Source organism: Hetaerina americana, unplaced genomic scaffold (genome assembly GCF_022747635.1).
Source record: "Hetaerina americana unplaced genomic scaffold, ioHetAmer1.1.p SCAF_3, whole genome shotgun sequence".
NCBI classification, from domain to species: Eukaryota; Metazoa; Arthropoda; class Insecta; order Odonata; family Calopterygidae; genus Hetaerina; species Hetaerina americana.
In genome coordinates this window covers 100,739,081-100,811,169 of record NW_027286874.1, presented here as the reverse complement: position 1 = coordinate 100,811,169, position 72,089 = coordinate 100,739,081, and the positions used below count along the sequence as shown (strand labels likewise).

The window sequence follows — 72,089 nt, the reverse complement described above, 5'->3', positions numbered from 1 at the left end:
CTGGATCTCGATTCGAGCACAGCTCTGTGAATCCATCCAGCGTGTTTTTTTAATCTTGGGGTCATCCCTTTCCTGACCCTCCCCTTTGTTCCTGCAACTCGGCATCCCAAACGCTATTACCTGTCAACAAACAACACTTTCTCACTCATGTCAACCCCGCACCGCCTCCCTGCCCGGCATTCCCTTTCCTCGCACTCTTTTTCGAAGACGACCCAACCGTCGAAACGGGGAGGATTTATGCACAGATCCCCCCATGCCCTCTCATTTCTCACGGCAATCCAAAGTCTCAGGAGATGTTTTTTGTCGTGCGAGCATTTTTCGTAGCTCCCGAGTGGTTTGTCTCCCTTGGCCCTTCGCTCGAGAAAGGTCGTCGTCCTCCAGAGACATAGTTTTGAGTTCAGCCTCCAAACCAAAACTCGCTGGTTTCTATTCGGTAGTTTTACAGTAATCAACACGATGTTTAGTTTTAGATTTACAGGGAGTAATTCATCTCTAATCATTTTACGGCAATGTGATGAAATGGCATATTTCGAAGTGCTATAGCAGTAATCGGTGAAATTTCAAAAGACCCTTTTTACTGATATAATAAGTATCACGAGCGTCTAGTAGATTAAGGGCTCAGTCACCGGAGCATCCTGTGTTAGCATCCAAGGTAGATCCTGAGAGGGACAACTTGCGCTATTTATTCATGATATTCTTATTTCGGGAGATAGCAATGTTCCAGTGGTTACGATTTTTCTAGATTTTAAGAAAGCCTTCGAAAAAGTACCTCATGGTAAACTACTCGCAAAGCTATGGCATAGATAAAAATATCCGGGGTTGGATTTAAGACTTTTTGAATGGTCGGGTACAAGAAGTGGTGCTAGATGGAGTTTGCTCAAATGCAGTAGTAGTTACTTCAGGTGTTCCCCAGGGAAGTTTCATCGAACCTCATTTAGTCCTACTTTACGTTAACGACATTGACTCCGTAGTCACTGGTAAGATACGTTTATTTGCCGATAATCTAGTGGTTTACCGAGATATCCGTGATCCTCAGGGCACAGCAGCTTTTTCAGATGACCTAAATGTAATACAACGCTGGTGCGATACTTGGCAATGAGAATTAAACTTAAAAAAGTGAGCCGTCATACATTTTTAGAAAAAGAGCAATTCCCACTCGAACGCCTAATGCAATGGTAAAACCGAAATGGAATGTGTAGACTCAATAAAATAGTTGGGCGTTACCCTCACTGACGATCTCTTCTGGGTGAAATACATACGGGGAATATGCGGACAAGCTAACAAAAATTTAGGATTCATTAGAAGAATTCTGGGTAAATGTGATGAAAAGCTTAAAGTGAAATATTATCTGCCGTTGGTTAGGCCTCATTTAGAATATGCTGCAAGTAAATGGGATCCTCACTAAGTTGGATTGATTGCCTAATTGAATCGCTTGCAGCGTAGAGGAGCTAGACTTGCAAAACGTTGTTATGATAGACTTGGTAGCTTATCTAAAATATTAGAGCAGCTAGGCTGGGAGTCATTCACGGAGCGAAGTTTAAATTACAGATTGAAGCTGCCGCAGAAATTGGAAGGACGTCTCTTTAGCAGAGTGGTTGAAAATGTGTCGTTACCCCCATCGTACTACGGTAGGAGAGATCATGCTCATAAAACTAGAGAGATTAAGTGTAGAACAGATAGATTTAAGATGTCATTTTTTCCACGAATGATAGGGGATCATAATAACATTGTTCGACCGCGGTAGGGTATGTTCGGGTAATATTATTCTGGTGTGTATTCACCCCCTGCCACACACCCTAGCGGTGACTTGCACGGTATATGCATAAATAAACTAAATGAATCCCATTAAGCCAAATATTTTATGCAACATGACCGAATGGACCTATTTCCATGTCATTTCACCTCACATTAAACAAAAAACTTTCATTTCACGAGTTGGAATAGTAGGAATTACTCTTCCATGGGTATTTTGACCTGGCAAATAATGCTTTCTCACTCCTCCATCTCTCTTGTTTTATTCCTTCCCTTCTCATAGACATATTGACTACGCGTCATTCCGTGCATGCACATCTCCCTCTCTCTCCTCCAGGGGTTCGTCCTTCGTTCCCCAGTCCCTTCCATTCCATCAAGAACCACGACATAAATACACTCGCGAATTCTTTAAAACTTACCATTTTTATTGTACCTGCTGATAGCGCGTGAAATGGGCACTATATCAATAACACCTGGTTCAATCTTAAACTATGTATTCTACAAATATATTACAGTAAAGTTTATCACAATAACTTTTGAAATACTTCATCAAATTTTGTTTCAGAATAAACTTAGTGCGTTAAGGTGATACACAAGGCGGAAGCTTCAATTGTGTGTAAACCACGCCAATTACTTAGTATGGCGGACCAATTGCCAATTCGAGTGGAATTTGCATACATTAAATACAATTCCATCTCCGATATGTTTTTACGTTTAAAAAGGGATACCATTCCTTAAAAGAATTAGTAAAAACATCAGTTTGTTTAAGAATTTTATTCGTTTCACAACTCACACGATTAAGCCCACCTATTGTTTTGTCCAATGAAAAATGAGAAAAGAAAAAAATGTCAGGAAAACGACATACGACTCTATGATACACCCAACATTGATGCATTGTCTACATTTAGAATTGCGAAATACGCTCACGTGAACTACATTCCGTGTATCATCACGCTTACAACGTCCTTTTGGAGAATCTACTCGTGCATCACATGCTGACCTTATCTCGGATAACGTTCTTCGTTACAACCTACTTGTATGCTGCTGAATCGCAAAAATCGGCGTCAGTTCCTGATTCGTCGACAAGTGAGATTGAAGTTCATCGCCAGCATCTAACAAGAGAGAGGAGAAGGCGGGCGAGGGGTGACCACAAAGGGGGAAGCGACGCAGAAACAAGGTCTTCTTTTATCTGTCGGGAGATGTTTCTGATTTCTCCCGCTGTGAGACGTCGCCGCCAGGGAACTCCCGTTGCGCAAGCAACTCGGCGAGATACGTACGATAGCCGAAGGGTGAAGGCTTCAATGCTATGGTTTGGGCACTATCATCCCAAGAGCCGTGCTTCTTAAACTTGAGTAACACCTAGGACTTCGTTCGGAATATCTACGTCCAACCCTCGGAATAAAAAAATATTCATTATGACGAAATACACGAATCATTGATACCACGAAAAACCAACTCTGACAAACGATATTGTAGAAAGTAAATAAAAATTAGAAAAAGTTTCTCACGTCATTTTTCAGTTTAAATAGTTGAATACTGAATTTGAAATTGATTTTTGTCAAAGTGAATTGCTTCTCTATTGAAAGCTTGGTGAACAATTGTTATCCTGCAAATCGATTTAAAGTGCCAGGAATGAATATTAAGAAAAGCCTAAGCAAATAGAAAACAGAATAAATAAGATATGAGCATGCAAGCAAGCTCAAAGACTATTCGAGCATATTAAATTATATTCTTAAAACTGGCCTTATTTATTTTAAATTAGGATGTGTAAGCAAAAAATTTCAAACGCTTCAGATAGGTATGTTTTAAGAATGAACTACTGAGATTACTAAATTATTATTTACCTGAAAACATACTTTTGAAGCATAAATAACAACTTATCTACTACCGAGTTCGCCAACATACGTAGATCGGCCATCAATGTCCATCCTTGTTATGCGACCCTTTGGTTAAGAATGAAATACCGCAAAGCTCAAAATTCACTGGATATCATTTTCACGAAATTATTGTGTTAAAAAATGGAATTTTATATAATAGCCTGAATTAATTTATCAGTGCCTACTGGCAATCTTATAGAATGATGCACAACTTTCACCCCTCCAGGATAATTAAAATTTCATAATATTTCGACAGAATACTGTTTACTATGGAAGGTTTGCAGAGGAAGGGTGAAATTGGTGAGCTATACAAGAAGGTTAAAATACTACCGGGAAGTAAGAAGGGAAAAATTGTATTAGCAACTAGAGATATTCGTCAGCTGGGAAAAGTACTAGTTGAACCAGAAAACATCCTAGAGAGAGGGAAGGAATATATCGAAGAACTGTATTGCAAAGAACACAGGCCAGCAAGGTTAGACATACAGCTTCTATATACTGTAGAAAGAGAATGTGACGTAGATGAAGATAGCTAAGGTCCAGGCATACTGGACGATGAGATTGAAAGGGCACTAAGGGAGATGAAATCATATAAGACTGTGGATTAGGCCAGGGTGAGATTGTGAGATTCTTAGGCCGCAATTGGTTGCGAGGACAAAATTCCTGCGGAACTACCTTAAGGTTTAAGAAAATGTGGAAGTCTTAATGGAATAATTATTTCCATAAATAGTCATACTACGCAATTTAATGGCCGCCTTTAATAAATCCCACATTCGCACACTCTTCGGCAAAAATGTAATCTTTGTCAACTTATAGATTTCAGTGAAATTTTAAATACGTGTGCTCTTTCCGATGCTTGATGCATTGCCGTGAGAGACTATCAGTAAGATATTACGATTAAATCAAAAGCATGCCAGGATATTTGCTGCCCGCTAGATATGAGACTCGAAGAACAATTTCATTCACCAATTAAAATATTGGGTAATTGTTCCTGTCCGCTAATTCGCGTGAAATAAAGATCGAGGTAAAATATTTACTCGCTAAAATACTACTCTATGGTTATGTGACGAAATACTGATTAACGGCACCAGTGCAACCGGAGTCCGCATTCTCATCATTTTGAAATACTTGAGTGTGTCACAAAAAGCCATCGTGTCACGAATCGTGTTCTTCCTTTTTCATTCGCGAAAATAACGGCGACTGTTTGGTAAGAGAAAATCCCTCCTCCGCCTCTTCACTCTCCCCCGGGCGGACGACATACCCTTCCGCCAGTCTCACATCCGCCGGTGATGCGCCGTCAGCTGACTGCGATTCCATTCCGCACCCCCACTCCCTTCCAACCCTAAGCATCTAGTATTATTCCCTCTTCACATATTTCAATCCCTCCGCACGTAACAACTGTACTTTCAAGGATGGAAGCCATGATCCTCCGAATCGACGAAGAAAAGAACGTCTATCTGGCCTCTGATCGCTTTTACGCCATTAAAGAGACTGATTTATAAGAATATATATTTTTACGTCCGTCGTGATTATACCCACAACAGAAGTCGACGTTTTAGTTTCTTAAAAGGTTGAAATGAGGTGGAAAATAACACACAATGATGCCCATTTTTATGAAAAAATTAAGATTAACGAGATGTTTTCACTTATAGATATGTTTTTCACCATGAAGGTACTTTTTAAAAAAAGGCTGCGATGCAAATAAACATGCTGAGTAAAAATTGGCAAGCATACCAAACATTCCCAAAGAGAAAAAAATCGAGAAAGACTCTTCAAGGACTATGCCGAAGAGTAGCACACCAAAAACGAGCGTTAAGTTCCCCGAGGAATCAGCATTGGCGAGAATCATGATCAAATCGAATGGAGCATATCGGAACGTGAATCGATGATTTATTACTCGCCTTGGATTAACAATAAAAGAACTTTCCCTTCAACTTTGGCACAATCCCATCCTATTCGACGGCCCTCCCGTCCATCTTTTCAAGGGAGAGGAAGAGGAGGATTGGATGGATGCCTCGGAAGATCGCAGCGGGTGGTTCACTGCGTACCTCGGCACACGGGATAGTGAATGCGTATCGTATATACGTACAGACTAAACCGCGGGAAGACTGCGGAATAATTTATTATCCCACTCCTCATCGGGCAAATCCGAAAATCGTGCCGACTCTTCCTCTCTCACGCGCAGGTACACGCCAAGTTGAGGGCGAAGCGAGACGAACTTTCTCTCCGAAATTTCGGCCTCCGGCGCCGAGCCAATTATGTTCGGGCGTTCGGGGTTATGAGGCCCACAACCTCCGCCCTATCCCTGCCCTCGGGGGTGTGAAGAGGGAGCGAGAAGGGGTGTGGGAAGGGTTAGGCGGCGGAGGATATATTACCTTCTCTCCCTCTCCTTCCGATTCAAACATTCACTTCAAATGAGACGAACATGGTTAATTCTGCATCATGTCGGACATCGCGAGCAGTTGCACGTGCATCCTTGCGCGATACGTTCTACTGGGATTAATACTGTATCCCCCCCTTCCGGAGTAAATGAACGTATAATGGTTACATACCATTGAATTAAAATTTTCAGGGATTCCATGGGTTTCTGACGTGACATTTCGCTGGTTAAAAATTTTATAGTTTTCCAAGACCACTTCTAAATTTCCAAAGCAATCCAAAGACACCAAAGAAGTTAAAATTCACCCATTAAAGCCTTTCTGAAAGGTTGGGTTACTATTTTCAAGGGTCGCAGCTGAAATATTTGTTGGCAGGAGAGAATGAACCCCTACGACTGGCCCTGGCGCCTGCCAGGGCCTGTCGTAAGGGTTCCTTCTCTCTCTCAACCATTTTTTCCGAACACCCTGCTACACAAAGAGTTCCGCTGTTGAATACAGCAAAAAACCTGCAAGTTTCTTCAGCTCCCGCATAGCAGTCCTATGAAAAATTCAAAATAACAGCCTGGGGAAAGGAAGACTGGCGCTCTTTCCATTAACGAAGGAAAGAGAGTAGAATGAAGTAAAAAAAAACGACCGCGAGCCTACCGCGCCCAGGTTTACAGCCGTTATCACGACCGGGAGATGTATCTGGAACGTCGAGGACCCAAGTGAAAGTTGGCGGAGGGTAGGGAAAAAATGTAATTGAGAGAGGGGTTGAGGATTTGATCGTAATGCCTGAGAAATCCTTTCACCCTTTAACCCGTCGCGGCATATGTGAGCGAGCGGAGAGGATGTGGAACAAAAGATGGCGGGATTCCTCCATTCGTTCTTCATTGCCCCGGGACCCTCCTTCCCCATCCATCCTATGCAGTATACCTTCAGGGTACGAGCGAGATCCGAAATTTCTTTTATAAAGCTTACTCATCGCTATTGCGTAAATAATGTAATGCACGATGGTTCGATGAAACCCTTCAATGCTGGTCGTTGAGAACTAAAAAAAATCCGTCATTAGGTCTAGAGCAAATCGAGTTATTAAATATTAAATAATCTATGCGACCAAATACTAATAATATTCCCTGCGTAGATTTAATACAAACGTGATAGCAAATTTTAAGAAGATCTTTCATTATAAATTCTCTTTTAACAATTAACCATGAATTAAGCGGCAAATCTAAGGGACTTTTTAAAAACCTTAGTTTTGATGAGGGTAGAAAAAGAAACTGTACTTCCACATAAAGATTTAATTCTTCACACGACCATGGTATCGATTGTTGCGCATCATCATCACCTGATGATGAAGCTTCGAAACCATGGTCTTGAGAAGTATTAAAACTTTATGTGGAAGTGCAAAGTTTCTTTTTCTACCCTCATCATGAATGAATTCCACAAAGTTAAGCCTGTTACTGTTATGTTTAACATTAGTTGTCTATGAGCACATACTTGCCGCATATTTTTTCGGCTCACTTCAATTTCTCATAAGAGCCATGGATTCGGGGAGATGTTTAAATACATTTTTCAACGAATTTTTTCCGTCCAACCACCCGTCCCGCTAAACCCTTCTCAATTTACTCCTGAATGATGCGATATATCGCTCGTACTCTTCGAACCAGTCGCGTTCATGGGGATATACGGTAAACTTAACTCCTTCCTCTCGTCTCCACCCTTGAAGCGTCGACTGGAATCGAGGGTGGAGACGTGAACAAGCACTGCGAAAGCCGTTCGGAGTTGAAAGAATTCCTTCCCGTCGGGCGTGGAGAGGGAGGGCGAGGTTGGGGGAGATGCTGAGGGAAGGGGGAGGAGATTGAGTGGAAGGACGAGGGGGCGGGTCCGAGGATGGATGGTCCTCGTTTTCCCGTAAAGGCACCCCGGGCGATGTAGGGTGGACTCGGCACTCGCGGAAGGACGGGCTGTTGTTGTTCCTTGTTGTCGTCTTCCTCTCTCGTTACGTATTTATGTTCTTGGAGGCGAGTCAGCGAGCGGGCACGCTGTCTGGGTGGGACCCGGCCCAAGGAGGATGGTCCGCGGGGAAGGTCGCCTTTTGGGAGGCGGAGAAATCACTCTCGCAGGATGGGCCTTGGAGCTGGGGGCAAGGGGCAGGCTCCCCTTTCGTGGCCCTCCCAAATAAGTTGGTTGCCCAGGGAGGATGCTCTCGCTCAAGGAGAAGAATCGATTTAAAAGGTTCGACCGAGAGAAATTCCCTTCGCTGAGGAGCGGTCGACCTCCGGGCAGGATTCATTCCGTCCGTCGACGGCACAACGCTCAAGCGCCATCACCGTTTAAGTGGGGAATGCACGGCTTCGCATTTTTTTTCAATTCACTCAACAGATATATTTTCCAGACTCTTGCGTGCCTCCGCGAATTCAAAATAATCCACTGCTATTACTTGCTGTTCTAAAGAGTGGAATGTCGGTAACGTGCGGCGCGAGTATAGGCAGTGACACACCCGCAACAGTGTCGCAGCCTGAAACTGTCACTCATTTAAAATGTGTTCCCAAATACGGCAATAAAAATTCTCTCAAATACTTTTACCCGGATCTTGGCCAATCGTTAATTTCCGATATATTCTGATGTTCGTTTGGTAAAAAATATCCGTGTATGAAAGCGGGACGCTCCCACTACTAACCGACGGGAAAAATATATTTATTTGGTTGTATTGTGTATCATGATTATATTGCTGTAATTAATGACATACTTTTTACTGTATCCCCTTCCCCGAATGCGATAAATAATGAAAAATTAACTTGTATTTCATCAACTATAAATTTTACATGAAGACAATCAAGTTCATTTCATCGGAATTGAATGAGATTCTATTTAGTATGCTTATTTTTTAATACAAATATGTTGTTATTAAAGAACGTTCATTTATGATATTTCTTTAATTAAGCCAAAAACTCCATCTGACAGAAATATTCCTCCCAAATTATGGTAAAATAAGCCTTGAACGAAATACGATTCAACAGAAATGACAGTTTGGGTAAAACTGCGTTGTCTTTCTCATATTTGAAATATTGGCATAATTATTAATGTCTTAAAATGTACAGTTTCTGCAACTTTATCTCTCACACTTTTTGGGGCCTTGTTCGGGGAGCTGTGGAAATTAAATTTGCCGTGGAGGTAATCACAAGATGAAATTGATTGGAAAGATAATAAAGAAAGTATTAGTGGGTTCAGAGAGACCCAAGATCCATCTAGTTCATCAAATCATAAATGGACAACACCGAGATGCTTTTTCCCAGCAAACAAAAACCTCCAAGTAGCTAAAAATTATGGTAGATGCATGGAGGAGGCACCAAGACAAAAAATATCATATTCAAAATAAAAACTCCAAATGAAGCACAGGAAGAACAGTTCAAACTTTGTACATGACAATTATGAAAAAGAAACGGGCGATCCGCTGTCGCATATTACATACTGCGCGAGTACCTCGAAGATTAATCTCAGGTCTTTCGGTGCTGCACCGTAGAATGATCCCTGTTTCAGCGTCGAATATCGTAGGGACTACAACGGTGATAGTCATAAGGATCAGATCAGAAGGACGAATATTTTAAATAATTTATACCTACAGAGTATACACTACCGACTTGCTCAAGCTGAGAGGTTTGCTTGAGCAGGTTGGCTCCGCTCCGTACCTACCACGAATAAAAGGTATTCTCATACCTCATAGAGGATTAATTCAATATTTTTTGCATTAGAATAAGCATATGACCCGAATAGGAGAGGGTACCGGGAAGAATTCTCAACGAACTCGCCCACGACAATGTACTTTGAATACATAGCATATCGATCCCTGAAGCAATAGTTGCGCAGCACTGAAAGATATTTTACTACCTCTCCGTGATCTTACTAAAGTTTTTGCCTGTCTAAAAATTATATAAGGCTTTCTATATCCTTAGAAAGCTGAGTATATTTATTCCATATTAATATTTTAAATCTCTATTTAATTATTCCATAGTCATCTTGGTCATGGCCTTCAGCTCTAGAGACAATTCCCATACAAAATCTTTTCATCCAGCAGAAAAAGGCTATCAGGATAATAACCCGCCCATCACCTTTGGATATACTGCAGACCACTGTTTATCATACGTAAAATTTTGACGGTTTATAGTATTTATATTTTCAAAATTCTCTTGAATGTATAAAATAACCTCCATAAATTACCTACAAGATGTGAAACCCATCATCACAACACACGAAAAAATAATCCCCCGTCGATTAATCAATGTAAGTTAACTAAATCTCAACAAGACTGTTCAAATATGGGAATTAAATTGCTTAATTATCTACCATTAACTGCTAGGATTGCTAACTTCGCTAAATTCAGATCAATGATGAACTTCTGTCAAGAATCTTAAGTTTTATAATCGGTAGATGTTTCCCTCGCACTGTTTCTGACCTTGTCCTTCGAAGGGCCAATTGTATACTTGCGTTTTTTTATATTGTCTTGACGAAATCCATTGTATTTTATACATGCAAAGACTAATAAATATCTTTGCAATCAACTGAATATCAAACGTCATCGCCATTTTTAAAAATGGAACTGAACACAACTCTGCCAATTACCGACCAATCCCAGTAACCTCCCAATCCTGTAACTCCTAGCGCACATCACGATAACGTAGCGATAATCCCTACAGTCATAACTTGCTTCGAGCTTCCAGACAGGGTTTAGAAACAGTTCATTTGAGACAGCTGTTAATTGATACATGATACTTTAAAATCTGGAGATGAGAAAACAAAAATATGGAATCTTTTTTTCCATTTTGAGAAAGATTTGGGCAAGTTATCCGCCAGATTATATACGCACTGCAAGAATAGGAACTAAATTAAAGGGTAATAAACTCGATTCGACCAAAAAAATGGTAGTAATATTTGGCTGAAGTTCCAATTACCCACAAGTAATTTATGGTGCGAGAGGCGTAATAGGATCTTTAGCTCCCTTATTTAGGTTCATTAACTTACCCCGGCGAGCGCCGACTCAATTAACAACAAAAAGATACGAATTTTCGCTGACGATATCTTAATTTAGGGTAAAATGAGGACCCACACAAAGCCTTAAATACTTTATAGAGAATTTGACAGAATTCAAGAATTGAATTCTGGAGAAACTTCACTTCTCTGCAAAAGGAAAAAAACCAGACTGAATGGATTCTATGCCTAAAAAATATGAAAAATATTAAGCAATCAACTTCTGTAAATTAAAGCATGCGAACAAATTAATAGTTACGTACTTGGTTACAGTCGAATCCACGCTGATCATTACTTAGAATAATTAATTAGATTGCACCATCACGTCGGAAAAAATAAGAGGAAGCCAATCAGGGCACGGTGGTGAGGAAGTGGGCATACATCAAACCTATGGTTTTGAAAAGAAAGGAATGAAGAAAGGGAGACTATTTCGGTCGGTGAAACCCTCCAATGAACATGCTGCGATATTCAGAAAACATCTCAGGAAAGAATTATTTAATAATTTGAAAAAAATATAAAGAGAAAACCAGATTTGTTTGTGAAAGCTGCTAAAAAAATGTCACGAGCACAAATACGACAAAATCTGAGATGGGAGAGAATGGGAACTCGAATGCTTAGCATTAGTTGAAACCAATAGATAAACATCAATTGATTTCACATATTGCAATGAGATAATAGTGCAATCCAAATCCGTAATACTGCAGGTCAAAGAAGAGCCACAAAATTAGGGAGACTCGACAGACAGATTCATCGTGTAACTCACGACAATCAAACAAAAATAAAGAAAATAGCATTTCAAATTAACCTTCCCATTACAGATTTTGTTAGTTCCCTTTTCTTGGCTGCTATTCTGAAACTCTCTACCACACGCCCCAAAAAACGGCTTGGGGGTCATCGTGTGGATGCAGATGAAAGGACATTGACCACCCTAGTGTGAAAGGAAAAATTACATCCGGTAAATAGAGTGAAAGTAAACGAATAGATCATTAATACCTGATTGATAGGCTGTATACAGGATTTTTATCAAGCTGAAATCAAATTTCTATTAGATACGCAAGGAAAATGAAATGAAAGAGAGTCTAGAATCTTCAGGTTCCAACCCATTTCTACTATACACGTATAGTCAAAGGTAAATGCACGCTTTTTGAAATAACTGGAAAACGAAGAAGATACGAGTACGATCCTATTCCTTTCCCACGCTAGTATTCTAACAATTTCACGATAAGAAACGTACGGAAAGACACAGGCGTCACAAAGCGACCAAAAAATAGAATAACTCTGTTTTGCCAAGAACACTATATAACTCTTTTAGGAGGATTCGAAGAATTCGCCAAACATAGTCACATTCCACGAAGAAACACAATAAGACCGCTACACATGAACGTATCATCACGTTGGCATTGTCCGGATAAGGAAGGTGTGTGTGTGGAAGAAAGGAATAACATCACGATACATTGGCAAGGTTAGCTCCTGATGAAAGCAATGGGGGAGGAAGGAAGGCGAAAGAATGATCGGCTCGCCGGGGTGATATACCGACAGAGGGAACGGGATCGGTCCCACCAACTGCACGCATCTCGAGGAGACAGTCGAGTTCGTGTGCACATTGAGTTCGTGTGCACGCAGAACAGTGTGGAGGCGAAGGGTGGGATTGAATGCCTGCGGGTGAAACTTTTATCCTCGACTACCCTTTCATTCAAGAGAGAAGATTTCCACCGCCGTGTACTACTACTGACAGATTACCAAGGACGAAAACCAGAGAATATTAATATCCAAATGTAATGAACACGCGTTTTCCAAAGCTGGAGAAATAAATGCTATCTCCATCACACGTTTCATACTCGGGTATTCCCTTTTAGACATTGACTGAAGATGTACAAATTACTGCAAAAAAGGGGCTATTATTATTATTATGAATTGCATTATCCATCATCATTGGTCGTTCAACCCTGAGATTGATTGAGTACAAACCTCCATCCTACCCTCTATCTAAACCTCCACCCTATTGGCTTACTTCCTGGTATATTTTGCAATGTACTTTATTTGTCCCATTTATTTATCCCTTGGCCTTCCTCTTGGGACTTTTCCCTCTATTTTTCCTTCTATTATATTCTTCACGAATCCATTGTGCCTCAGGGTGTGGCCAATATATTTGGTTCTTCCTTTCTGTATGGTGTTCCGTAAGACCCGTTCTTCCTATAATCTTCTGTATACTTCTTCATTTATTATTTCATGTGTCCATTTGATCTTAAGAATCCTCCTCCAGCTTCAGATTTCGAAGGCTTCTAGTCTTTTTGGTCTACTTTTCCGATGGTCCTTGCTTCAGATCCATAGAGTGCCACGCTCCATACGAATGTTTCAACATATTGTTTCCTCGTATGTAGTTATACCCTCTTTGAACACAGCAGTTGGCTTTTCATTGTGAATGCTCTTTTCTCATGAGCTATTCTCTGCTTGATGTCTGTAGTGATTTTTCCGCCCCATGTGATGGTACTTCCGAGACAGGTGAAGGAATCCACTTGCTCTAATTTTTGTCCTTTCATTGTGACTACTGTATTTCGCTTCTCTCTTCCACATACTAGGATTTTAGTGTTCGTCTTTTTTTATGTTCATGTTGTATCTTTGTAGAACTTGATCCAATACGTTTAGTGACCTTCGAAAATCCTCCTGGCTTTCGGCTATCATTGAAATATCGTCGGCGAAGCTTTGCATGTTTATCTCTTCTCCATTGATCCTCATTCCGTTTAATTCAATGCCTTGTGTACTCTTATTGCCTCCTCCAGGTACAGGTTGAACAAATCAGGTGAGAGTTGCATCCCTGTCTAACTCCTTCGTTAATTTTAGTCACTCTGATGAGTCACTCATTCACACTGTGGCTACTTGTTTCTTGTACAGCTGATAGATTATTCTTCAGTCATTGTAATCTATTCTGAGTTTTTCCAGCAGTCCAAACATCTTGTTTCGTTCCACATTGTCGAAGGCTTTCTCCAAGTCCAGGAATACCACATACAGTTACTTGTTCACCTGTATTATTTTCTCTATTATGATTCTCAGATAGAGTATGGCTTCCTTGGTTCCTCTGTTCTTCCTAAAGCCAAATTGGTTTTCCGATAGATTATCTTTAATTTTCTTTTCCATCCTTCGTCTAAGTATTCGCGTAAGTATTTTTGATGCATGTGACAAGACCCAAGGTTCGGTGTTCCTCACATTTCTCTGTCCTCGTCTTCTTTGGTATCGCGATCAACACACTCCTTTGAAAGTCTTCTGTCTTTGTAGCTATCTTTGATTATTCCATACAGATTGTCCTTGGCTTTGTTTCTGAGTGCCTTGATGATGTCTCCATCGATTTTGTCTTCTCCAGGAGCTTTGTTTGTCTTAAGGTCCTTTACTGCTCTATCTAATTCGCTCCTCAGAATGTATGGGCCCTGGTTTTCGTTAGCCGTTTCACTCTCGTCCTTCATCAGGTTTTCTTCCAGCGGCCACGGACCTTGGTAGAGTTCTTGGATGTATTGCTTCCATCTATTGCCAATATCTTCAACTTCTATCAGTATATCCCCGTTTACATCCCTGACGTTGTTGCTTTTCATTTTTCTTTCTCCGAAATGTTTCTTCCCCAGTTGTTATTCTGGGTCGGTATTGCCCTTCACATTTTCGTTGATTTCCTCGCAGCAGCCTTCTATCCAATTCTTCCAAGCCTTTTTGCATTCACGCAAAAAGGCTTGGAAGTCATGCATATTTGCTTGACTTGGTTCTTGTAGAGCCTTTCCTTCATCATCATTCCTGGCGTTCTTTTATTTTATTCTTTCTTCCATTAGTTCCCTTATCTCCGTCGTGATCCATGGTTTCTTCGTGTCGGCTCTCTTTCTCAGCAGTTGCCCTTCTGCGATTGTCCTCTTCGGTTCATCCTATCTCTCTTCGGTGCTCCTTTCTCCTTCATCACCTAGTTTGCCGTCAATGGCCGTGGCGAATCTTACTCCGATGTGTTTTCCAGCCAGCAATTTTGAGTCACACCGTGGCTCTTGTTTAGTCTTCTTAATTTTCTTGTAGCGAAGTTGGCTTTCCATGCTTACTACGTTGAGATAGCTATTTATGTCTGAACCGGGGTTGCTCTTGCACTGCTTCACCTGGTTCTTCTATCTCCTTCCCAATAATATGTAGATTATTGGGTATCTTGCGATATCCCCTGGCATCTTCCATGAGTACCTCCTTCGTCGTCGATATTGTTCGGAGAGGGTGTTACCTAATATTATAATCTTCTCATTGCAGTACTCGACTTGTCTTTCTCATTTGGCATTCAGTTTTCCCAGCCCGAAATTTCCGACGCTTCGTCCCTCCTTTCCTTCTCCTACGATAGCATTCCAGTCTCCCGTTATTATGAGATTTTCTTTCCCCTTCACCTGTCCGAGGACTTCTTCCATTTGCTAGTACACTTCTTCTATTTCTTCTTATGTATGGCTAGACGTCGGCATGTATACTTGCACGATCGCGGTGTCCGTGGGCTTTCCTTTCAGCTTCGCGATCAGAATTCTCTCGTTGCACGGCAATATTGCCTTCACTCCTCTGCCCCATTCATTCTTCAGTATGGTGCCAACGCCTGCGATCCTCCGATCGTCATCCCGAGTATACAACTCGACACGATAATTGTATCATAACCTTAACGATTTCACCTCAATATACTTGAAATTTTTAAACGAGCAGATTCTGGGGAGAAATTGGAGCGCAAAGAAGGGAAGTGTGGGACAACGGTCAAGGACGTAACAATTGAAAAGGAAACTAGGACAAAAGAAATTGAAAAGGAAAGTTAAAAAGTTAAGAAAATTTTAGTGACACACGAATTTCAGGAAGTTTCGGTGACGATGATGAGTTCGACCACCTTCTGCAGATGGATAAAACTGATTTTTAAGAGAGTTAGCGCAAGTAACAGACTTATTTATTGAAAGGCTGGCCAGCCAAGAAATGGAGAAGATTTTGGCGAACTCTTTTCAATGCAAATTCTTGAAATAACATCACTCTACACACATAAGCCGTTCACGAACATCTTTTTAATGCACAATGAAGATCAAAGACATTCCTAATACTTGATTTCTCCCTTATATGTCAGACACTGAGTTGAGCCTACTTAAACACTCACCATATAAAAATAATTCAATGAATAAGTGTATTCTTAAGACAGTACACATTTATGTGAGCTTAAAGGATCTCTGCTAATTTTTGGGTGATTGGGGGCCCGGTTCTCAAAACCAAATGCGAAGTCCCAAGAAGAGTTGTCAACCTAATCAAAATAATGTTAAACCCGTTTAAAATAAAACTTGGTTTTGTACTGGTAAGATTTTCGCCATGGGAAAGTTCTGAATTAGGGCAATGGACTCATAACCATGAAAAATGCACCTCACTCCAATTATGTACATTGGCTTCTCCAGTGAACACTTGAGTTAAACAACTGATATTCTGTTGATTCCTAGAGTTATTTATTTCACGCAGACACGAATATAACTGAGTATTAATTTTTTTTAATTCGATTTCTATTTTCCTCGAAGAAAAAATTTTTCCTTAACTTTTCCAAAGTATTTTTTTCCCTCAATTTCTTCAGAGGGTACTCACAACAAATTGCCGGCGCGGTATTCGCCTTTTAGATTACCTACCTGGTTTCGGTGTTATTCCACAAACAAAACCAGCATTCAATGCAATGAACAAGAGGTTCTGTAATTTTCGTGGCAATAATATTGAAGCTCATCAATACGAAAGTCGATGAATCCAACATGCAACCGCAAATCTAATTGTAATTTGAAAAGCACATACATTCATACCTACATAACGTCGAAACGTTTAGTTCAATCGTATGATATGACATGCATTACATGGGCTATTTTGTTTCACAGTGGATGAAAAATAATGCTGTCAGCAAAAAATAGAACAAGTAATAGGCAATGCAAGTTTTCTACGTGTATTAAACATATAAACCATTAACACAGATCAACCCCAAGGTCGGTGATAATGAGTTCACCCAGTACTAAGCCCAACAGCGTGTGAAATTCGTGAAACCGGGACTAACTCCATCGTCCCCTCGAGTGTACGTCGCACACAGTTTTACATCTGTTACCTCCTCACATCGTTAAACTAATTCACACTATGTTAATACTACTATACCTTGGTTAAATTAATGTCAGAACTCATTTATATTCGTATTTCCGTTTCATGTTTAAATGATAGGGAAGACGGTTTAACATACCTGTACATACAGAAACAGGAATGCGATATTCAGTTTTGGCCTTTTTCACTTCACGAAATAGGGCTTTCTCCCTTGTTTATACACATCAAGGAACACTGCATTATTCTCTCTTTGCTAAGATATTGACTATTTCACACTTTCGAAGCGGGATTCATGGTTGGAGATAATTGAACAACTTCAATTGCACCAAATTGCCGTAGCAATTTCGGTTGAAACAATTCCTGAACAGTTGAGTAGCGCTAATTGATAAGTAGCGCTAGAAAAAATCCCTCCATACTACAGCCAATTGGCGTGGGTTTCTACATACTGATACGAAAGGTGGCATATTCATGTCCCATGCGATTTCCCAACTAACACGAGAACTTATAAAATTTGACTAAACCTATGGCCAGCCGGTTTTTTGAGCAATTTTAAGTCAACTACTTAACCAAAATTTAAGAAAAACTCCAGTGGGAAATGATTGCACGCTATAATTTACTTTCTAATTTTAACTTCCGGCGATTCGATATTTAAATTTTATTTTATGCACGTATATAAACTACTCGCTCCACTTCAAATTGTTATAAATCCAATCACACCTTCATTCTATTACCAAAATACACAATATTTTGATGTCCTTTCACATGGAATTGTGACAGCACCCTTGATAGAATAATAGAGGTATCATTTTAGTATAAAATTCACCCGATAGAAAATATCTCAAATGTTGATAGTTATTCCTACCACAGCTGTATGTCTAGTTTAACACTGTTTAATTTAATAAGCTAAATATTTCATCTTGCCAAAAAAATTGAAAACATGTTTTAAGCAAGTGCTACAGGATTAAAAATGCATTTTTAATTAAGGGCATCCTCTTTTTAACATGCAGATATAGGATTTGGGTAATGATGGACGGAAATATGGATGAAATATGTCATACAAGTCATAGAGCTAGCTAATTACTAATTTACTTTGTATTCATGGATATGAAACATTCGTAAATTTTTTGCTATAAATGCCTTTTGTAATTGCAATTTAATATAGTGCTATGCACTTAACATACAATATTTCCACACTTGATCATAACATTTTTGAATTGATAGTCAAGTACAATACATTCTCCAAAATATGTGTATGTATAATCTGTAAAATAAATTTCCTTCAAAATCACTTCAACATCAACATCTGTTCCAAATATATAAATTTTATCAACATTAAGTCTCTACAGAACATTTTCACTAACTGGAAGTCCTAATTGTACTTTATTTGAAATTCACAATTTGTCACAACTGACATTATTTCATTTAATAGTGGGATTAATATAAAAGAAGAGTACAAAGAATTATTTTACATCACACAGAGTATATACACAATATCATTTTCGTAAATAGTGTGTGCAGAAATATTGTTACGTTTTGCATTCATATTAAGTGAGGTGTCTTTGGAACATGGTAATTCACAGGCCTATGGGCTAATTACAACACACTTCCGTTTCCTTAATGGTCCAGTATCCTCAAATTACCAGACACAATTTTATTTTCCAACAGTGCTCCTGATGGAATATCAATACGATCACCATGGTTTGCTATTATGATCACAGTTCCCTGAAAGGAAAAAAAATATTAAAAATATAATTAATACATCTACCTGTCCTCACAAAATACATTTCAAGAGAATTTACTTTGAGCATTTTATTACAATTAGGTTTAAATTCGATCTCAAATATTTTATTCATACATAAATCTTCCTTAAGAACTTTACAATCTTTTTATACAATAGGACAGAGTTTTTATTTGGCCATTTGATTGGTTACTGCAAATTTGTTACTCTTTTGCCAATACAAGTAAGTAAGTGAATCAGAAGTTACTGAAAGATCTAACACTACCTTTAAAAGTTGCTTTAGAGGGCCAAGAATTTATTTTCAAGCTCAATTAACCCTCACAAATATCATACAAAAAGCTTCACACACAATCATGTGACACGACAGACACTCATTTAGAGAGATGGCAATTTTCACTTTGTTGGAAGCAGATAAAATATTTTTTAAAATTACCTTGGCCAAAGGAATAGTTTTCATTTCTAATTATAGGTATAAGGGGGGTTGAGGGGATAACAAATTTCAAACAAAGTGTATCCTGTGGGATTGGGCATGTCATAAAAGAATAATATACAGGAATACTTAGATGGTGAAAACCAGTAACAGCTTAAAATGGTTTAGATCAGCCAATTAATCAATCATACACATTAGTTTACTGTAAACAGTTTATTCCAAATTATCACTGTAAGGTATGGGTTTCGGCAAGGCATGTAAACCACACCATTGAGTTTCTTGGCCCACACATCCACATAAGTAATATAACTTTATTTCCTATAGAGCCCAGTGAGTTTGTTGCCTTCCAAACAAAACATTATTTCGATTTATAGAGTATCCAGAGAATTATCCTTTCTATTAAAATATTTCAAATAATTAAAACACTGCAGTTATCTCATCAATTTCACAAAATACCTCAATGTGAGATTCTGAAATTTTTTTTACAGCTGACTTATGGTGAAAGTGGCAAGAGATAGGTATATAGATCAATAACCACCTTTATTTTTGGGGGGAAATTGAATTTTGACTATTCTCTATCATCTAACCTAACAGGGATTAATCATAAAGAACATCCCATGTTTAACCATTTTGTGCAGTTAAACAGTCAACCCATATGGTTAAACGGTGTAAATAGTTATTCAGCTAGGTATCAGCCTGATGTGTCAGTTGGATTGAAGTTAAACTAAAACCTATCATTAACCACAATTTTACCCAGGGTACAATAAAAAGAGCACAATATTAAAAGAAAACTACTTGACAATAATAGATATCTGCCAATTACAGACCAGGAGAAGGTTTCATAAATGCACGGCTAATGAAATATACACATAAGGCTGTTGACATTAATTATTTATCATACAATATTAGTCCTGATAGAGACTTAATGTGAAGGGAATCAAATTGTAAAAGATAACAATCAGAACAGAGGACATGGGGACAGGAATTGTGATCTAAGAAATTAGTTACAGATAGCCTGAGAGCAATAAACTTACAGAAAATGTGACAGGTAAGTGGAATGCTGATGATGAGGGTAAAAAAGAAACTTTACAATTCAATAATAAAGATTTACTACTTCGCGACCATGGTTTCGATGATGCACAGCATCGAAACCATGGTTCTGAAATATTAAATCTTTATTGAGGAAGTGTAAAGTTTCTTATTTACCCTCATCATGCAGGCATTCCACAAAGTTAAACCTGAAACTGTTATGTTTGGCATGTTGATCACAAAAAATTTTAATTTTAGTAATTAGTATCACATTCATAAGAAAAATGATGAGGTTTTGAGACTGAATGTTTACTAGGTAGCTGGACTGCCGTTGGGTGGCTTTGGAATATAAGGAATTTCAACTGAGGATTCAGCAATATCTTTGTAAAAACTGATGAACTAAAAAAATATGCTATCATAACAATGAAAAGCTAGTGAACTACCAACATAGTTTAACAAATGACTGATGCACCCATGGAACAACCCAAAAATTACTAGCGAGTCCCACCTGGGGTAAACTGTTTTGTAAATTCTGGTTGGTTGATCCCTGGGAAACCAGCCGAAAAGCAAAGACTTTCCAGGATCAAAGAGCTACGAAGGCCACCAGGGTGGCAAAAAGAACTTTTAATAGTGAGAAATAAGTCTTAAAATTCTATATATTTTTCTTGCTAAAGAGTTTCTGACAGATCATGAAAAATTTATCTTCCCGTCCACATTTAGAAATTAGAAAGCCTTACCTTGAGTGAAACACCTCTTCCAAAGGTTACATCTCCTGACACTGTTAAGTGGTCTAATTCCATCATATCAGGAATTGTTGCAAAGCGATTATTGAACTCCTTTACCTACAGAAAAAGATTTCAACAGGTTGAATATATTAAGTAAATACAAAAAAGAATATATTCCAACACTTTACATCAATTTTGGAGCATTAAGGATCATGTTAATTGGACTGGAAAGAACAAAAACACACACTATTCATTCTTGATCCAAACTATTGTATAAAATTAAGAGGGTCAGTTATTTATATCACATCATCAGTGCCATAACCAAGTAGAGGGCAAGGAATCTGCCCCCAGTAGACCTCATCTTTCCATATAAGAGCCCAGTTTCTTTGCTTGAAATGTTTGGGAAGCCTCGTAATTTTCCTAAAATAGCAGTTTGGATACAATACTGAGATGCTTAACTCAAAATTTTTATGCATTAAGATAAATTAATTGCTACTGACACAAAATCTGGCGTGTAAATTGAAAAACTATTCCTGTTGGTGTTTCAGATAGTGATATCCTTTTGAACGGATTATTAACCAATTCGGATGAACTGATCATCCACAAAAACTTACTCAAGTGAATTGGTTGAATCGAAGTTCATCTTGCAATAAATAGGATATGCTAATAAAAGGGGACCTAAATGCAGCATCAAACAATTCAGATGCTAAGTACAAAATTGGTGAAATATTGTTTCTACAGCCAATATGCATCTCAGACTTATATCGTATCAAATACAAGTATAGATTAGATTATGCCAAGTATTTGCCTGTTAGAATAGATTATGCCACATGCCCACTTTTGTTTCATGATTATTTCACACTCCTGGTTGTGTGACACTTCTCTTTCGCCATTCCATCATTGTAACCAACAATTACCATAAAATGGGATGACTTAAAATGTTTTAAATGAAAGCAATCCTTATTAATGAAAATAATGTCAAAGTTTTTCTGAAAGCAACAGAATATTTTTAAAACAATAAAGTACTTCAGTCAAAGTCACGGCACACAACAGTGAGATTTCAACCAATAAATATTTTTCCTAATAATTGTCCATAAAATTATTGAAGCTACTCAATTTATTCATTAGTATTTGTTGAAAAAGCAACATTATTTTGCTTTTTAAACTCTGGTTTCACATTGGAGAACTAAAGGCGCTCAAAAAGATAGGTCAAGTGATACAATTCCTGGCATGAATTTAGCCTTGCCCAAAAAAGTATTCCTTTCATTAGTCCCCAACCATGATACGAGGGTCATCCGGAAAGTAGTACCCGTTCGTGAAATAAAGACACAGAAGTAAATATTAACAAACATAAAAAATTTTATTTGAAAGAGGATACTTTAAACTACTTCTCAACATAATCTCCAAGCAAATTAAGGCATTTGTCATAACGTGTGACAAGTTTCTGTATTCCTGCTGCATAGTCCTTCGCCGCCAGCTCATTGAGATACGCGAGGGACCCATCTTGCACAAATTTTTGCATAATGCAGATGGTGTTTAACAATTTCATGAACAATTGTTCGAGAAACATTGGGAAAATGCTCACAGATGTCATCAATTGTGACGCGCCGATCGTTCCTCACGAATTCGTCAACTGAGCTCACCAGTTGGTCTGTAATGACAGACGGTCTCCCCGAACGCTCATCGTCGTGTGTGTTCCCCCTCCCCATGTTGAAGTTGCGACACCACCGCCGAACAGACAACTCGTCCATTACATTGTCTCCATACACCTCCTTTAATTGGCGATGAATATCACATGGGCGAACGTTTCTTGCATTGAGGAATTTAATCACTGCCCTCACTTCACAACTGGCGGCGTTCTCAATTTTTTTAAACATTGTAAACAATCACAGAAACAACACAGGCAATGCTAGCGTCACGCAACTTGGCTCAGAGAAGGCAGACAAGCCACTGAAGCTATCTGACCTTGTCCAGCGGCTACTCGCGTCGTCAGCACTTCATGCGGCACGAACGGGTACTACTTTCCGGATGACCCTCGTAGAACAAGGTAACCAGTACCCAGAGTTCTATCTTCTTCGAGTTTTATCTCTCCAGTCCTCAAGTTGAAGGCAATCTGAAATTTACACCCTTCCCAGTATCTGTAGTACTTGACCCAGCATCCCCAGTATCTGCATTAGAGTTTGTTCCAATGTCCCAGAACTGAGTTTTCCCTGCTCCTGGAGGCACTTTTCTTCTATGATTCTGTTTTTCTGGAATTTTCATTAGACTACCATCTCGAAGAATTTGAACAAATGATTTTGTCCAAGAATTATCACATTCTTGGTCCACGGTTGACTCCTTAAAATTTGGAATTCTGCCAAGGACTTCTTTTTGGATTGGAAAGCACTATTTTTGTATCTATAAACCCTGTGCAAATGCAATCCTTATGAGAAGATCAAATTGCCTCCAGTGCTAATTTCAGCATTCTTGGAACTTCAGACTTTGGGAGAACAATCACATTGCATTATTTCCATCTGCCAAGGCATTTTCTCCAAGCCACCTTTAAGGGGTCCGAAAAATGCCACATCTAATGGCTGGCAAAGATGCATAAACTTTAGGGGAACTGGTAAAAATTAAATATTAAACTCCATACACAATTTTCAAACTTCCTCAAATAAATGGCTCAAAAAATTCTCTCCAGAACGTACTTTAGGGCCAAGAAGGTTTATCATACCCAGCCTTATATGCAGTGTAATAGGGCAAAAATACTCCCACTTGCAGAAGCAGCCAGTAGGACTGACATGCTACCTAATGAAATGTCTTTCACAACTTCTGGTGGCCATGTTCCTCTGTATTAACGATGACTGGTTTATCCTGGACCATAAACAAAATTACTTTCATCATAATTAAAAATATTTTTACGGAGGATCCCATCTAAATATCCTTCTAAATGGTTAAAAAAATAAAATAGAAAAAGGATTCTTTTCACTACAGATTGAATTATTGTAACATTTTCCTTTTACATTCAAAAATCAGATGAACAGAAAGAATTTACAACCAATCTCTTCTAACTATTTTAAGCTGCTGCTGGTCTGCCAGTTAGTTCAGCAGGTTAGAGATAAGTTTTTTCAGCAATGAAACAAATCATTACAAGATAGCTAAGAAGCAAAATGCCTCAGGACAGGTCTTCAAATTTGAGAATGAATTACAAGATAATGCCATTATCTCCCTTCTATATTAGCCTGGCATTAATGACACACATCAGACTCAACAGAGATGCTTATGCTCATCAGATGACTTATTTTAAAATGAAACATGCTTAGGAAAAGAGTTTTTATGCTTTCCAAAATAGAGCTTCAAAATGATCTGACAACTACATACTACCTTGATCAAAAAGTTCCCGGAATAACCACCGTGTGGCGCTCCCATCGTTCCGATTTGAGTTCTGTTTTTTTTTGTTAAATTGGTACATCTGTTGTTGATATTCCTTTTAAATCTTAGTGTCATAACTTGACATTTGCAAAAGTTACGGTCGGTTTTCGGTATGTCCATCAGTGCTTCCTGCGATTTTTCCATTACTTCCTCTCGGCTGCTAAAACGCGTTCCCCGTAATGGTTTTTTTAATCGATTGAACAGAAAGAAGTCACAGGGAGCCAAATCAGGTGAATTCGGTGGCTGTTGGATGGTATTTGTTGCATTTTTCGTCAAAAAATTACGAATAATGATAGCACTGTGCGACGGTGCGTTATCATGGTGCAAAATCCACAAGTTTTCTGCCCACATTTCTGGTCTCTTTCGGCGAATTGCTTCACGCAAACGTCTCATAACGCCCAAATAATACTCTTTGTTTACTGTCTGGCCTTCTGGCAAAAATTCATGATGCACTACACCGTTGTAATCCATGAAAACCGTCAGCATTGCCTTCTTTTTTGACTGAAAACGACGTGGTTTTTTTGGTCTCGGCTCATTTGGTGAACGCCATTCACTTGCCTGATGTCTGGATTGCGTGTCGTACTCATAAACCCACGTCTCGTCTCCAGTAATGATCCTTTTGATGAATGTGGGATCGGATTCAGCCTCGCAAATCATGTCTTTTGCGACGTCAACACGGTCTCTTTTTTGCATGAAATTGAGGTCTTTCGGCACCAACTTTGCTGCTACACGACGGAAACCCAAATCATTAACCACAATGTCTTGGGCGGATCCATAGGCAATGTTCAAGTCCTCCGCTATTTCTCTGATGGTTAATTTGCGGTTATTGACCAACATTTCTTTTACTTTATCAATTTTTTCACCGACTTTCGATGTCGATGGTCTGCCACTGCGTTCATCATCTTCGATTGACTCACGACCACTTCTGAACCGCTCGTGCCACTGGTAAACGACCATTTTTTTTAGAGAATCGTTGCCGAAACACTTTTCCAACGTCCGTGCGCCACTAAATCCGTTTTTTACGCAAAATTTAATACAAGTTCGTTGTTGCAAATTTAAATCAATTTCTGAAATTGTAAAAAATCGCCAACACACACAGAGATAGATGTACTCTTGGCTACGTAACTTTTGCAAATGTCAAGTTATGACACTAAGATTTAAAGGGAATATCAACAACAGATGTACCAATTTAACAAAAAAAACAGAACTCAAATCGGAACGATGGGAGCGCCACACGGTGGTTATTCCGGGAACTTTTTTGATCAAGGTAGTATATCAAACAGTTTCAATCCACAAAATATTATGCCCAATGTGACTTTTTGTAAGAAAAGCATTAATTTCTCTGAATACATTTCTGTTCCAAACCTCCACTAGTACCTCAAACACAGAGGAACGGTGGAAATACAGAGATTCAAAATACTAGTCTTGAGCATACATTTCATAATAATATCTTCCCTTAAAACATTTTTCAAGGAAATTAACAGAATAAAAATTGTAAATAGAATGGTATTTTACCTTAGCAAAGTGATTGTCACCTAACTTTACCAATGGCGTAGTCGGAAACATTCTTTGAGGTGACATGACAAGTGAACCATTAGTTAGACTGTATAGATTGCTCATAACAAGCATTAAGTCAGATGTTTTCTTAACTGGCAAAAAGCGGCTCCTCGGAACATTTATTCCTGAAACAAATATTTATAATTTTTAATTAATGATTCATTTTTAAAAGATATTAGACTACATGTTTACAATAAACTATGTAGATTTCAACACTAGTTAACTCATATTAAACTTAAACCAACAATGCCAAGCAGTAATAAATTGACCACTTAACTTGGCTATTATGTATAAGCTTTTGAAAAATTATGGGACTTTTGCCCATTTAATGTTTTATGTACTTTACAAATAATCACGAAAATGTTTTTATTTCATAAATTTACAATATCATTGAAAAAAAACTAGGCAACACAATATTGTGATTTTTTTGGTTTGACTTTGTAAATAGGCAAACAAGAAAGGTGCATTCCCTCCCAAGATTGAAAATGTTCCTGCACTACAGGTTTACATGTTATGGCTTCAGAAGTTTCAGATGTGCTGTTTATTAATCCATCAGTCTCTGACTCAAGGATTAGAACTGGTCATTTCAAGTCAAATAAAATATGAAAATACTCACCAAGACCGCCTTCAAATGATTTCATGGCTGCACCAACAGCTGTTTCCAGCTGTATAACATTGAGCCCATTTGGGACAGTTTTCTTGTTCACAATAATTTCCATATTGAGAGTGCCATGCCTAAGAACACGCTCAATAGCTGTAGCAAAAATAAAATTTTCCAATAAGAGATTACACCAAAAACTCTACAGTCAGTATTAATTAACTGCACATCAAATTTTAGAGGAGGAACATTCCTGCATTTTGGGAAATGTTTCAATTATGAACCTCTGAAATTCAAGCTTAACTAAAACTAAAAATAAAAGGGCATTACACTGAGTGAACCTTTGAAGAATATGGTCCCCTATGTCATTGATTATGATCGAATGCTTGCACAAGGCAAACTGGAGGCAAGGCTAAATAAATATATTTGTTGATTCATTCTACATTTAACAATTACAATGTAAATCCTGACTGCTGGCATTATTCATATTAATTTACTTTCAGTAGTTATCAAGAGCATAGCTTTGAGAAATGAGTCCATGATTCAACCTGTGGATACATATACTTATGCACCAAATCTATTAAAATATTTTTCTGCAATTTAACTTTTTACTAAGAATTAAAAAGTCATGCTAAAATATTAAATGTAAAAAACTACATAAAATATATTATCTGCCACTTTGAAAAATTTAACCCAAAAAAACTAAAAAATAAAGAAAAAGCAGGGGCATTAAGAAATAGGTATTACATTTCTGAAGCAGAGATTGGCAATAAACTTGAACTGAATGAGTTACTACAATGGCATACATGTATGTTAAACATGCATGAAATTAAATAAGCTCATGAAATATATGTGAATTTATATAATCTAGTAATTGATGCATTACTAGTACAAATGAGGGATTTAGCAGAAAATGCCTTAATTCACAAGATTCCATTCTTACCATCGAGCTTCACCCACAGATTGTTGGTATTGAAGAACTTAAAGGTTTTTACTGATTTAAAGTCATCTATGTGTTCCTTGGGAACTTGAGCAATTTCAAGCAGCCTCAGCTTATTCTCATAATTAATCAAGGTACCACCCTATAAACATAATAAATGGAATTTAAATCAAAATTAACCATAAATTCAATACATATAACCTAGGTAAACATTAAAAAATCTGTAGTCAGCGCAGGGTTGCAATTGATGAGGCAGGGAAGGTAATAGGGTGGAGTAAAGGAGTGAAAGATGGGGGAATAAAGTATATTAATGAACAGGCAAACAAACTATTCACAGGCGAGTCAGCCGCACCCCCTTCCCCCCCAAACACCATCACCTTATTTGAATTCATAGATTGATTACAAATCAAGAATCACTTCATCATCATGCCCTCATTGTCTTGTGTTAACTGAAATTTAAGCTCTCATTTAAAAAACTCCAATGCACCCAATACCACTAGAAAATTTACAAAATTATTGATTTGAAGGCGATTGCATCACACAAATATTTAATGAAAGGAGAATGCAAACTTTCCTTTCCTTCTTCTACCCAGCCTTTAAGGCTGAAAAACTAATGTCTCCATACTAAGCAATCCTAGAACTAACAAGAAAATGATAACAAATGTGATTGAAATGCCTAAATTTTCTGTTCCCCAGAACTTCAAATGGCAGATTTTCTTCTCCACACAAGAAACTTTAGGATTAATGACAAAAATACCAATAAGACATGAGAAAATAAACGTGAACAATTCCATGAACAGTAGCAGTACTATAACCTACTACATGTAATTTGTGTAAATATATCTAAGTCCCTGTGTTCTCACCTTGACATCAGCCCTAGTCTTATCAGTAACTTCCATAACAAATTCAGATGCTGCTTTGTGTCCATTTTCTGATGGATTCATTAGTAGATTAAGTATACTTAAGTCCACTGTTGCTCCTAAGTTATCAATGTTAGAGATGAAACAGTACTTGCGACCCTAAAGAAAATTGAAATTGGCATTTTAATTTGGATATAAAACATGATTATGAAATAAATTTCCATACCATATATGGCTTAGTAAAAATAAGCAATTACAAGATTTACAAATTAGTATCTAGCCATCCTTCACCAGGAGAGAGATCTTTTTTTGTATCTAACTATATTGCAACAAAAATGATTAAGGAGAGTGAAATATGCCTTCAAAAACCAATAACTGATTTCTACATTATCTGAAAAATGTAAGCACATAACAAATAAACAGCCCAGCCCCTATGTTTCTTTTTGATTACACCCATTATTCATGTGAAATACAGAAGGACTATAAACATATAAATGCTTAACATGCTCAGCAAAAACACAAATCTGAACACAAATAGTTATTATGCAACACCCTTCCTTTATTTACTGGAGACTCATTTGTTCAAAAATTGACATGAATGCAAAAATAAAATAATGAGTCCAGCATCGAAATATGTACAAAGTACTGGATGTGATGATTGGAGTACATCTCCTATTTAATCTAAAAATTCACTCATCAGAATAGATTAACATAGGTGGATTTATTTTGTGGAAGAAAGTCATGTTACTTTCATGCATAGAGTTTTATATGAATGATGATAGGGGAATGTCTTATACACTACTACTTGGTAGTGTCCAACAGTTTAATTAAAAAGACAAGGGCAGTATACATTTGGCTATACAACAAAACAACGTTTAAGTTATTAATTAATGTGCATTACACAAAAATTACATTCTACACTGTAATGAAACGTGCCATTGTCTTCATTTAACTTTAGACGACCACACAGTTGTTTCGATTCTCGAAGTCCATCATTTCCACAGGTCACAACTTACTTAATTAAGTTTATGCAGAAATGGTAATGTACCTCCATTTGGAACATATACCAAAGGGTGATCTTTAATCTTCCCTCCTCCCTCACTCTCCCTCCCCAAGCACCATCATCCATTTTCACTCACTGAATTACTTTTTTCTTTCTCTCATTTCACAATATAAGATAATTATCCTTAGAATCAGTGTATAAGAAGATTGTTTAGGTAATACATATTAGAAGTAGCAGTGAAAGTCCTACTTTAGGGTCTTCTTCATGGGATAAGTTTTCAGACTCATAAATTGTAAGAATCCTTTTACTTCATGTGAAAACAATTTGAGGCTCTCATGAATGTCAAGAATGAATGAAATATATGTTAATTTCATGGAGTCTAAATCCAGATATTGATATTGATAATTTCATTTTGTCACAGCTATAAATCATTTCTGTCTTTGCTTTCTCTTTCCTACTTAATATACATAAAAAAATCTTATAACATCTCTAAATTATCCCAATAAGCAGGAAATCCTCGACATGGTTACATATTCTTAAGACAGATTTATAAAGTAGGTTATTAACTAAATTCAAAACAGTAATAATACTTATTTTTAATTAACAGAAAGAAAACGGTGGTACTTAGGAATTTATATTGAACTTTTTTCGCTGATAGATTGTGAATAGGTCACTTAACATCAGTTAATTATTTAAATTTGCCAGTCCAACTTCTACACTTATTGACAAATGCCTAGCCAACTAATTTAAAGCTAATGACTAGACAGGAAATTGGGAAGCTAATGAGAGTGAAGAGAAACAATATTTTCTAAATGATAACCTGGAATATAAATCTAACAGGATACCACTTAATACTTAATCACTTGGATTTAACTCACATCATCAGAGCATCCCTAGATCAAAAACTTGCCATTCGGCCAATAACACATTAAATTAAAGGTACAATCAATGAAATCACATAAGCCAGGTAAAACTGCTGGGGTAAAAATAGTGAAGTGTATCTGAAATCTAAAAGGTATCCCCAAATCATGCATATTTTTTGACAAAGCAAGGAATTCAAACAGTAGTCAGTATACGTATCTACTTAGCCAATATATAGCCAAGTACATTCATGAACATATATATTAATTTTCAGAGTCAGACATGACTTCCTGCAAATGATATTCTCAACAAATATGAACTTCACATTTTATAGCCTTTCGGTATGATGCATTAAACCAGATTGTAAAATATTTTTAAAATATTCTAATGCACAGTGAAATTCATTGATCCAGTGTTAAATAATAGTTTGGAAAATACCAAGTCATTTTTCACAACAGTTAAACAAAGGATTTTACAAATATATATTTAATGGATTTGGCTCATTGGGCGGAATGCATTCAGCAATAGATATTGTTAATAACAAAGCAACTTCTGCAAGTTTCTGAAAGCATTTGACCCAAAGGTTGGTTTCAATAGGCAGGGATATGGCTAAACTCTGAATTTACTCTTGGTATACTTGTAAGAAATTCAAAGATTAAACATAGGGGAGCCAGTTAAAACCTTTTTGCCACCCGTAATTTCCCATGAAACTATCCACATAATTACACTACTTGGATTGTCAGAGTTTTGTGCCCAAGTGTCACTTGAAATTTTCATGTGAGACCTTTCAGTCGGTAGTAAAATTCAACAAACAGTCACCATTAAATTCAAATGATTTTTTATTAACCCCATTTAATACAGTGGAAGAGATTTTAAACTCTGCTTCAGGAGTCTTAATTTATTGAAAGGCCCAATTATTTGTTCACTTAACTTCCATATAGAGCAGGCAGAGTCTGATTTCATGAATTAATTCATAGAATCAGCATTACAATTTAAAAACATACTTTGTTTTAATCAATTTGATGAGTGTAATTGATTCCCTAATATTTTTCACTTATTTATAGGTGGGATAGATGGAAAAGAAGAAAAAGGTTCCTCGGACAAAACTATGAAAGAACCAATTAGGATGAGGTGGGCAATGATCAGCTAAGTCAAACCCAGATTCCTATTGTTCGCTCAATGACTATGAATACTGCGTGGCCAATGCATATACAAAATTGAGCGTCAGGAAATGGATCCAAGAATTGCAATGCATAAGATGAGGGAGTAGTAATTATGGGTAAGACAAGAAGACAGTGTCGTAGAGGATTCTGTGAGTCATGTCCTTCATTTTTTGACCATAAAATCATTATGGTGGCTACCTCTGGTAATATACATCATGAGTCTTCCAAGCTTTCTGACCCTGCATCTGTTTCCCTATGAGACTGCTGCAGAATGTTTGTGAAAAGCAATCCCTCCACACCAGGCCAATTATCATAGAAAAAAGATACTAATGAATGAAAGTGGCAATTGAATCTTTGATCTTTCTTTCGTGGAGGTGCCTCCCCAAATTCCTAGCACTGGAGATTCTTAATCATTTCCAAAAGTGTGAATATTTTCTCTCTCTCATTTTCATAGAGCACTACAGAAGAAATATTGATGCAGAATGACATCTTTCATAGTGATATACATCCTCCATTGTTGAATAAACAAAAACCAAAGAAGAATCAATGTGAATTCTATGGTTTAAGGCTCTACTTTGTCTACTTTGTGAAAATTCATGACCACTGAATAAATAAACTTGGTATTCTATCACACAAAAAATTTTATAATAATACTTCCGGTTTCAAGGCAAAGGGGAATAGCCATAGATAGATACATATACTAATATACCTGATGATGTTGCCTACGCATGAAAACCAGTGGTATTACAGTATAATAAAATTTTTTGGATGAAAAAATACCAAGTTTATTTATTCAGTGAAGAATCACTGTATTGAAACATTTAAATGAACCACAACAACTTTTATAAGAACTTATAATTAAAAACATTAGAGAAAGGTTAACAAAAATATGAAATATGTATGAATTGCTATGGAGGATGACCAAAAACAATAATGAAAAAAATCACAAAATTGGAAGCAGGCAACAACTAAAAAGCAGAAATGGCAACACAAGCTAAATATAGCAAAGCATTCACAAGCTACAGGTTAATTGCAAATATGGAAATAATCTTGCCTGTTCTATGAACTTCCTTAAAAGACCAGAATTCTGAAAACTTTCATAAAAGTCACCATGACCGGGTGGATACCACCTGGAGGTTAAGCAAAGCAGACATATAACCAATATGTTACACAATATTAAAACATTATTTCATAAAGAAATAATGACCAAATAACTAGCAAAATATTAAGGTGAACAGCAAATTGAGTGATAAATTTATTGAAAATTGAACTCAAAATTACATATTCATATTGTTTCCTACACAAAGGTAAGTTAGGTACCGAATTGGCAAGTGAAGCATCTCTGAGAGTACACATCACAGCAAATTCTAATTGAACCAAATGTGTTCAATTTAATAATTTAAATTTTTTGGGTTTACAACTCTATCACAGCATTAATTTTGAGTAGTTGTAATACAAATGTTGCCAAAAGCAAGATTAAATTATGCATAAACAATAAAAATTTTTAAATTATCTATCTTTGATGTATAATTTAAGAACCTAATAGAGTGGGCAAGAGAAAATTGTATGTATGAAACATTAGCTTCACTGTTTTATCATCTGATTTCCAATTTGGCTCAGAAATTCAAAATGGCAAAAGTTGTCAGCCATGATACAGTGTATGGCTCATCTGTAAGGTCAACTGGCATAGAAGCAAAAAATGAAAGGACTAGAATGAAGCATTACTAATGCAAAAATTCTATATCACATCATTGAATCCCAGGGGCAATGACATTGGATTCATTGATGGAGATGTCCCGTCTTTGGCTGCCTTAGATGCATATAAGAAAAATTTGATCTTCATAGATCTGTATTTAATTCTAAAATGCTACCCTACTTTTTCTGTTGTACAAGCATGATGCCCTCTGTACATTTTTAATTTTATTCAATCAGATAAGTCAGACAAGGATGTTTTTAAGTGGCTTGTGCTGGAAAATGTACTTAACAGCTTAATGCCAAAGATAAAAGATATCAGGGATTGTCAGAATAGTTTTTGGATTGCCAACCAAATAACAAATCAAAAACCCTCAAGTGCAGATGAAATCATGACTGGTTACTTATAACATCCTTTTGACAACATTTGGCCAATCAATTTTTTCAGAGGAGAGTAATGATCAATACTAATCCAGTCTCTAATTTGTGGAAAATCATTATGAATAAATAAATCAGGTTCGAACTCTCCTAATAATACGTCTACTGGAATGTAAAAAGCATTTCGATGTTACTATGTCATCTTCAGGTACATTGTAATATGTACCTCAAAATAACATAATAACACTGAAACACATTGCACACTAAAATATAAGAGTAGCAAGAAGTAAAAATCAAATTTATTAATTTATTGAGAGTAATGACATATTTGGGAATGTAATTTCAACAATGCATCATGCATTCCTAATTTATGCCATTTGATTGGCTAATTTTTAAAGACATTTAGTTTCTACAAAGCCATACAGTTAAGACACAGAATTTAGTGTGAAAATGTACCACAAAAAGTAAAAGTCTTCCACTCAGCAATATAAAGTTTTGAACTCTTCATAAAAACTATGAAAACTTGTAATATCATAAAAACATTTTGAAGGGGTAATATAAAAATTTAAATTAAATTGATAAAGCACACAATGTTCCCCAAGGATTTAAAATCAAATGAAATAAATTGTCTTCTGAGAAGTGCATGTTTATTAATATTTATTTAGTTATATATTTTTGCTAAAGCATGTAATAATAAATTTTTTTGGAGATGATTAAGAAAATGAATAAAAGAAATACAAAATAATATTTGTAATTTTCCACTCCAAATAAGCATTATTAATGCATACACAATCATCAAGATACTCTAAGGACAGTACAAGTAGTTATGTAAGAAAAAATGTGGTTTTTCTCTAGGATGTAAATATTTAGAAGGCTGCAGACTTACGCTTCAATGTCAGCTTCAACATTACAATCTTTTGTAATTGGCAGTAGAGAGTCACGATTCAGGCGTGGGAAGCAACTTTGATTGAATGTATGAATCTCCACTTGAAGACCACTGTATTTGCGTATTATTCGAGCAGTGTCCTCATCGGTGTTGAAAGAGTTCATTAATACTAATGGAACATTGGCATCATAGGTCTTGTTTAGATGCTGAAAAAAATATAATGCATAATTTAAATGGACAATGTCTAAAATATAGTGTTTAAACATAATCTTGTAGTTCATACCTCAATTTGCTGAACTGTAAGATCCAGAAAGGTCAGGTCTGATCGAACAGGAATAACAGATTTTGGACCTCGACATCCCATGGAAGTCCCAAGACCACCATTAAGCTTGACAACCACCAGGCCACTGAGCATTTCCTTGACCATTTCAGTTGGAGGTCCAGGCAATGTACTGTATTCTCTAACCTTTTAACAAATAGAATTTTTACATCAAGCCTTTGGTAATTCAGTGAAACCTCCTAGAGAAGTGGCACCACTTACTGCATCTTCAGGAAGCTTTTCAAGACGCTCCCAATCCACTGATGGACCCTCTTCTTGAAGGAATCTCCCAAATAATTCCGAAAACCGGTCAAATTCCCCTTTCACGTTCTGTAAATGATGATACTTGGATTAATTAAATTTCAATTGCAAAATTCAAATAACTCAAACTAACTCAAGATAGATTAAATTAAAAATTCTAGAGATGGATGTCTGTCTATAAGTCACATTTTTTATAATATCATGACCTTTATTTGCAACAATGCATTTTTGAAGAAAATTAAAATTACAATTTTTTCGATTAAACTTTCTGAGCATTGATTAAGTTGTCAACATAGGTTCAAAAAACCTTTCTGCAAGAAATCTTACATTAATGCTCTTTCCTAGTTAAATATGTTATACGAGGAGAATCATGAACAAAATATTGATTAACTACATCATTATTAGAGTAAGGTAAGAAAAAATTTTAAAATTACCCCAAAAATCAATCAAAATGACTCAATAAAACTTTCGATTTGAGTTTAAATAAGAAAGCCAGTACATTTCACTTTTAAAGAATATAAAGCAGAGAAGTGCAAGTGATTAACAAAAATTTCATAGGCAGATCTGAATCAAATTCATGAAATTCTACTTTGTTACCACAAACATATATGCCTATATTACATTTTCCAACACAATTACACAGGTTTGGAGACAATCATGCTCTAAGCAACTCATGAAATAAAAGCTAACCGAAAAATTAATGTCCTAACATAAGTTGATGATGATCTTGAGAGTAATGAATTATATGACTTGATTTGACTTACTGTTCTCCTTTCTTCTGGGACAGTTTGAAGAAGCTTTTCCAATTCATGAATGAGTTGAACCTGAGCATCTCGTTTTGTTAACTCTTTGAATTCTCGAGATCCTGAGGGTACTCTCTGGTGACTCTTAAGCTGAAAATGTAAAAAAAACTGAAGGATGAAACTTGTAACAAGTTTATCACATTCAATATCTATGATTAACAACTTTATATTGCATAAAAAGTTAAAATTCAATGGAAGTCAATTTTATGAGAAAAAATCCAATTCACATTCCAATACTTACAGGTATAATTTATTTGATGGTGGAAATTGTATTTAAGTTGGCAAATCATTACATTTTATCTTTAAGTATGAAACAACCATTACAATGACATTTTGATTTTCCTCTACATTTCCGGTAGTTGCATCAATGCCAACTAATCATCAGAAAACATGATACTATTCATGGTTTGGGAAAGTTTTAAATTGATCAGTCCCAGCACTAATTTCAGCAAATCTAGAGCCAAATAAGTTATTTATAAAACTGAAACCTAACCCACTTTTAACCTGCATTGTTATTTACAGGGGATTGAGATGGTGCAGTGGCTAATGTACAGGATTCCCACCAGGAGGGTCTGGGTTTGAATACCGGTGGCGTAGAATATTTTTCAGTGGTACCCCGATTCCTACTCGAGGTGCTTTGTGGAGAGCACTTAGAGTGAGAACGACATCCATAGGGTGAGACGTTAAACTGCAGACCCCTTGACACCTTTAGACAAGAGTAGGCTAATACCGACGCCGGGTTTCTCTCCACCCTTCCTTTCCCATCCATTCCTAGTGGTGCAGATGACCTTAGCTGTCGGTCACCTCCCATGAAACTACTGCTAGTTAATTACAATTACAAAATGCGTTTCCTGATTTGGTGGGTAATTTTGATTAATACAATAAAATGGAGGTACATTGCAATTATGGGTAATATTGACAGGAGACATGCTTTAGGAAAAATAAAGCATTTATATCTAGTGCATGAGTCATAGAAAACAATTGCAAGTTACTATATAAAATATGGCTTATTTTATTTCCAAAGGGAATCAGGTTGGTTGGGTGGCTTGGCTGGCTTCCCACTCCAAGGGTTCAGGTTCAAATCCCAGTGGTACATCCCAACTCAGGGTCAAATCTTGATACCAACATAAGGAGCTATGTGCCAAACACTTCAAATGCTGGGATTCCCTCCACCCTTCTTTTCCATTCCCTGAAAATCTTACTGATCCCCAATGGTGCAAATGTCCTTAGCTGTCAATGATAACTACTACTGCTACAAATTCTGATGGTTTGGTAGTTTCTCCGATTATCTGTTCACTCCTGGGCACTGGTGTTTCTATAGGTCTTTCATGACCCTTTGAATTATACCTCAAACATATTTGTCTTTATCACCTCTCGCCCATCTTTCAATAGAGCATCTTACAGAGGTTCTTATCTTTGATATAGATCTTCAAACCACTCCATCCATCTTCTATGTCTTTATCTTCTATAAGCATGTTCCCATTCACATCTCTAATATAACAATTTCTCCTCCTTTCTATGACGTGATTCGTCAAAGCCTTTTTTACTATCTTGGTTTCTTTCATCTTCATGCTGTTATTCATTTCTTTTTAGCAGTAATTCACTATTTCTTTGTCCTTTAAGGTATTTTAACTCAAGTCAGTACATTGTTTTTAAACTGAAAATAACACAAACCACCAGCCTTGAGCAACGAAGAGCCTTGGGGAAGTACAACCTAGGAAATGCGTCATCGTCATATTTTTTTTTTTACCCTTCTTTGCAGTGCATTTTTAATTTTATTCACAGACTAATCTATTAGTATGTGTTCTAAGTATATACTCTTAATTACTTTATGGGTTTATAAATTAGAGAAATTCACTGAAATCTGATGCCCACACTATACTAATATTGACAACCACTTATTTGCACATTTTCAAATAATTTCATCTTTTCTGATTTGTTTATTTTTAAAGATGAAGACAATTACCCTTAACTACTTCAACAACAATAATCTTCTCCTAACTCGTTATGCTGTAATAACAAAAATTATCTTATTTTTCTGACAATTCATGAGACGAGCTATTGTACTGTAACTAATAAATTTAAAGTCAGTCACTACACGGCAAAACCACCGTAGGAACGCAAACTGAATGATTACTTATATTATAAGACGATGAACCAAGTCCATATAGTTCCAGCGAAAATGGTTACTTCCCCGCCTCGATTGCAAACAAGTTATTTGAAGTAATCGAAATACAGAAATTGTTCACGCTCTTCCCGTGAGGTCTGCCTTTGCAATTCTCTTTCAGTATTGGATGAAATCATACCGCAAGGCAGGAATGACGAAACCAAAAGAATATTTGGTTCTGCCAAAAAAATTTTTGGTGGAACCAAAAAGACACTTGGTCATTGGTTGACGCACTGGACAAACATCCACGGACAAAACACCTATTGACATGGTCTGCACGTCCTCGACCGCTATGAGTGATCTTCAATGAAGTCGAAGAAAACTTTGGCGTGACGTCTGGCGACGGCAAACGATATGTATGCGGTCACCGACGCACGCTTAGAGGTTAGTCCGTCATTCCCCACGGAAAGATCATCCGATATCAAAAATTTATTCTCTTCTGACAAGGTCAAAGGTGAAAAGAAGGAAGACAAGATCCTAATTCGAAATTTGCCCACGCGCTTGAAAGTAATAGGGAAAAAATGAGCATCGCGCGAAATCGTTTTCCCGCGAAGGGAAATTGCTACAAATGATATAGAGAGGCATTCTTCAATCCTCTCTCTAGCAGAGGCACTACAAATATTTTAGCTGAGTTTCAACGTCTTTGGTTTTATACTTACCCAGTGATTGTAAACAAAAACAACTTGACAATGATTAAAAATGAGATATGGGCGGTTTGAAAATTCAAGGTATCAGATTATAACCATAAAAATTGAGCGGAAAAAATTCACACGGACATTCCAAAGTTATAGTTTCGATCGTAATTCGTAAGCACGCAAACAAGCAGAGATAAAATGATAAGGATGGGATATCGAGTAAATTAGAGATGTTTCTCGTAAGGATGCCACGGGAAACACTTGGGAAAACAGTTGGAAAGAAAATATTTGAGCGTATAGGATTTCTGTCGATGCCACCGTTCACTAAAAGCACTTTTAAATAATAAATAACTTACCTCTTCAAGAAAGGAAATCAAATCCATAATGGGGAGAGAACACTACAGGGGCGATCAACTGATGAGCTTGAAATAAGAAAATCCGGCGACGATTTTCGCAATCATCACTTAAAAGAGACGTCTTCACGCAGCTACGACATCATATATATGCCGCTTTATCGCTCCATGACAGCGTTGCCGAATCTCTTAAGAACCTACCAACGATACTGAGTAGAGGTGACGCGTAAAAATCTTCTGGGCATTTAAAGATCCCGATGAATTGGGAATCGAATACGTAAAAATCCCTCCGATGATATATGCGAGAGGATGACGTCAGTAAGATGTAATTAACGAATCAGAAATTGCGCTGGCTTTTCATCAATAATTCTTTGACTATCGAGGTGCCTCATTGTCGAACAAACAATAATACGCTCCATGACCTTGCATGATATGGGTGTGAGGGAAATAGGTTAGTAATCACCTCATGTAGTCTTTAGTTATTTTTCTAATTGTTACTGACAGCTCTTTACGTACGCGTAGAGAAGTACATCTCCCTTAGATATTGTAGTGCAAGTATCTTAAGTTCTCATGATCTAAATTAGTTGAGAAATTGCACACAATACATCGCAACTAAAAATTAATAAAAACTTAATTTTTTATAAATGCCTGATGTGTGATCACCCCCTGCCTCACACACTCTTGCGGTGGCTTGCAGCGTACCATGTACATTTAGAGACATATAACAAGTTATATGATAGAATAAGAATGGCGTAAAAATGATTCAGTGAAAGCAATCACACTGCGGCAACATTTGAGGTGATGGTGTACAATTGAGTAACTCTATATCCGATAAGTTTCCTCCCATTGTTTACCCAATTCCTGATAATCGGTCAATACAGACAATGCCGTCACCTTTCCGTGCTCACCGAGCACTTAATGCTTACAAATTCATTCATATTTAACAGTTCTTCGTATCGAAATAACTATTATATGGAATACTTTTTGCGGAGGAAAAGAGTACAGCATTGCCATCTACGATCACTTGAGCACTATTGTCGGATCGTTTAACGAGAAATTATTCCGACGTGGAAAGCACAGATTTTTTAAGTAATTCTGTTCTTGGGTGAGAGTGATTCACGAAGAAGCTTTAAGAAATGCGACGACGGAAGAGGCCTAAGGAAAAAATTGAAAACAAGAAGAGATATGATCATCGGATATCTTTAGCAGTAAGATACGGCTCACTAAAGATACTTGTTGAAGGCAAAATTAGCGGGAAGAAATATGGAGGAAGATTCCGAATGATAGGCTTAAAATGGAAGATAGATATTAGAACATTGAATGGAGCAGTGAAGTATATTGCGGATGCTCTTCCAAGATGCATAATTGGGTTTAAGGGGATAACGGGGTGATTATCACCAAGAATTTCTGAAAAATGGAATCAATTACCATTTAAGTTATACGCGTCGAAACATTAATTTAAGAGCATAAAACATGTGCACTGAATTAAATATTTATATTTACCATTTCATTTAAGTCGCTTTAACACAACAAACATATAAGCTCGTAAAGTATACTATTCTCATGTGCACCTGAGTTTTCAGATACTTTGGACGACTTCTAGGCTTCCACTATGTCCCTTTCTAAAATCAAATCAATATTTTTTTACCACTGATACTTCTGATATTACAATAATTAATACACTGTTTTCATTCTCTGCTGTTAACACAACACTTTGAGTTATTAAGATAACCGATTACATCGGGTCTACCCAAAACTCGAATGAGCACTAAACATGTAATTTTTTACATTTTTAATAAAAAATATACTGCAAAGGAAAACAGACTTTTTTCCTTCAACATATTTCATTTTCATATGGTTTCTGCAGAAATAATATTTTGTATCGTAATGGGTGCTAAATTGGTTAGTTTGTTTAACGCTTCATCAAATTTGAAATTTAATTTTTTCAACGATGCAATCTTTTCAGATTTTTCACATTGACAGGAAGAAATTACGACTAAAATTGAATTCGTGTTACGTCATACAATATTGAAGATTTCGAACACTTTTATTCGAAATTACAATTGTAGAAAAGAAGGAAATCGCCAAATATTTGTTTTTTTTAATTCCAATTTTCTTTTTTTTCAACTCCAAGCACATCCACATGGTTATAAGTGATTATTTTTTAGTGTAGATTCTTATAACACAGTTTTAAAATTTTAGGGAACTCCTTACTGGAATGCCAACGTTGTTCATAGTATTTTTAATTATAAAAATACGATAGGTAATTCCCAAAGACCATCAATTAAAGGAAGTCAGAGTAACAATTGAGCAGCTGCATTTGTTCAGTAGATCCCTTCCTATTCCGTCTATTCAGATAAAATATATGATTGATACCAATCAAGGCCCATTATGACGTCTACAGACACTATCGGTGAGCTTTTGTTTAACAAAAATGTAAAATACCCATAGTAACTGGACGTAATGGTTGGGAAACATTTTTTGAGTTTTTTTTTTAAATTATGCATAGAAAAAAAATGGAAGAATAATAAAATTGCCTCAAAGTTACTCTCCAACTATATCTTATTGATTGCCAAGTTCGAAATTTGCAGCCATTCCGGCTGTATTTTGCAAATTTCCGTGGATGTCGAACCCGGGCCCTCCGGTCAGTAGTCCGATACTCTAGACGTGAACTACCGCGATCCATGTACATGTACATATATATATATATATATATATATATATATATATATATATATATATATATTTAAGGTACGGGGCTCGGCCCAATCGGCCGTGTGTCGTGCCCGGCAGCGGGGGAGGCAAGGCTTCCGCGGTCGTCATCCCACGAAACCCTTGCAAGGGAAAACCAGCAGCAGCAGGACAGAAGACGCAGGAGAAGAAGACCAAATTAGTTAGAATAGGAACGTGGAATGTTAGGACAATGATGAGGACGGGGAAATTGGAGAATGTTAAGCGAGAGATGGAAAGGGGAAATATAGATATTTTAGGTCTATGCGAGGTGAGATGGAAAGATAGCGGGGATTACTGGAGTGATAAGTATAGAATAATATACAGCGGTGGGGACGAGAGCCAACGAGGGGTCGCCATAGTACTAAATGAAGAGGTAGGAAGAAGCGTAGTCAACATAGAGCAGGTAACGGATAGAATACTACTAGTGGAGATAAAAGCAGAACCGACGAACTTAGTTATTATCCAGGTATACATGCCACCGAGCAACCATAAGGAAGAAGAGGTCGATAGGACATACGATCAGTTAGAGGACATGATTGCATGTGTTCCTGCAGGGAAACATTTGATAGTGATGGGGGATTGGAATGCGACAGTAGGCGAAGGAAGAGATGGTGATGAGGTGGGGGACTACGGTTTAGGCACGAGGAATGACCGCGGGGAGAAAGCAGTTGAGTTCTGCAGGAGACAGGGGTTAGTTATCACCAACACTTGGTTCAGACACCACAAAAGACGCAGGTATACATGGAAAATGCCAGGTGACTCGGGAAGATATCAGCTAGATTATATCCTGGTTAGACACAGGTTTAGGAACAGTGTGATAAATTCCCACAGCTTCCCGGGAGCGGATGCGGACTCAGACCACAATTTAGTTGTTATGAAATGTAGCGTACGTTTTAAAAAGATAAGGCAGGGGCGGCGAGTTAGAAAATGGAATGTAGAAGCATTAAATGGGTTGAAAAGAAAGGAATACAAACAGGCGGTAGAGAAAATCATGGAGGACGGTAAAGAGCTAAGTACTATTGAAGAAAAATGGGAATGTATCAAAAAAGGGTTGTCTAAAGCGGCAAAAGACACTATTGGAACCGTTAACGCTAAAAGGACTCGTAAACCATGGATCACGGATGAGATGATTACAAAAATGGATGAGCGGCGAAAATGGAAGAATATAAATACAGAATTAGGCAAAATGAAGTACAAAGAATTGAACAATAAATTGAGGCGGGCAACAAATAAAGCAAAGGAAGCATGGTGGAAGACGCAGTGCGAGAATATGGAAAGTCTGCAGAGGAAGGGGGAAATCGGTGCGCTTTACAGCATAGTTAAATCTTTATCGGGAAGTAAGAAAGGGAGATCAACGATAGCAGTTAGAGATAAGGCCGGTAAGGTAATAGTTGACGCAGGAAAGATCCAAGAGAGATGGAAGGAATATGTAGAAGACCTGTATAGTAAAGAGCTTAGACCAACAAAGTTAGACATTGAAAAGGAACATGACGTAGAGGAAGATAGCTTAGGTCCAGGCATACTAGACAATGAGATAGAAAGGGCATTAAGGGAGATGAAACTAAATAAGGCCGTGGGGGTAGATATCATTCCCGTGGAACTTTTGAAATGCTTGGGAAAATGTGGGAGGAAGAGGCTATATGGGCTGATCCGTAGTATTTATGAGGAGGGAATCTGGCCGGAAGACTTTGTGAGATCAGTTTTAGTTCCTATTCCGAAAAAGGTAAAGGCCACGTCATGTGAGGACTATAGGACAATTAGTTTGATATCCCACGCAGCTAAGGTTGTTCTCAGGATCATAAACAAAAGGATAGAGAGTAGGGCAAATGATTACTTAGGGGATGATCAGTTTGGGTTTAGGAAGGGGAGAGGTACGCGTGATGCCATTGCAGTAATGAGATTATTAATCGAGAGGAATATAGAACACAACCAGGAGGTATTTGCCTGTTTCGTAGATTTCGAAAAAGCGTTTGATAGAGTAAATTGGGAAAAACTAATGAGTATATTGCAGAAAATAGGAATAGATTGGAGGGAAAGGAGGCTAATCCGCAACCTGTACATGTCTCAGACTGCTCAGGTGAGGGTGGGAAACGGGGAGTCAGGATGGGCAGTGTTAGGAAGGGGTGTAAGGCAGGGTTGCCCATTATCCCCGTTGCTGTTCAACCTGTACGCAGAAGAAATGATCAAAGAGGCATGGGAAGAACTCGAGGTAGGAATGAAAGTGGGCGGGGAATTCGTAAAATCAGTTAGGTTTGCTGATGACCAAGCTTTAGTTTGTCAGTCAGCCAAGGGGCTGCAAGCATTGCTTAGTGAATTGGAAATTCAGTGCGACAGGTATGGGATGAGAATCAATATTAATAAAACAAAGGTTATGCGATTTTCTAGAAAGAAAAAGGCCAAGCTTAACATTAAAATAGGAGGGCAAAAGCTAGAGCAGGTAGAACAGTTTACGTATCTCGGTAGTGTTTTGGACCAACACGGTCAAAGTAGTAGGGACGTAAGGAGAAGAATTGCGCTAGGCAAAGAGGCTTTCACAAGAAGGAGGGTGTTGATGACGGGGACGTTGAGTAAGGATGTTAAGAAAAGACTCATAAAAATCTTGATATGGAGCGTAGCTATGTACGGCACAGAAACGTGGTCATTGAAGCAGGAGGATAGACGTAGATTGGAGGCTTTTGAAATGTGGGTGTGGAGAAGAATGGAGAAGGTGAAATGGACAGAGAAGAAAACAAATGAGGAAGTACTTGGTATGGTGGGCGAAGAGAGGGGTTTGTTGGGAGCAATCCTATGGAGGCAGGAAAAGTGGATGAAGGGGGTGTTGACCGGCAGTGGGATGTTGAAGACTGTGATAGAGGGTAGAATGTTGGGCAAAAGAGGAAAGGGAAGGAACAGGATAGGGTTGTTGGACGGGATGAAGGGAGGAAGGAAGTACTCAGAGATGAAGAGGGACCTGATATAGAGTAGGATGATTGATTTTGTGTTTTGTTAGGAGTAATAAAATATTTGTTTGGTAGTTGTGTCAGTCCAAAAACCTACCTTAACCGGTAGATTACTTTAAAAAAAAAAAAAAAAAAATATTTAAGGTACAGCAATACTATGCCAAGACAATATTACACTAGCAGTTTCCCTCGACGACAGTGAAAGGAATAAGAGTGAAGAGGTCATACACTCATATTTAAAAGACATAATTCGGTCTTACCAAGGATTTCGTTTAATTTCCTACAATAATTAAATATTTTTGGGTACTGAGCATTTTACAATTTGCTTAGTCGGCTGTAATGAAAGATTCAACTTTTTATTCAGCATACCTCCTGAAGGTGTAACTAATAAGCTCTTTAGAAAGGGTAAATTGAAATAAAATGGCCTGAAACCCCTGAATTCAATTACTCCTAATTGATTTATTTAGGGCGACTATTGACCAAGAAACAAGTTCGACTTGCGGGGCCGCCTCTGGTCGGCACCCTCAGCTTCACTCAAGCTGGGTGATTTTCTGGGTGTCAGAACTTCCTCGAAAACCATAGGCGGTGTGTGTGTTCATTCGATTTGATATTATTTCCGTCAATTACAATTAAAGATCTGAAATAGTCAAATAAAATTCTATTTGCGGTAGAGTTCTACGTATATAAAACGAGTTACCAATAGGAATATAGTAATTACATCCAATAGCAATTTTACCATCGGTTACACGGATGTACTTACCTCGCTAAATTTTATTTACTTCGAAATTTCAGCTCTGTCAATACGTTCATTTATGAATTTTATTTATTTCCCGTTCATCGGCTCTATAATGCGATTATTAAAAAAAATTACATCTCCAGGTTGAATTCAAGGTTTTTCATGGACAGGTATTATCAGCTAAATGGGAGTAAACCAACTTCGTGAAACAGAAAAGAGTATTTAAGCAATTTTGAAGTGAAAAATTATAATGGGGCGCCTCGCAGAGCTGGTTTCGTAAAGGAATGAACGTGTCATTTTAAGCCGAGAGTCATTACACGACATGCTTGACAAATGCGTAGAGAGAGAGGCAGGGAGAGCCTCGGTATGGTAGAAGGATGGATGGATGGATGGAAGGAGAGCGGGGGAATTGTAGCGCACCAGCTGGCTCCCATACGTACTCTTACAGCTGCGTGGACATTATTACACGTCGCTGCATCATATGTTTCTATGCCTGTTCTCTACTCTCTCTCTCTCTCTGCACCAGACAAAAGCAATGTTTCCATGCTCGCGAACCATTTTTGCTTAGCCGCATTGTCCGTTTCCATGCCTCCGGCAGAGCCAAGCGGAAAGAGAAGACGGCTACTGCCCATGCGCTGTTTTTTAAGGGAGATGAACAAATAACTGACAACAAGTGTGAGTTTTCCCGCACTGCCGCGAGTGCGGCGCCGAGAGAGCTGACAGGGGATGGCCACCGCAAACTGCGGCGGTGACGTGCCCTGATTGGTTGTGCTGTTTACAGCGCTACAAAAACGGATTTATGGATACATAGCTGAATGTCTTCCTATTTTTCGTGTCAGTATCTATCATCATTCCCCTTCGAACTCGGGCATATTATGCGTTAATTTTTTTTATGTCGTTCAAAAAGTATAAGGAAGAAACATGAATAATTGCACACAAGATTAGCGAAAGTGAGCATGAAGAATCGATGTCAACAACACTAGATCACGAGGTAAAAACAACGAAGTTATACAACGATTCGTGCCCTTCGACAACCCGTGAAGGAATAAAAAGTTGTTTAATCATTACATAAACTAACGCAATGAGTAATTTACTCGTCATTAGTAATCGAAAGGATAAGTTTTCGATGGATCCTGGGAATACACACTTTCAAGTCCTAACTAAATTGACACAAAACTTTCCATATACCCCATACTATATATTAAAATAACTCATCTTTAGCTCTGCATACTTCCTACCTCCCTTGATATAATCCAAAATGCTATTTCTTTTTCTCCTTCTCAGTCACTTTTTCAGCGTCCTTTCCAACCTTCTACTACAGCCTTCACCGTCCCATTGTCTCTCAGTACCTCTTGCATTTGTTCCAACTTTGTTCCGATTGTTCCAAAAAACCATCCTTTTCTCTTTCCCTTATCTTGCCTAGAACTTCAATGTTTATTTTCCTTTCCGTCAACTTTATTTTTTCCAGTCTTCTTCACACCCAAATCTCGATAGTCTCCGATCTACCCTTATCCTCCTGCCTCAACGACCAAGTTTAAAAAATATATAAAACTAAGTTCCAGATTGAAGTTTTCACTTATCTTTACCTTAGTTTCTGAAAAAGGCGTTCGCAGCGTTTAGGCAGGTTTACGGCTTTCCTCCGCGTTGTCATCCTTTTGAAGGGGACGTTTTACCAACTTTCTTTCAGGCGTCCTCAGGCCAGACTGAAGAAGGCTCTCTTCAGCAAAGCCTGAATACATGCTGCAGCAGAGTAGGTGGAACGCCGCCATCCAGACGATGCCAACGCCGAGGAACACCGTAAACCTGCCCAAGTCTTTTCTTTACTTTTAGCAAATACTATCGCGTAAAAAATATTTCAGCGCACCATATCTATCTCTCCTCAACGCAGACAAGAAAGCACCTAGCGTACGGTTCTTGGCCTGCCTCAACCTCACTCGTGCGCGATAGTCGGGCCTCGGTTTACACTTCGTATGTCTACGTCTCTCTAACTATGTCATATCCTAAATTATTTTCAATTCAATATTACCTTCTATGGAGGAAGGTACAGGCAAAGAGAGGAAGAGAGAGCCAGTGAGGACATAATGAGAAGAGAGAGATATACGAGATTTTATATTAAATCGCCATTTATGTTTTCACTTGTCCGGCGTCTCCCCGACGGAAACATTTTATTGTTTGACGCTTGCGATTTTCTTAGCGGGAAGAAAGTAAATGCGTCAGAGTCGATGGAGTAATTTTTTGAAGAAGCTACCATTGCACAACACGTGGCTATTAGAAAACCTATAAACTGGGTTGTGTATTTGGCACAGGTTTTATAGGTTTTGCGATAAATCTTTTGAAACAAATTTTATCACTTCAAATGAAATATCCGATAAGAAGTTGATGACTCAAAATACCTCCGAAAAGATTATTTTAGGAAATAAAGCGTGATGCAAATTCGTAGAAAACAGTTCATGAGCATTTTTAAATGTAATGCTTTTGAATTTTATGTTTTCACCTAATAAGTCGATAAAATAATTTTGGCAAAAATATCATCAGGTCTTCTACTTCTAGTGAATTTGCTATAAATTAAATTTCTTGTCGCAAAGAGTTCATGTCATCACGCCCAAAAAATCAATCACATAAATTAATTAGACACGCAGGGCAGGTTCTCGATGAAGCCATGGGGAAATGGAACGTGCTCAGAGGAGATAAAAAGTTTATTTCAATTGAAATCACAAATTCGATCATTTTTATGCATATAATCTTCTCCTGTTGCATCCTTTCTGTAACTATCGTAATTTCTACACTATTAGGTGTGGATAAAGTAAAATTAGTTTACTAATATACAAAGACTTCAATAAAGAATGATCATAAGTATATTTACGCAATTCGTCGCGGAAAAATTTAATTTTAAGCTGTTGTTAGCTCCAAAAATAATGCTTATGTTGCACAAATTCCAATGATTTGACTCCATGATTGAGGCAACGGCAGCCGTTGAAAGTGAAAATAAATTTGGTTTGTTTACGGCAAAGATGTCGGTAACACAGGACGTCATAAAATTCTGCTCTCGCTTGAACAAATCATCAAAAGTAGCGGTGGAGCCTGCTGAAGAGCTTTTGAAGGGCCTATCAAAAAAATGACTTCCAGCATCTGTTCAAAGCCTGGGATGAAAGGCGCGAGAAGTACATTGCATCCGAAGGCCCTAATTTGTTTTCAAAGAAGAAATCGCATTAGGGATCATCATTAATTTTCAATTATGACCATTAACTCTTTTCATAACATTACTCCAGTTTGAATTGTAACGGGTATTGCAGGTAGTATTTACACAAGGAGTAGTAGAAGTTATGATAAACACTTCGATGGTTGCAACATTTTGCAATTTTTATTACTTTTTCGCTCTCGGTAATATGTATAACGTGTCTTAAAATACTTAATTGTGAAGTTTTGGCAACGCAAAAATTAAACCGAAAAAATTGTTAGTAATCAAGGATATGCTTCACTGTTTTCAATAACAACTAGATAAAAGGGATGAAACACATTTACGTCGATTACGTAAATGCACAGCCTTAATAAAATGTCAGCCTCAACTACTGAACCTGAAAATCTTTCAAATGTTTCAATCAATCACAATTTTTCCGCCATATCGTTTTAAATGTCAGAGATCCGAAATGAACGTTCTTTCAAAATTGATAAATTTCCTTGACTCCTGCGTTAACGTATAAACATGTACGAGTATAAGCAGCAGTATTTAGGGGAGGCGACCGACAGCTGAGGTCATTTGCGCCATTATGGATGGACAGGAAAGGATGAAGGGTGGCGAGAAACCTGGCGTTGGCATTAGCCTACTCTTTACGAAAGGCGCGAAGGGGCCCGCAGCTTAACGTCCCTTCCGACGGACGGCGTACTCACTCAAAGTGCCCTCCACAAAGCACCTCAAGTAGGGATCGAGATGCCTCTAAAAAATATTCAACACCGCCGGGATTTGAACCCGAGCCCTCAGGGTGGGAAGCCAGTACGATAGCCACCGCATCATCTCGATCCCCACGACCATAAATAATAACTTTTGACTACAGTAGATACCCAACAGGCCGTAATCAGCATCCTTTGGACTCGCACACTCTGGTGGACGTTTATGGAAACTCATAGTCAGTAATTATTATTCGGGAATTCATTGAAATGTTTGGTATTAAACTGTGTGAAAATGAAGTTTTATGAAAAGTTTTCAATTAACAAACTTACATAATTTTAAATATTATTTATCATGATTTAATGTTAAAATCGCAGGTTTTCAATATAAATAATAAGCAATATCATTCCACCGTAGAGCGTGTTTTTCACAGTATACAGTGTTACCCATGCCATATCATTGAAATTTACTCAAGATTTTTTTCAAAGAAAAGGATCAGACTTGTGTTAATTAATACATCGCATTTAGTGGTAACTGTCAGCATTGGGTTTCAACAAATTCCTTTGCGCCTAATTTAATGAGAAACAATACACAATGTTTGGCCGGAAGACTTCTTAGATTGGTGTTTATCCCCATTACAAAGAAGGAATAGGCAGCTGTATCGTGTATGAGGACTACACAATAAGTTTGATTTCACAAGCAAGGGAAATGAAAACATTGGGGATGATCAGTTTGGGTTAAGAAAGGGGAGAGAGATACGGGTGATGCCATAGCAGTAATGAGGTCACGAATAGTAAGGAGCACACAATAAAATCAGGATATTTTGGTTGTGTAGATTTCAAGAATGCGTTTGATAGAGTGAATTGGAATCAATCAATATCGTTTTTCAGGAGGAGATAGGAGGGATAAGAGACATCCGAAAGGCGTAGATTGGACACTTTTGGAATGTGGGTATGAAGAGGGGTGGAATAGGTGAAATGATAGAAAAGAAACCAAATGAAAAAATGCTAGGAATGGTGGAGGAGGAGGAGGAGAGAGGATTGTCGGCATAGATCCACAGGAGACACGAAGGGTGGATGCTGACAAATTCGACTGGCGACGGAATGCTGAAAACTGCGATAGAGGGGTGTCAGGTTGGGTTTTGTCAGGAGAGGCAAATAAATATATCGTTTTTCAGTTGGTGTCGATCCAAAAACCTACCTTAAACAAGAGACTACCAATTTTAGATATATCTAATGGGTCGTCGATAACATACCTTGTATCAGTCACGGTGGAAAATAAGATGTGCTTCGTTGACATTTTTTCCTTAAATGTGTGTGAAGTTACTTGAAACATTTCCAGATAATAACTGGTCGTTTTAGTGAATTTATGTTGTTTTTCTTTAGCAGTGTTGATATGGCATGTTTTTGATAATGCAAAACGTCCGGTAGAAGGTGCTAGCCCAAAACAAGCTTAATAAAGAGAAGAGAGAACAATTGCCAAAAATAGCAATATACACCACCGCTCTTAAGTATTTACCTTCCTTATCTAACATCTTACATCCATGTACGTAAACGTGAAATACCACTCACTGATTCATCACAATATCTCCCAAACCCTTGGACCAACAACTGTGAAATTCTGCAGGAAGCACACTTAGGGCAGAGTACGATTTTTTTTAAAAAGGGATACCCCATGGGGACAAAATAGGGGCTGAAATTATTACGTTAGATTGGGTTCTCTTCAATTACTTTGCAATTAATATTCAATAATATTATCTTAAGATAATGGTAGTGGTGTATATTACACACAGGTAGGACATGTAATTTCTCCATCACTAGGTTTTGTTCATGCATTGCTTGATACAAACTAATCATCATAGATATTAATTCTACCCCGCAATTATGTATATTTCCCTTTAACATTTGAATAACTCAGTATTTACCGAGAGTAACGCAACGAAAGAAAGTGTCATTACTTATTGTCGAGAAGTCCTGGCTTCGTGTCATTCTAATTCGGTATTTTCTACTGCTGACGCTTCTTTCTTTAGTGCCGATGTCAAAATATATCTCAATTAAATAATATTAAATATATAAATGCGAATCAATAATACCCTCAATTATAACTGGGCACAGTTCTTCATGGTCATTTATCTGGCGGCGTGCGCCACCATATGGCCGCACTGTGCGTGTGTCTTAGCATTGTAAACGCTGTAGCGTCAGAAAGGATAGTCCGACAAAGATTACAAGTTTGTATAAGTAAAGTAAAAGAAATGGGAAATAAAGGGTATTGCATTTTTATCCCACGGTCCGAGTGCCACAATTATCGAACACGAGCCACATTGTTGTCCGTTTTGCTGGTTGACGGCCGCCCAGAGCGTTGTTCGTCGTGAACTTCTTCCCGGTCCTCCTTCAAGGCCTTTAACCACCTCGAAACTTATGAGTAGGACTGAGTAGAGACCCAGTAAGCCTCGCGAATCATTTTGTTAGTCTCCTCAAGAGATTTTTTCAGTTCAACACAAAACGTATTCGCGCAACGTTGCTCGATCGTCGATTCCATTTTTTTGGTGACATGATCGGCGCGCAGAGGTTTACAGGTACATTAACTGACGTCCTGCCGCTTCCACAGCTTGGAGAGCACTGAGACCCGTGTCGTGGCAAAGCTTAGCGCCTCCCCCCCCCCACCCACTCCAAGTGATTTGATCCCACTCCGACCAATAGGAGCGGCACGGGAAATTCAATTGCATTACCTTCGGACCGCACCCTGTAAGTTACTTCAGGTGTTCCCCAGGAAAGTGTTCTCGGACCTCTTTTATTTCTACTTCACGTTTACGACATTGACTCCGTAGTCACTAGTAAGATACGTTTATCTGCCAATGATGCAGTGGTTAGATATTTAGATAATTTTAGCTATTTACGTACCCTGCAAACTACCGCTAGGGTATGTGGCAGGGGGTGAGTACACACCAGACTAATTTTGACCCAAATATTTTCACATCTACCGCGGTGGACAAGTTTATTATGATCATCACCGTTCGCGGAAAAAATGATATCTTAAATCTATCTGTTTACTTTAAATTAATTTTCCTGTGACATTTCTTGCCTTTGTTTTTAAATTACTAATACCGGCCTTACCTCCAAGCCTTAATAAGCTCAGACGCGCAATAATCCAATCGCCCTAGATCATAGATCTTCGAATTTCTGGAAAAAATAAACTACCAGGGGCCACTTTTGAACCTTATGAAAATCAAAAATACTACGTATTTGATCATTCGATTCGTAGCATGAGATGAATCGACCACTATGATACAGCGAAAATTCTAAGGACTGAAATAAATTTACTATATCTGAATGGCCCACATCATGAAGTAGACCAATTTCTGATAGTACTGTGATTTCGTAACAGGACGCATATTTGGGAGATTATTATGTTATATGTATTATTACGGTTGGGCGTCTTCACGACATGGACATAAGTGAAGGCGGAATGAATCGACGACAGAGAGAGCTTTGAACTCGGTCTTATTCGTTTCCATTGCCTACTAACTTAAAAAGAAAAATCATTTCTGAGGGGTTCTCGTGCAACAACTTTGAATGGCAGATACCTTGCTTTCACAGTGTGATAAACGACTGAAACGAATGAGTAATATACAAAAATTATGGTCTTAAAATCGTCCATGTTTGATGGAACTCAGGATAGATGATTTTTCATTCCCACTTCATTGCAGTAAAAAATAACTCCCGAGCCGAGACCCCGTGAAATTAACTAACACGATACTTTCGCTCACCAATTCACACCCTTCAATTAGTACAGGAGTCAAAACAAGCTTTGATGACCAAAAAAGTGACAAAGTGGTAAACGTTGAGAAAGGAAGTGACCAAGTAGAGACATTTTTAGCTCACAAATTGAAAAATACCTATTGGTATGGATAATTTAGTACAATTAGGCATACCGTTCAAGAGAAACATTTACATACTATGCGTGAGGATTCTATTAGAGCTCTGCAAAGTGACCCCCAGACGAGAATCGCCTCAACCAAGAGTTAGATGACTATTCTGTGTTTTTGCGGCAAGAATATCTGTTGGACTGTACTGACCGCTCGTATACTTGTAAATACATGCGGCAATCATCACAAGAGACTTGAAATTCATTTCTTTTTTATTGAACGGGTTTTTAGTCTTAGGTCCCTTTGCCTATTTTTTCACAGATAAGTCCATTTTTTACTTTTTCTCCAAGAGTTAGCCCAGTGGTTTTTATCCGGAAACCCAATTCAATATCAAGCAGTATTATTTTGAATAGCCCTCGAATTTTCGAGTGTCTGCTCTATGATGATATGATACACCCATTTAGATAAATATTCTGCTTTTTACGCATATTTTTACAACTGAATTTAACTGTCTTATTGTGACTTCTGGCTCCGATCGGTTCACACGAGGGTTGATATTTTTATTTTGAGCCGTGACAACACTAATTGCTTCAGGCGCCAGCAGACGTCTCCATCTGAAAGTTTGACCCTTTTAACGCTAACTTTCTTCAGAACATTTTGTCGTTTGATCATAACTTGGGCTGTTTACAGTGACTCGAAAATTTTGTCTCAGTGAAAAGATGGAGTTAACTCGCGAACACTTTCGTGCGTTGATTTTTTATCGACTTTCGATTATCAAGACAGGAGTGCATCAATCAACTTACTTCCACTTTTAGCGATTAAGCCACATCCTTTGCCACAGTGAAACGCTGGTACAACGAATTCCATCATGGCCGCCGTTCCCTCAGCGACGAAAGTCATGACGGTCGTCCAAAATCAGTCGTTGTTCCAGAAAACATTGATGCTGTGCAAGAACAAGTAAAGGAAGATCGTCATGTGACTTATCGTGAGATTGAGGCATCCTTGGGGATTAGTATGATGAGCATTAATAAGATATTGAATGAACATTAAGCTGTGAAAAAAATTTGTTTGCGTAGGATCCCGCATAATTTGACAAAAGCTCTAAAAGATGCTCGTGTCCATTGCTGCTAAGAAATGCTCAATAAATACAATAGCGGTGCACCAAAAGATGTGTATAATATCTAAACAGGTGGCGAATCTTAGATCTATGCGTATCATTCCGAAACAAAACAGCAATCCACTGTATAGGTCTTCCAAGACGAGCCAAATCCGACAAAAGTGATTCGTACACGAAGCACATCGAAGCAAATGATACCCTGTGTCTTCGGAATAACTGGACATGTGGCAACCGTACCGTTAGTTCAACGTAGAACAGTGAATTCTGAATGGTACAAGAGCATTTGTTTGCCAGAAGTGCTCGGTGAAATACGGAATAAGAAGCGGCAACGAAGGATCATTCTTCATCATGACAATGCAAGCTCTCACAGATCGGCTGAAACAACTACCTATTTGACTGGTCAAAACGTGGAATTGATTGCTCCGTACAGCCATTGTTTAGCACCAAATAACTTGTTTTTATTCCCGTTTATCAACAACAAATTGCGTGGCCAACATTTTTCGTCGCCTGAAGAAGCCGTTGATGAATTCAAAAACCATGTTTTGGAGGTACCTCAATCGGAGTGGAAAAAGTGCAACGAAAATTGGTTCGAGCGCATGGAAATGAGTACTAATTATCATTAAGAACACTTCGAAAAGCGATAAAGCCATTTTCATCAATAAATTACTCTATTTTAATTATTACGCTGAAAATATAAATAGCAACCCTCGTATTATCCCCTTCGCGTGTTTCGCCGTTTCTTATCATTACTATCAGACATTTTTATAGGTGTCACCTCCTTTCATAGACCCGTAATGAAACTCAGTGTGTTCAAAAACTACGAGTGCGCATTCATTTCTCACTATGCATGCTTTACTTACTATAAAGAATGCCGGCTACTGGCTACTATCCAGAAGCCAAAGGCAAACGCAAGCTACAGACCAAAGTAAAAACCAGAAATTTAAATGGGCAAATGCATTTAACTCTGCCAAGCCTTCCCTTTTTTTCCTTTGTGCCTCCTTCAGTGGCACAAAACTTTATCTGTGGCAGAGACGGCTAATACCTTTTTTTCCTTCCTGTAGATAACAGAAATCCAAATTGAAATTCTGAATTTTTCGATTTAGTTTTATAGAATTTTATTATCTTGAGTGAATTATTTCTCCCCGATCACCTCAGCCCCCCCCCCACCCCATTTAACAGCTGCACCCACGAGATTTGTGTAACTGGCACTTCCTCACAAAATTGTATTTAAATGCCCTTCATGCAGAATCAGCAATTGTACGGCACGAGAGGTTTGCTATGCTTTAAGGAAAATAATGGAATATTTTAAGAAAAAGTCACAAAAGAAAGAAAGCTTCAATTTCTTTCGAATCTTCAAGTTTCCATTGCTATTATTCATTAATTCTTTTGGCCAAAATCTTAAAGAAGGCTTCGCAACAAATTCGCTAAATGCAGCCATCTTCAGGTATTACAATATAGAATAGTTTCTAACCCTTAAATTCATTCATGAATTTGTATTGATGACACAAGTGATGACCCTACTTGCAAGTTTATCTTCCACTTCGAATTTCATTAGTCCTCCCCTTTCGAATCACTGGCTCGTCTTTCTAATATTTTCGCTAACAGAAAGATACGCACTTCTTCCAGCTTTCAGAGCACTTCGAGGCATCGAACTTGGCTCCCAATAAAGATAGCAAGGGAGCGGTAGGATTTTCATTGCCGGGTATCTTTATTACGCTGAAGCCGATCGCAGCGTCTAATGATCAATCACCTTGCCTCGTAATCCCGCCGTAACAACCTTCAGTTAAGAGAAAAGAGAACGTAATGTGTACATAAATCGATTCGATGTAACTACTATTTACGCAAAACCTGAAGGAGTACGAATAAGAAAACATAAAGATAATCCTAGGTAAACGGAATACGTCGAGTGTTAATTAGCACATATGAGGGAAGGCAGCCATGAAAACTGATAAAAAGAAAAATAAACGCGAGTTGGCTAAATTGCCAGCACGACGGAGAAAATATCTCCCTCCTCCAACTTCTGGCAACGTATCCTCTTCTCGTTTTAAATTAGATGACGTCTTGGATATTAGAGATAATTCTGAAAAATATATAACAAAAAGAAATACCGATCGAAACGAAAGAACGTGTCAACGCAATGCGTGGTCAATGATTGGACTGGAGGTAGCCGACGTAAAAAACATTACGAGTCGTCAAAGAGGTTCAAGGTGATTGAGGCTGAAACAAGACTGGCCCACGCATACGTGCAACACAGCCAAATTGCACGCGCTGCTTCAAACCTCTATTTCCATCCCGTCACCCTTTATCCCGAGGACCACTTACCACTTCACCAATTCGCTTTCGCCACCGGCCAGGCCTTCCTGGTCTTGCTCCCACCTTCGAAACCTTGTTCTTTCAAATCGTTTTATTGAATGAAAGAAAATGAATCAACAAATTACTCACTACTTCTGTTTCTTCCGATGAAGACAGAGCTAAATTCCGTCGAAATTATCAAGAAATAACGTGTGAGTTTTCTTTTTGTGTGTTCTCATATTGTTTGTTGCTATCCAAGTTATATATTATATATATATAATATTATAAATATAATATTATATATATAATATAGTTATTTTCATTAATAATATTATATAATTATATATATAATATTATATATATATATTATTTATATAATATATAATATTACACGTTATTTCTAGACCATTTCGACGGAATTCAACTCCGTCTTCATCGGAAGAAATAGAAGTAATTAGTCATTACTTCTATTTCTTCCGATGAAGACGGAGTTGAATTCCATCGAAATGATCAAGAAATAACGTTTGCGTGATCTTTTTATGTGTTTCTATATTGTTTGTTACAGTCCAATGTATTATTCAACACTTCCATGTTACGTCGACGAAATTATATATATATATATATATATATATATATATATATATATATATATACATACACACACACCAACGCACACTGCATTAAATAATAGCGTAAAGTGCAGTTCGAAAGAAATTAATCGCATAAAGATTGATTAGTCACTACAGAATGAACATATTAAGTAAAAAATATATGAGCACCGATTAAAGTTATCGCTCTTTGATTTTAATGAATGTGGAAGGGAATCTCGAGGGTAAATACAAAGAACATTTTAATATATAAGCAAGATTAAATTTCAGTAATATCTCCTAACCATTACGCCTTCAAAATGCGACAATTTCACTGCCCGAGTTTCATATGACGTAGGTACGTTTGAGTATATCGAAGTTAGATCACCCATTTTCCTTTCTTCGGTCGCTAAAACCTCAAGGCAACATTGGAGCATGTCATGGCATAAGCATGAACGCTCCCCATCTCGCTTCCTAAGGTGACGCTGTGTGAAGGGTGTCAACATTGCCACGAGGGATTACGAGCCTTAAACGACGCTTCGATGCCAATACATACTAAGCAAGTGAGTGTCGAAAGCATATTGTTGCTCTAACATTCGTCAATTTGTTTGGGCAGAAATGAAGCATCCACGTAAAAGTGTATACCTGCAGTGGAATTCAACCGGGGAACCTTAGAACTAGTTACAACGGAAAATCCAATGAAACATAAAGGGACTTGTGTGCCACCTGACACTGTCTATCGGCACATGTGTATTTTTAATAATAATAATAAAACACAGGTACTATCATAGGGAGAAAGGGAATCGCCCATACTGGTTTTTCTAGTCGTTGGTGTCAGTTTTCATCATGCTCTATGCCTAGCTTCACAATTCGCATCTTATTCCATGACTAATTGTGGAAAATGGTATAAACTGGGGTACAAGCCAAGACCACATAGCTCAGAAATTCTGTCAGCACTCATTAGTTACAACTAAGATATTTAAGAATTTTTAACATTCCAAAACTAATTATCTCAAGTTTTTAAACCGTGCCAATACACTCCTTCACGTAATCCAATTCAATGTTAGAAAAATATTTAAGAAAAAAACCTCCTAATACGAAAGTCACAAAAACAAAGGCACTCACACCAGAACGACAACCGATTAAAATATAAGTATTTGTGGTAACTTACACAAATTGGATTACCATGAAAGTAATCTTATTTAAAGGAGCGAACGAGTATGACTGCGCACCAACCACCTCATTCACCAACGCTCAATCATGAAAAAAATGTGAACGAACTTACGTCAAGTCCCTCGCTCGAAACAGCCGAACCACGGAGGAGTCCTTGACACAAATGGCCGTGTTTACGAACTCTGAACAGAAGTGGAGCGTGCGCCGTTACTAGGACTATCCTACGGTGTCAACCTGACTCTTGACTCTCATAACAGTCCAAACATTTTCAAGGCGAGGAAAAGAATTTGTAAGGGTCGCGAGAGCCAAATACGAGCTAAGAATCAAAAATTCTTCAAGAGGCCGCCATAGTCGATCTCTAGTCAACGATTCAGTGGTTGGATTTGTTTACCTAAACTCGCGATCAAATTTTTAACCTTATCCACTTGCAAGCCGTTATTGTAGTTTTTCTCGAGAGTAGATTGTTTATCAAAAAGACTTATTTGAGTGTGCTTCCGAGAAAAAAGATCATCAAAGATAATGAAAATCTATAAGTCTCGAGAAGCTGGTTCATTATTTACTTAGTTTTGCCGCTGACCCCCTAGAAATAAAACTACATATTATTCTGCAGGTCGCTACGAGGGCGAGTTCAGATTGGAGTGATCGCTGAGTGACGTGGCGCTAAATGTATGTGTTTTCTAGTCTAGTGGTATCGGAGAGAAAATTGATTCTTTATAACGATCGTTTATGAAGTCGATTCCCCTTAACTCATCGCTGTGGGCAGGACTATATCTTCCCGTTAAATTATATGGCACATACTAATAAAATCATCAGTAGGATTACGTGTACCGTTGTGTTTTCAGGCGTGGAACAAAAAATAATCTGGAATAACTTATAGTTATCTAAATTATTTGTAACAATAAATTGGAAAGTATCATTTTTTGACCAAACGAGCGAATGCACCAGGAAATGGCAAACGAAAGTTAACGATAAAAATATTAGGAAGGTTGCGCCGACGCCTGGGAGACCGCAGTACTCCCCGATGGTTTAATGACATTGACTGAGCGCGTAAAATCTATTAGATGGCCTAATTGCGTCCCTGGGCTTTGTTCGTGTTAAGGGTTGAAATGGTCGCTTCGGCTGGATATGAGAGGGTTCAACCACCAACCATATGAGAGGTGGCCAAAGATAACTAATATACCAAAATAACAAGAAATATCTTCACATTTTTAACACTTCGGCCTTATACCCATCGTGGGCTGGTGATGGGCTAGGGTCAACTGCCTTCAATTATAGAAAGCATAGGGTTATCCTTCGTTGGACGAAGGTTTAAGAAAAAATGGCCTTTTAAAGTAGAAAATTACTACTCCTTTTCTTATATCACTACGGTTGTAAGTTAGAACGATCACTTTTGATACAAATTTAAACAAATAGAAAAAAAAATGAGGCAGCATTCGCCGTGAGTACTCATTTGGATCATACACCATTGGGCGGTCCACTAAGGTGTGTCGAGGACCTTCGAATCTACCAGGATCTTCTCTCAATCTTGTTGAAATGATGCTTTCAGACGTAATTTCATTTTGGGGCATAGAAAAAGTATCAGGACAAGACCGGGAGAACAGGGAGGATGTGGGATCACTGATAAGTCTTTTAAAGTGAGGAATTTTCTAACGAGTGATCTTTGAGCGGGCTCTTTATCATGGCGGAGAACACCCCCGGTCCTGGACGTCTGCGCCGAATCCCTTCCCTCAGCCGCTTCCAAACCTCACGATAAAATGCGCAACCGTCGATCAGACCATTACTTAAGAATTCTACTCGGACGATACCATGAATTCCAAAGAAAACGAAAACCCCATCAACATGGGCTGGACACGGCTGCTAACTTGATGCTCTTTTTTGGTCGCGGTGAATTTGGCGACTTCCATGGCGACGGCTGCTGTTCATTTCAAGCTCAGGATCATAATTTATGATTCGTAATCATCAGCCCGGATGATCATCGGTTACGGTACAGAAGTTGAAGTTCGGCATCTATGATTTGATCTGTTTGAATTCTGATGGACAGAAACGCTTTTGACCTTCTGTTCGTAGGTCAAAAGCACAAAATTCATCGAAATACGTCTCAAATGTATATCGTCCAACCAAATTTTACTTGAATGTCCCATAGGACTGCCCTACTATTACTAGTGAGTCTTGGGTAGTTCGCTTAAGATCTGCATTGACAGCTTGAGAATGTTTCCTATGGTTTCCGATGTTGCATGCTTGTTGACGGTCGTCGAGGACGCTCGTCATCATCGACAGATATTCGTCCGTCCTTGAATTATTTGTATGTACCACCAAACGGTTTAGCTTTGGCTCATGGTATTATCTTCATGGGTTTCCTGTAGCATACAATGTTTCGGCGACAGCTGTTTTAGAGATCGAAACAAAATTTTAAGAATACTCTTTGCTCGTTTAAGTGTCTCATATCGGTTAAAAATCATGATATTTTGGGTTCGGGAGAAAATATTGATCCAATGGACGCGGTTTTTCTATAATTTAAAAAGCCTTCGACAAATGATCTCATAGTAAACTACTCACAACGCATTAAGTCTATGCCAAAGATAATAATATTCTTGGGTGGATTAGAAACTTTTTGAATGGTCTCGTTTTTGCTTTGGAAATCGTGTGAAATTACCCTAATTTACATCTCTATTTCAATTGTGGTCAAATTTCACATATATGCTATTCATTAATGAGTACGCATTCCACGGTGGTGGCACTTGTGCTTTTCACTTGATCTCCCGGAATACATTACTTTCGACAACTCCAGGAATCAGGTCTTCGTGAGTGGCAACCCTAGTAGCTCCTCGCATGGAGTTTCTGTGGGGTGAACAAAACCCTTTTAGGATGGGGCTCTTCCTAAAGAGGTCTTCTAGGATATTTCAGGATTGTTTTATACCGTCTGCGGGCGGTGGGTTGGCACCATTCTAAACCATGGCATAATACTAAACCAGATATGCATGACGGAGACGTAATATTTGGATTTCATGACTCACGTTAATCAGGGTATGTATATATTGAGCGAAAAATTACGTTGCTGCATGATATTTTAAGATGCATATTTGGTTTAAAATGGCTCAAGCTTTTCTGTTGAAATCGAAATGGAACCTACTGCATTAACCTCGGCCTCAGTTGAGTCAGAGAATTCAACTGAAATAGATCAAGGGAAAATAAATCATGCGGTCAGGTAACTGCAATGCCAAAAGTACAGGGGCGTTGTTGAATGCCAAGACCTCTCGCTGTTGTGAGTCGGGCAGCCAAGAACGGTGGACCGGGTGTCTTCTCGGTATGCAGCGGGAGGTGCTATGTAATATGCGTCACATGACCATGCCAAAAGTGACAACGGAGGCAGAGGTCAATGGCAAAACATGCTCCATTCGATGGCGGTAAATAATTTTAAGCATGCGTTCACGACATTTTCAGCGGCTGTACGCGAAACTGGTACTGTATTGCAAACCTGTGAGCTGTGAGAGGGCATAAATGTTTCACGGAGCCAACCGTTTATTCCTCCCTTTTCTTAACGGCAATTAATATCTTACCACGAAGAGATAATATATTCTGCGACTCCTGCCCACAAAAAAATGAAAATTTCTCAAATCCAGTATTTCAGGACCAACCAGGTTGAATTCGCTAGATTAGGGCTTTAATTTATTTACATTAGTTCTACGACGCAGAAATTACAAGAAATCTCAAAATCTGAGACACCGATATACGGCTTTCATTCTTTGTGAAAAATTTCGCAGCTCAATTGGAATGCACTGGCCTCATTTCGGAATACGTCCAAGAGGACATTGAAAACTTTAGAAAAGGATTACGACGATGGGCATAGTATGGGGGAGATAGAACGACCATCTGCTAAACTTGAAAAGGTTAAACAATCTTGGAGGTCTGTTATTAACAATATATCACCCATTTATTTAACAATTTTCATTAAATCGCATACTCCTTGCAAATTTTCTGCCAATGGCAATTACTTAAATTCTGAAGAGGAATATTTCTAGATTGATAATTCTCTAAATTTGAATGAACTGGTTTAAATATACCAGCATTCTTCACTAGACGCCAGTATTGATGAAAATTCATAGATGAGAGAAACACCAGAAGAAAGGCAAGGGCCAACGATGGAAGGTGAGGACCAATGTTTGAATGTAGCTTATGCAAATGCATAATAGGCTGATATGAACCAAACTGGCCATTTCAAGGTGGTTAAATTCATAACCTATGCCATGAATGAATAGGGCATTACTTGATGAAATGTAGGTTATCATAAAATTGTGAGCTTTGAAATATATTATGGCCCTTGTATAGAGTTATGCATCACATCTATTTAGCACTTAATGACACTTGTTCACCCCTTTAAAAAACTTTTGGGAAATTATGTAATGACTCCAGTTGATCTTTACTCTTAAATACGGTACAACTTTGGATTGAAGAACATTGGTGGTGGAAGAATTTGTCATTTGACCCTTTTAGAAAGGTAAGTATGCGCTTTTTTACCTAAGTTAATAACTGCAACCTAATTGGGCCAAAGAATGATTTTTTTCCAATGAATGAGATGAAGCAGACAAGCAATTGTCTATTGAAAACATCTTTGGTCATTTAGTTTTTTCACACTTAAAATAAACACATTCAATTTAGCACATAGTTTAAATCAATTTTTAGAAAACAGGAAATAGTTCTTTCTGAAAATATCATCCTTTTGGGAAATTATGTAATGACTCCAGTTGATCTTTACTCTTAAATACGGTACAACTTTGGATTGAAGAACATTGGTTGTGGAAGAATTTGTCATTTGACCCTTTTAGAAAGGTAAGTATGCGCTTTTTTACCTAAGTTAATAACTGCAACCTAATTGGGGCAAAGAATGATTTTTCCAATAAATGAGATGAAGCAGACAAGCAATTGTCTATTGAAAACATCTTTGGTCATTTAGTTTTTTTACACTTAAAATAAACACATTCAATATAGCACATAGTTTAAATCAATTTTTAGAAAACAGGAAATAGTTCTTTCTGAAAATATCATCCTTTGAAAAATATGCACATGATGATGACCAAACCCAGATATGCCATTTAACCTTAATTCATTATTAAGAAGTAAAAAAAGAGGTGAAGGAGGAAAGTGAAGACTGACTACGAATTGCTACATGGCTGACATTTTGGACTGATCAAGCGAAGCACAGGTATTTCATTGTTACATTTACTTTTACTGTGAATTAAATGCAAGCAAAACATTTTTCTGGGAAGAATTCTGAATGTGCAGTATTATAGTATGCACCCACCATTCCTTGGATTATGGAGAAATTCTGCATAATCAAATCTAAAACAGCCCTACCTCAAGCATCTAAATGACAAATACAGTCATAAACATAATGCATGCGGAGATGCTTCCTCTAATTTCTCATTTTTGCACAGATTGCATAGTTAGTAGGGATCTTCCAATGAAGTCAGCGAATTCCAGTCAGACCAGCAGTATTTCTAGAGAATCCTATACAGTGAAGTAGTGAGGTCTTCTGATAGCTGATGCCAGAATAATTTTGCTTTAGTTTCGCATAATATCGAAAAATCGAGTAAATGTGCACATGCAAATCATTGCTTGATGGCTGTGTTGATTGTGTATCATCTCAAAAGTAATTACATAAGCATGCACTCTGTGTGCATCAAGCTTATCAAGGAGGTAAAAGTAGCTTGTAATAAAGCTTAACCACTTCCAATAGGAGCCAGTTTCTCAAAGCTGAGAGAAAATTTACAAGTGCAACTTTCAAATTTACAAACTGTGTAATGTGGACAAGTGAAAATGCTGCAGTAGGAAATGGCAAGAGAAGTGTCAACATGACTGAAAGTAGAAATAAATGCAGGTGGGGACATTTATCAAGTCAGACGTGAAGCTGATTAATATTTAGTTAGCCAAGTCTGTCAAGGGATAATAATCATGGTTTTGTGCCTCACAGAACCAGTGTACTAGGCATGGGAAGAGAATTAGAAGAAAAGAGATTAGAGGTATTGAGAATCTTGTGAAATAGGAATTATAGGTCGAACAAAACTGGAGTGCATGAACTGGAGCAGGTAATACTGCAGTAAGTTGGTAAGCATTGGAGCACACTTCATCTACTTAGTGTTTTGGACGTAAAGAAAATTATTTTAGACTAAGAAGCCTTTCCAAAGAGGAGGTTGTTCTTGGCAACATCCTGAAAATTGTAAATATGTTAAGTTGCAAACTAATGATTAGCCAAAACTGTACCATAAATTGGTATGGTTACAGAACTTGAGGAGGATAAGAATAAATGGGAACTTTTTGAAATGTAGCCTTGGAGAAAAATGGAAAATATGAAATGGAGGGAAAGTAATACAAAGACGTGTTAGACATGGAAGGGGAGGAGAGAAGGTTGGGGGAAATTCAAAAAAGCCAAGGAAAGTGGTTGAAGAAAATAGTGAATGATCAAGATGAAGAATGCAACATAAGGAGGATAATGTTTGATAAGTGAGATAGAATTATGAAATTTTTTTTTGGACAATGAAATGAGGTATATGGTATGCTGAATAAAAAACTGGAGTATTATTATGTATGGTGTAATGATACTTGGTGTGATAATAGTGTCATGTCAGGTAATGCTTAGAAAAAGATCAATTTACTCCGAGAGTTCACGAAAAACCAAACTGGTGGAATACTGCTAATAAACTATTATGTACATAGACAGTAAAAGCAGTGTGAATTAAAAATGAATATGATAGATTGCACTTAAAATAGGCACCTCACCTACGGAAATATTTGGCAAAACGATGGACAAAACTTACATATTCCTTTTCAATAATCTCATGTATCAGCTACCAATGTATTTATTTCCAAAACCACGCAAAACTCTATTAACTCATCTGATCCCTTGATCCTCACAATTTTTATGCACCCTCCCACACTTGAAAATAAAACAATAATTCTCCCATATATCAGACTTAGTGTCTCCCTTAGCCCTTGCCAAACCACCTACAGATATCAATCAGAATTTCAATTCAGAAGACTGATGAGAATGATTAAATGCATAACTTATACTTTTAGAAAGTAAAAATGATTCGAGTTAAATGAAGACATGGAAGGAGTAATCCCAGTACTGCATTTTAATAGTATATTAGACCACAGTGATAAATTTGGGAAATTGACCGAGCAACTATTCACCATAAGAAATCATTTCCCCACTCAATTCAAAATTACAACAGCAAGAAAGATGATTTACAACAGATTATTCAATAATAACTTTTAAGTACAATGATTTCACACCTACCATGCAACCATGTGTTTGCTTTCAGCATGATCTGCAGATGAAGACAAAACCGGTTTACTCTGCTTCAATTAAATGTTATTGCCATTCCTTTTCAATGCATTAATGTTTTGCTATTACGATTTTAAACATTTATTTAATACAACAATTTACTTGCCATAATTATTATTTTATTTACACTGAAAAAATTCAACCTGCTCCTTTTTCAATTTTAATATCAATGAGAATTCGTTCCAATCCATACGCCCAGTTGAACATGGATAACTTAATCTGCTCTACACTAGCTACATTGTCGATTTATCTACCAACTGGTATCCTACTAACATTACTCACGACTCCAATCATTTGCTAATCACTTTTTCTCAGAAACAGCATTCAATTTACGGCACATGACTATAAGTTAAGAAACAATTTTTCTCATACATTTGTCACTATATTTCTAACTAAATCTTAGGGATATTCACTGCCGTCGTAACATGATTGGTTTTAGGGGTTTTCGGCATTAAAGCTGAAGTTCTAAGGTCTGTGGGGAGCATCATCCCTCATTTGAAAATATCATTAACCTTAAGCAGAGTGCGAGATCAAGCAATGGCTGGTTTAATGAGATGCAGAACACCTCATGAATTCGCACGGAGCCCAAGAAAAAAATCTTCCAAGACCGAGAGTAATACCGTCATCCCTGAAAATGTTCAAGTAATCTAGGACACTCTACAAACATAAATACACATATATTTTATTCGCTTGGTGCCAAAAGCTAATGACATTTCACAAAATTCGAACATAAGCAACGACCTAACCTGATTGACTAACTGGAATCTAACACAGTAGTACAGATACATTAAGCAGTTTATTGATTGCTAAAATACTGAAAAGTTAAACGTGATGAGTTAAAATTCATGAAATAGTTCACAAAAAGTCTGCACTAAGAGAACTGGTTTAAAATTATAATAATCCATAGAAATGGAAAGAAAAATTCGTTACATATTTTAAAAACTGATACCAAGAAGGATTTAACTTACTTTCTATCCGAAATGTACGTTCATAGCACTAAATAACTAAAATCAGCATATGGGGGAATTTCAAAACAAATTCGTAGCATGAATGTCAATAGGCTTCAATTATATAAGAAAGAAACCACGAATACTTGGAAACAAACCATTCAAAATATCAATAACTAGTTACATAAAAAAGTGAAAGATTACAATCACCGCAAAACAGCGGTCTCCGGAGGTTATCCTACTTTCTCTAAGAATTGCCATAAAAAATTAATTGACATATTTCATAAAACCCTAAGACGTTACGTTTGTTACTTGTTGAAGAGATATAAGGAATATAGACGTTCAACACTGACTCAACAACTCCTTGGAAATCTAAGTCTGCTAATTTATTATCAAAGATAAGACTCACCGGCTTTTTTTCTTCTACTTGCAACATTTCAACACAAATTTTGTATAATCCTTTCACGACTGACCTTTGGACATCCAAAACGTCCTTCAAGAGTCAACTGACATGGTCATAGTTAGCGTTTCATACACTGGCGGTAGCATTGATAATACTGAGTACAGCGCCATTTCATACGATTCCAAGTGTAACTAATACCTGATACAATTCTTCAACCGGGAAAATACAAACGCGAAAATAGCTTAGATGATTTGATTTTTTGTCAAATTTTCAGGGTAAAAAATTTACCCAATCGAAGTGTCATGTTTTATTACTAATTAAAATTTTGCTATCATAATACAAAACGGTGAATTTCATCACAAATATGAAGTATATATTAAATAATACTGAGAGTGTGATTACTCGTGAAAACTTCATGCCGGGTCAAATTGTAAATTTGAGATCGATGTTATTATTAAAAGCCGTAACAAAAAAAGTATGTCTCCAAAATTTGAAAAAAATTACTAGGTAACATGACAATGACCATCTTAATGGCTGAATTAAGGAGATATTTTGATTTAATGACTACAGGACTGGTAATGCGCTGTATTTCCTAGTTACTGCCTACGTGTTATACCTATATGGGATAATTTATGTGAGGCATATGGAGCCAGCCCAACCATTTTCTGTTAACTGCAATTCATACTAACATTTCCCTACCATTTTGTGTGACTACTGTGAGAATTATGAATGTTATTCTGTACCTTAACAAGTATGTATCATTATATTAAAACCCAAAGTATGGTTAAACCAATGAAAAAATGCTTAATGTACTCACCATACGATTTCAACATTGATAAAAAAGATAAAAATAATATATGCCGGCGCCTGGACTTGAAGTTCTCTTTGTCATTTAATATCCCTGCTTTTTGATGTGCAATGTGATGTTTTCCTGCCAGAATATTGCTCATTTGCATATTCTTGTCTTTTCCGAGAGGCAATGAAAGTGCCTGTTTTTTAAGCATTACATATGCACGATAGCCGAAATGTCTTCAAGCAACTTAAAATTGCCTAAGCTGCACACTCTGATCTTATACCATGAGAAGCATTCCCTTAATTACCAGTAACTTAAATGCACTTCCATTACCCACCTTGAACCACTCCAGCCATCTAGGACATATACACATTATACTGGACACATTATACTGGACACATTATACTGGACACATTATACTGGACACATTATACTGGACATCATAATCCACTCAAAAGTAAAGAATGAGCCTTTGCTATGAAAATGGACCAGAAATTTGAACATTTTGGGGGATCTCTTGTTTCGACAAGATTATTTCCTCCTCATTCAAATTCTGTTTGCTTATATCCATATTAAAAAGACAGTAATTTTCCACAGATTTTTATTAATTTCTTATTAATCCTCAGATTTAATATGGATATGAAATACTTCCATGAAGTGTAGCCAGAAACAGTAGAATATAATAAGTTTGTTAATGTTGCACCCATTTCCATTATGAGTTAAACTTGCTTCTCTTGAACACAATTATTTTCAAAAGTTTTCACAATTGTTGACAAAGGGCAAAAGTGATATTCCAACTCCTTGTATGTAAATGTCACTTTTGGAACTATCACACAATCCAAACATTTATGGAAGCTGAAAATTCAATCAGTTTATTTGACTTTGAAATGCATTGCTTAGGTCTTATATTTTTATGAATTAAAAGCTAAAAATTATCCTGCAAAAGGTTTTGCTTACGGATTCTTTTAAAAATTACATGCCATATTCTGAATCTAGGAATCAGCTCAATGTGTAGGCCAAAAGAAGAGCAAAGAGAAGAAAAATTCAAATAACTCAAAACTTGGAAGTGAGAAAAAATTTGACACAACCCAAGTAAATGTTGTTGTTTACTTACCAACCCTTATCTTTATTGAAAGGGTATATGTTCCCAGACTTGCTTTAGTGCTGTCAATGGAAATTCCAGTCCAAGGCCCTTCTACAGGAGGGTGGTGGGGCAAACATGATTATATGAGTGTGGGCAATAATTGAATATGGAGTTATGGTTGAAATAGTGCAATTCATAGGAAACACATTTTGCCTTTGGGCAATACCTCTGGGAGAACTTGGTTAAAACCACATTAGCTCAGAGATATGAAATGACACTAATGACATGATACATCAAAAACTTGAAAAATCTATTGAAGGAAAGAAACTTCATTTCTACCTGAAATCAACATTAATAGCATCAACTTGAGATCAATAATTGGGTTAGGAGGTGCAAAAATTTTTGAAGCATGGATGATGTCCACCTAATGAACAATTACAGCAATTGAGTAATAGAAAATCTCAAAGTGAGTTTTAAGCTAGGTGATGGTAGTATTTCCTCCTGAGAAACTAGTATATTGGAAAATCCAGCCAAAAATTCTGTTTTGTGTTACCGGAAGAATTTTGCAGGATTTATTTTATGAGGAGCAAACACTGTTTTTATGACAACCATTGATTCATCATGACCTTTAGATTTAAAACACCATGCCTCTTTATCATACTAGCCGATATTTTTGGATGAATATTGTAGGCTGTGAAAGGAAACAATCTTTCTTAATTACTTCTTTCCCAATTTGATATATTTCTTTCACCTCAGTGACATACATTCATTGTTTCATGCATGACCTTCTGCTCCTGATATTTTTGTTTCTTACCTTGAACTTTACCCCTTCCTAACCCATTTACCCTTCAATCATCTTGGCAACAGACATTTATCAATGTCTTTTTTATGCTTACCTAAAATTGGTGTATCTGATCCACATTCCTTCAAGCTCCACTCATCATTCATTACCCTATCTATCCTATATTTACCACCAAGACTCATCAAGTAAAACGAAACATGAAGAAAAAAGAGAAAAGTTCTTTATCAAAAATTATTCTCATTTTGAAGCAAAAAACATCATATTAATTTTAAAACACCATTTCTTATAGTAAATTCATTAAAAAAGGTTTGTTTCAAAAATTTTATTTCTTACACAATCATTAAGCTCTAAGTTGGACCTATTGCACATGTTAATTAATGTTATATACTGAAGCTGCTCAATTTACCTATCAACACAACTACTTATGACAATAAATTTCTTCTCTACGACTTTTTAATATTCTTTAATAGATGTCATGCCCCTCCTCTGACTACAACCTTGACGTAGTGGAAGGGCTTGTGTGTTCCGATGACCCCTAGAGCTGTGCTGGCGGGAGTAATAATAATTGCTCCTGGCAGGGTCACCCATGCCAGATAGGTCGAAGGTTAGGAGCCAGACGAAAGGTAGTCCACGCAGCATCTGTTCCTCAGTGAGCCGGCTGCAATGGCATCTGACCCCAGTGGGGCGGCCAGTAAGTGATGGTGTCACGTTAAAAACACTATTGAGGAAGGCAACAGGGAACCACCTCAATTATCATTCCCAAGATTTAAATGATGGACAATACAGAGATTTTGAGTCCTGGCAACTACAGGGCCCGGCCCAATCGGCCGTGTGTCGTGCCCAGCAGCGGGGGAGGTAGGGCTTCCGCGGTCGTCATCCCACGAAACCCTTGCAAGGGAAAACCAGCAGCAGCAGGACAAAAGACGCAGTAAAAGAAGACCAAAGTAGTTAGAATAGGAAGGTGGAATGTTAGGACAATGATGAGGACAGGGAAATTGGAGAATGTTAAGCGAGAGATGAAATGGGGAAATATAGATATTTTATGTCTATGCGAGGTGAGATAGAAGGATAGCGGGGATTACTGGAGTGATAAGTATAGAATAATATACAGCGGCGGGGACGAGAGCCAACGAGGGATTGCCATAGTATTAAATAAAGAGGTAGGAAGAAGCGTAGTCAACATAGAGCAGGTATGGATAGAATACTACCAGTAGAGATAAAAGCAGAACCGACGAACTTAGTAATTATTCAGGTATACATGCCACCGAGCAACCATAAGGAAGAAGGGGTCGATAGGATATACGATCAGTTAGAGGACATAATGGCGTGTGTTCCTGCAGGGAAATATTTGATAGTGATGGGGGATTGGAATGCAACGGTAGGCGAAGGAAGAGATGGTGACGAGGTCGGGGACTACGGTTTAGGCACGAAGAATGACCGCGGGGAGAAAGCAGTTGAGTTCTGCAGGAGACAGGGGTTAGTCATCACCAACACTTGGTTTAGACACCACAAAAGACGAATGTATACATGGAAAATGCCAGGTGACTCAGAAAGGTATCAGCTAGATTATATCCTGGTTAGACACAGGTTTAGGAACAGTGTGATAAATTTGCACAGCTTCCCGGGAGCGGATGCGGACTCTGACCACAATTTAGTGGTTATGAAATGTAGCGTCCGTTTCAAAAAGATAAAGCAGGGGCGGCGAGTCAGAAAATGGAATGTAGAAGGATTAAATGGTTTGAAAAGGAAGGAATACAAACAGGCGGTAGAGGAAATCATGGAGGATGGTAAAGAGCTAAGTACTATCGAAGAAAAATGGGAAAGTATCAAGAAAGGGTTGTCTAAAGCCGCAAAAGACACTATTGGAACCGTTAACGCTAAAAGGACTAGGTAACCATGGATCACGGATGAGATGATTACAAAGATGGATGGGCGGCGAAAATGGAAGAATGTAAATTCAAAGGAAATGAAGTGCAAATGGCAAAATGAAGTACAAAGAATTAAACAATAAATTGAGGTGGGCAACAAATAAAGCAAAAGAAGCATGGTGGAAGACGCAGTACAAGGATATGGAAGGTCTGCAGAGGAAGGGTGAAATCGGTGCGCTGTACAGCAAAGTTAAATCGTTATCGGGAAGTAAGATAGGAAGAGCTATGCTAACAGTTAGAGATAAGGTGGGTAAGGTAATAATTGACGCAGGAAAGATCCAAGAGAGATGGAAGGAGTATATAGAAGAACTGTATAGTAAAGAACTCAGACCAACAAAGTTAGACATTGAAAAAGAAAATGACGCAGAGGAAGACAGCTTAGGGCCAGGCATACTAGACAATGAGATAGAAAGGGCATTAAGGGAGATGAAACTAAATAAGGCCATGTGGTGGATAACATTCCCGCAGAACTATTGAAATGTTCAGGAAAATGTGGGAGGAAGAGGCTATATGGGCTGATTCGCAGTATTTATGAGGAAGGTATCTGGCCGGAAG

General features: G+C 37.6%; 1 protein-coding gene across 2 annotated transcripts; it reads right to left on the bottom strand.

Annotated features, from left to right (window-relative positions):
* Positions 1-18,234: 18,234 nt before the first annotated feature.
* UGP (UDP-glucose pyrophosphorylase) lies at positions 18,235-67,039 on the bottom strand. 2 transcript variants are annotated; one of them, XM_071588102.1, is made up of 12 exons: positions 66,934-67,039; positions 35,714-35,842; positions 34,911-35,018; positions 34,653-34,835; positions 34,370-34,575; positions 32,468-32,543; positions 28,390-28,545; positions 27,530-27,668; positions 26,605-26,742; positions 25,947-26,113; positions 21,033-21,137; positions 18,235-18,820 (listed from the first exon to the last, which is right to left on the bottom strand). In XM_071588102.1, exons 1-12 carry the CDS (start codon positions 66,958-66,960, stop codon positions 18,713-18,715), a joined length of 1,542 nt encoding a protein of 513 aa, XP_071444203.1. In that variant the 5' UTR covers positions 66,961-67,039; the 3' UTR covers positions 18,235-18,712. The 2 variants fall into 2 exon arrangements, with proteins under 2 accessions (XP_071444203.1, XP_071444204.1); XM_071588103.1 differs by lacking the exon at positions 66,934-67,039 and adding an exon at positions 38,911-39,023.
* Between the last annotated feature and the right edge of the window lie 5,050 nt (positions 67,040-72,089).

Bases quoted from the DNA above. Each gene is read 5' to 3' on its own strand.
- UGP (XM_071588102.1), bottom strand. From the start codon at position 66,960: ATGTTGCAAGTAGAAGAAAAAAAGCCG. The intron at 35,843-66,933 runs GTGAGTCTTATC...TTACATTTTCAG, and splicing joins AAGTAGAAGAAAAAAAGCCG to CTTAAGAGTCACCAGAGAGT. The intron at 34,836-34,910 runs GTAAGTGGTGCC...ATTTGTTAAAAG, and splicing joins AAAAGCTTCCTGAAGATGCA to GTTAGAGAATACAGTACATT.